Source organism: Carassius auratus, chromosome 18, assembly GCF_003368295.1.
Source record: "Carassius auratus strain Wakin chromosome 18, ASM336829v1, whole genome shotgun sequence".
Lineage (NCBI taxonomy): Eukaryota > Metazoa > Chordata > Actinopteri > Cypriniformes > Cyprinidae > Carassius > Carassius auratus.
Genome location: NC_039260.1, coordinates 8,726,815 through 8,798,903, shown reverse-complemented (window position 1 = coordinate 8,798,903; position 72,089 = coordinate 8,726,815). Strand labels below are relative to the sequence as shown.

Genomic DNA, 72,089 nt, shown 5'->3' with positions numbered 1-72,089 from the left:
AGGTTGTAAGATATTTATTTAAATGTAAAGTTGGTTTAAAAATATATTACAGGTGACATCTAATATATAATCTCTTTGATTATCAGTATTATTATTACAGCTGGTATAAGATTTTGACTTTACTGGTCTTTGCCTTGCAGAGGACACCATGCACTTTTCTAGGTATTGGAACACGAAAGTGAATTGCTTAATCTGCATGGTGTTTTTTTTTTTTTTCGTTTGTTTTTCTCCAGTTTTACTATGACAAGCAAAAACAGCCTTTTCAAGCCCCATTTTAATCCATACCTGTTGTCCCTTTTTTCTTTGTTGATTACAGGCCGAGGTAATTATTAACTATCACATAGGAGAGACGTTCCTGTCCCTCCAGAAAACTACCCTCATCCCTGGAGGAGCAGAGTCCCTGGTGTACACCTCGCTATCGGGAGGCATTGGCATCCTGGTGCCGTTCACCTCTCATGAGGTACAGTTTCTGAAATTCTTGCTTGCAATGATCTTAAGTCTAAAACCACAGAAGCAGAAGAGGTAAAAGCCTCAGATCAGGCCACATCCTTAACTGCAGGCCATCAGAGTAGAGACTCTGAAATGTTTGGTAACTAAAGTTGCAGGGTGTTTAAATTGTGTAAACAATGTATTTCTTATCTGTCTTTCTCCTCTGTGTGGTCGTGATTACCTCAGCTTCCGCTCGTACTATTTTCCAGTAAAGGTAATGGCAAACAGTTAATATCACAGAATTATTATTAATAGTTTTTAATTAGTACTTAATCATCTACGTATGCTTTGTAGATGCTTATGCTTTCTCACTGACTTTGCTTGTATGCTTCCAGAATGTGATCGATGGAGACCTTTGTGAGCAGTTTAACTCCATGGACCCACATAAGCAGAAGAGTGTCTCTGAGGAATTGGACCGCACACCTCCAGAGGTGTCGAAGAAACTGGAAGACATCAGAACACGCTATGCCTTCTAGTGTCTTTACGTCTGGCAGGCGCACCATGAGAAAATCTATTGTTTTTGCAGGCCTCCCATGGCTGTGGTCTCAAACTTTCCTACCACAAGGATATTTTGGTGAAGGCTGAAGGAAGTTCCCCCTTTAACTGGAGCCAGCTGGGAGCTATCACAGTCCCAGTGGTCAATGACCTTGTCCTGCTTGAAATGACTCTTGGTACTGTGCTCGGTACAAAGCATCCGTTTTATTTAGTTCAAACAGAATGGTTGCATAGTGACACATATCTTCAGAGAAATGTTTTCAGGCAAAGGACTACATCAGCTTGTATTCAGGAGTTGCTTTTGTATGTGTAGACTCCAAAAAATGTCTATTACTAATTTTGTAGCTACCACAATGCAAATTAAATCCACATTTTATTGTATGATTCAGTCTGCATAAAACACACTATCATACACATTTTGGCTGTTTAAATGCTATCTTTAAAAAGTTAGAATACAGTTCCCACTCTTGTAAAAACAGTCACATTTTGAAATCGCTTTAGTTTTTGTCTCTACATGGCTATAGCAAAATTGTGGCTTTTAATTATTATTATTTTTGTTTTATTATTTGGAAGAGCCATCCAAAATATTCCAAATATTCAACCTCAGGGAACCTGAAAGAAATAGTGCTGTTTGTCATGAAGTGTGAGAATTTGTAAATAAACTTTCTTTTTTTTTTGTACTTTCTCATGTATTTCCGTGTTTGTCACTAGACTTGCCGTTAGTCTTTAACTGCACCCACAGGCAAAGCAGGTTTTCACTGTTTTCTTAAGCCTTTTATTTTTTATTTTGGTGAAGCCCGATAATGATCATGCATCTTTCTCATGACATTGAGTCATTCAGTCTTAGTGAGTTGATCTGCTTTGTTAATATTTAAAAAAATATATACAAAAATTAAAAAAGGGGATTTTTCTTCATAGATTGCTATCTGAGTCTGACCAACACTGCTAGTGTAATGTTTAATAGTGTTTCTCTTGATTTATTTTTTTTTTTTTTCTTTTCTTTTTAAAACCCTGCATGAGTTCTGCATTGTTACAGGACTGCATTTGTAATGCTCTATTTTGAAGTATTACAGCAGTAGTCTAAACAGTGCAGATCACTGTATTTGGTGAAGGATTCCAATCCATATATTGTTCTTTTATGTAATTTTCTAATTTCAATTGCTTGAGTTAGTGGAGCATGTTGTCATAGTGAAGACAAACTTTGATAAGTATTCCATTAGAGTGAGTCACATCCTGATCACACTTAAACCCACAATGCAAGTGAAATGAATTCCCTTTTCTACCATGTTCCTCCTACAGTACGGTTTTCACCCGAGTTTGCACCCTTAATAAAGAATTCATGATTTTTTCCCCCTTGAAACACAAATTCTTGCAAAGTCATGCTGTGGAATACAGTTGAAAAATTGCGCAATAGGTGGTAGGCCACCATTTTTGCATGTACTTAACACAAGTTGTGTGCTGTGAGCTTGTTCCAGTTCAGTGTGTATCTACAGTCAATAGTTTTATGATCTCGCATGTAACATTGCACTATTGCAGTAACCTCAATTTACTTCTGACTGTGCCAACAGAAGGCTATGATTTTTGTCATTTGTAATCTAAATCTTGGAGCCTCGTTTCTCCAAATCCAAGCCTAGATGGTTGGACAACTCTCAAATTGTCAGTGTACCCCAAGAATGTGCTGTTAAGGATGTGATGGGCTAGAAATATTCTCTTGTGGTCGGTGATGATGGGGGTCCACCCATAAAAACTGTCCTGGGGTCTGAATTTAAGTGACTGCACTTGTAAAGAATAAAAAAAAGTAATGTCAGGCCATAAAAGTAGGTTGAGATAATGTGGAGGTTGGTTAAAACCTGGTGATGTTTTAGGCACATTAAGAACTCTTCTTCCTTTGGGAGTTTCCATATTGATGTAATATAATCTAGGTTGACAGATTGTTTTTTTTTTTTTTTTATGTTTTGGTGGGGGATTTGGAATGTCCCTCTCGTTTGTCGTCTTGGGTCTTGAGTGGCTCTGACCTTTGTTAGGACAGCATAGATAGCACTATCGTCAAGTGATTAAAGTAACTACAAAACAAGAGAGGGGCTTTGTGACCATTAACGAAGCAATCCTACTCACAAGGCTAGTGTGCGATGGTCATCCATATTCCCATTTTCCATTGTGCTGCAAGATGAGGCGCTTCAGTGACTGAACAAACATTTTGTCATGAAATTCCTAAAAAAACAACTGTGCCAAGCCTGTCACCACAAAGCCACAGTAAATCTAGGGAATAAATTAGTAATGTGCGTGGGTTAATGAGGTTTACAGGGAAATTGGGAAAAATAGACACTGGATCTGCATGAACTGAAGCTTGGCTGCCTCTTGACTCTTGTTGACTGTTCATCGATAACTAGGTGAACCAATTTATGTCAGTTTATGGGTTATTTTGAGAGAAATCTGACTGTAAAACTGCAGATGTTTCGCAGTATATGTGCATTATTAACTTGCAGGTTTTTTTTATATATATAATTTTCTGTGATTTCTGATGTCCAGTAGACAAACCGTATGAAATAATTCTTAAAATATGATACATTTAATTATTGTTGGGTTTAATTATAATGTGTTAAAGCATATAGGCCTATTTTTAATTTAATTCCGACCGCTTCACACTCTCGAGTCTACAAATTTAGCGCGCTCTGACTCAGACTAACTCGTAAATTTTTGAGTTTATGAGACTTCGAAAACAGTTGAAACGCATTTGCTTCTATGACAAAAAATATTTTAAGACCCGACCCCAACAACTCTGTTGGTTGCCCAGCCATACAAAGGCAGCGAGCGGTACACGTTTCTTCGCTGTTTTAGGTCACAAACGCTGCACCTTTATTAAAATCCAGTCACTGATGAGTTAATAGTGCATTTTAGATCCCAAAAGTGAAAGTAACAGTCTAGTCGACTGTCTTCCTTTACTCAGCGTGTTAGTCTCGTGGTACTTTCGAGCGGAGAAGGTTGTAGGCGGGTGTACATAGACACAACATAAAGAGGGGACATAAAGAAAAGGGAGTTTCCGAGTCTTTTGGGTGGACGTTGCATTGAAAAAGGGGCGAATTTACTACTTCGGTCAGTAGCCTACTCTGCATGCCTGGAAGTGTCAGCGGACATATCTACTGGGTTAAGTAAACAACTGCTGTTTATTGAAAGTACTCCCCAGATGGTTTCCCATTGAAAGAACGTAGATCATCGAATCGAAAGGTTTGTGGCTTGCTTATTAATATTCGTTGTGCTGCTGAACATTGTCGCGTGTAAATGCGTTTTATATTGGAATGAAGCCCAACGCGTTTCATATCCAAGCCTAGGTCACCTGACAGATCGGTTTTGATTGGATTTGATTAGATAACAGGTGAATCTGCAACATGTTGGTCTGACACCAACATTTGACTGATAGCACATCAACAGTTTTATGACAAGTCGTTGGCGCGCACGTGAATCATAACCATAATATATGAACTGTCATTGCATTCATGATGTATGATGTATTGTTTTAATGATACTTTCAAAGGTTTTTGTATTTTTTTTTTCTTGTGTTTACATGCACAAGAAAATTCGTATATTAATCAGAGTTTGGTCATATTATTTTGTTCTTATGTCTTCTTCGTCTCATATAAATCTATTAATCTGACTTCCAAAAATCAAACCACTATTCCAGCAGTAGCAGTTTTTTTTTTTTATCTGAATAAGCCATTGAATGGAAAGAATCAGAATTTGGGGTAATTCAACATCATATTCGACCTGAAAATTCATTTATTTCTGTGTCAAAATATAGGTAATCCTAGGTGATGTTTTATTTTATAAAATATTGGTGTTGTATAAAATAATTGCGAAAAACACGAATTAAAAATGGATGATTTGACTTCTCTTGTTTTTCCAGAAGTTTATTTTAAAGGCATAACCAGAATATTGGCCTTAGTTGGCAAATGATGCACATGTAAACATGGCAAATAATATACCATTAAAAAGCTGTCTTAAATAAAGATCTCTGTATTAATAAAACATCATTATGAAATGTATTTATTCAACAACAAACAAAATTGGCATTAGATTAGGAGAGAAAACTTTTAGATTGAGTTTTGATTAGTGCAAAAAGAAATGTTTGTGAAATACAAATTTTTAGTCAAATAATAGTTAAAATAATTATGTCAGATGACATAAAGGATATGATTTGTTCTGGCTCATATTCTGTACGTCATAAATTCTTCCTGCATGTGGTTTTGCTTTACAGATCCACATTTTTATTATGTGTAATGATCACTTTTTCATATCCAAGAAAATAATATAAAGATATTTATGTTACAAATAGAAATGTAAAAAAATAAAATAAAAAAATATATATATTCTGCCCCTCGTGTTCATCACATGTCTATTAGTCAGAAACTTGCTATGTCAAGACCTTACGCTCCCTTTAGGATTACAAGGAATTTTAATTTTTCTTTTCGAAAGAACCAAAAAGAAACAACATCTGGATTTGTTTTACACCGCGGCAAAAGCTCTGGAGAAGAAAAAGCTGCAGCCCAGATGAGCAATGTTCCATTTCCCTTCTTCACTTTTTCTTTTACAACTTTTTTGCCATTAAAATCAGATACGCCAGATCAGTCTGGCATATCTTGGATATTTAAATATTTTACCATCCAAAAGGAGAGTAAATGAATTCAGATGTGTCATCCCTGGTTCTCTTTGTCCAGCAAGATATTTTAGAAAGGCAGTTTTATGCACAGTAATGGTAGTCAAAATTCAATATTTGTTCTTACTCTTTTCTGTTTGTTTGTTTGTTTGTTTGTTTGTTTGTTTTTAAAGACGAAGAAGACTGAAGAATTTACTGGATTTTAGACCCATATAACAGTGCAAGCAGAGAACAAGCAGAACCATGGTCCAGTCTGAATGCCGGCTCCTCAGGGGGCTGCTGGGTAAGTAAAGACTAGTAATTAAATGATTTCAGTTGTTTAATATTGGGCCAAGAGGGCACTGAAGATTTTCATTTGTGTGGGAAATTTGGATGTGATAGTGCTAGACATCAATATTTTTCCAGTGAACCTAGATTTATTACTTCCTTGGCTAAGAGGAGAGAGGCTCTCGTGCATTTATGCAAAAAAAGGCCAAATGTCTGAATTTCTGTGGGTGACTATGTGAGCTGGATTGGCAAACAGTTAAGTAGGATTGAGTGTGGTTTTAACATTTGTGTGACAGTAGTCTCTTGTTTCTTCTGAAATGAATATGAAGCTGAACATATGTTTGAGGAAAGCTACTGCATGTGGTGCAGCTATTGAAGGACTAAAGTGTGACTGATAATGTCACCACTTCCTGTGTTCAGGATAGAGAGAGATAGAGAAGAGAGACAGACAGATGCATGAGGTAAAAGAGAGGGCAAAGAGGGGGATACCAGGCCAAAAAAGCCAGAATAACTTTGACGGGAGGTGGGGGTTGAGTGGTTGGACACCAATAAATAGCCCAGTTTCTGCGGCATGACAAATTCCTCTAGCCCTCGGAAGTCTGCTTCATGGTCTCTGAGACTTTGCTGACTGTGAGTCTCTAGGTGACTGCCCTGTAGTGCAGCTCAACCACAGAGGCCAACCGCACTGTGATACAAAGCAAAGTGACAGATGTCTGCCGGTGCCCTGTCTTTCCGCCCTGGGCTAGCCAGTCAGAATCACTTATCTTTTTACAATAACATCTCCAGTTAAAATAGACACAGGATCAGCCTCAGGTTTACTGCCACAGTTCATCTGCTTGAGTTTGACTTTATCTTCTCGAAGAGTTCTAATAAACAATGTATGATCATCTCATGCATAGTATTCATCCTGATTTTTACGACATGCAGACTGCAGAAGATCTTGTGTTGTGGAATTATGGCTTTTACATTTTTACCTTTAGTTTTTGTTAGAAGATGTTCAGAGATTTTCTTTTGCAGCTGTGCTCAGTGTGCTTTAAAACCTAAAAACACTTTATTCCTTGTAAGTTGGGCTGTGGTTTGAGGTTTTGTCACAGCTCTGACTCTATCTATGCAACATTATGAGTCATTGCCTTCAAAGAGACGTTGCACCAACCAATGAGTCTGACAACTCACAAAAACTGAAAGTAAATACTGACATTATTATAATCAGTATATATACATTGCAATACATATTTTTTTAAATCTTAAAACGTTTTTTGAATAAATTTAACTTTAAAAGTGTATAAATACTAGATAAGTTATAGGCTTTTTCATTAAATATAAAATCATTTGAAGTTTAAAAACAATTATGACATGATGGTTTTTATTATAGACAGTGGCATTATGTTAAAAGCCATTCTTTCCTTCTTCTGTCCTTCTAGGTATTATTTGTCTATTACCAGTCTGCATTTGTGCAGAACCAGATCTCTGTGTATCTCTGAAAGCCATACGGACAAACCTAAATGCAACCCTAAGGAGACGTTTTATGGTAAACATATGTTTAATTTTTGAAACTATAGTGTTCTTTTTTCATTTTTTATTAAGTTTACATGGGAAAATAACTAAACAAAAAAGAAAAATATATATGCTGCAACTAAATATAGCATGATACAGAATGAATAACATGTCAATAAAAGGTTTTACGTGTATATTTACAGAAAATGAACTTTCCCATTAACTATACGATTCAAGTGCATTATGAAGAGGTATTCAGACTACGGAACATCAGCCGGCTGGTAAGTCTTTATCCCACTGACACTGTCCCCAACCAATGCTCTGAATCACTCAAAGCTACACTCTTCACAACTTCCCACACAGATTAGCTCATTTTTCCTGTTTGTCACCTATTGCCAGCTATTTAAGACTCGTGACGTATAACAGAGTCAGATTGTTATTACAGTTTTAGGGTTTCTCAAGGCCTGTGACTCAGCATTTGCAAAAATACAGGGGTGAATCTCACAAAACCTGTTAAGACGTATCTAGATCACTAAAATTTAATAATAATAATAATAATAAATAGAGGAATGCAGAATAAAGTAAATGATTAAATTAATAGAAAATTGTTTAAAGAGCTGATAGAGCTATATCAGACAATATATTTGTAATTGAAGAATCATCTAGGTAGTTTTTTTTTATGGACTGAATACAAGGAATACAAGAAAGTTTTTTAAAGAGCTATATGTTCTTAACCCCCCATGTTATATTGTATACTGCTATTAAAAAGAGGGAATATACAAAACATTTGGAAAATTATAGTTGTTCCTGATATCTGGTAACAATGTTCCTGGTATATATATATATATATATATATATATATATATATATATATATATATATATATATATATATATATATATATAAATTGATATATATATACTGAATATATCTGTGAGTTTATAACTGAATATATGTATATTATGAATCGAATTTGACCTGACCTGACAGAAACCCTGTGACCTTACACCTAACTAACATTACAAGACTCCAAAAAAAAAATGCTTATAAAGCACAACAATTCTAATACAATCAAACATTTCCTTTATACTGTCCCTCATCTTCTCATTCTTGTCCATCTCTCATTATGTTTTCTAGAATATGAGTATTGACGAGCCACTGCAGCAGAGAGATCTGCAGGATTTGTGGCTTTGGATTAGTCATCAGGGGATAAAGAGGGTTTTAAGGGTGCTGCCAGAGAGACATCCTACACGCACTAAATACCTCTCCAACCTGGAGAATCTCTTCAGACGTTTTGAGGAGGTGTATAACCAAAAGAATCCCAGAGATGAAGAGGTTAGAACAATGATTTCTCTTTTCTCAAGGGCAGCACATAATAATTCATTCTGGCTGTCACTGGCACTGCTTAAAGTATCTCTAAGGTCACTCTCTTGAAAATAAGATAAATTATTTCTAAACTCAGTTTGACCTGCATCTGCCCAATCTGATTTGCAGATGTTATTTGTCATTTGACTGATATATTCCCATGATTTAAGATCATAACAATATAAAAGTGTGTGTCTTTGTACCTGTTTCAATAAAGAGAGTACTTCCAGAGAGAATAGACAACATCTGGGAACGCTTGACAGACCAAGATTACGAGGGATGGAAGTCTGTTACACCCAAGTCAATTCTGGACAACTGTTATCGGACTATGCTTTGCCTTTTCAAAGAGTGCTTCTCAAAAGAGGACGACAATTATGATTGTAAGTGAAAATAGTAGATATTTAATGGTACATATTAATGGAACCTGCTTTCTTTATATTTATGGTATTGTAGACAATATATTGATCTGCTAAACATCGGTTATGTTTTTCACCTGGGAAGGGACAACTGAATTAATTCCACAAAACACAGACTACGTGTTTTTTGGGATTGGGAATTTTTTTTGGGGAATTATGGTATTTACTCACTGGTATTTTTAAGTTTTGAGGTAAGACAGTTGAGGTCCATCTAATGATTGCTACAACTTGGAAAGGACTAGGGAATTTTGGAGTCCAACCTCAAGAAGGGTTCTTCCACCAGTCTTCCAAATGTTTGTTGATAACCTCATGCAACCCCAAAATGTATGCACACAGTAGCAAAAAGATGGAAACTTTTGCTGTTTGTTGATGCGAGTCTGTGGTCGACCATCAGCCTTTGTGAATGAGAAAAAATGCTAGGGGATTGAATCAACGTCTTTATCCCCTCCATGATGAATGAGATGGTGGCATGATTCAGGCTTTGAGGTTGTCTTAAGGATGTAAAGTACTTTCAAAAGCCCACATGTTGTTACTAGCCTGAACATGCCTGGTCTATGCCTTCTACCATTATTTTGTGTGAAATGGTGTTACGGTGGTAACCCTGAACTTGAAAATCATTAGTATCAACAACTATTATTGTTTGATTGATTCTTTTGAAGTGCAAAATAATCAGAGCCTTTCTTTTAATGGTTATCTTAATTTCATCCAGTCATTCTAATGAGCAACTCATCTTTAGATGTGACATTCAAATATGTGACCACTTATCTGTACTATTTCTCTTTGTTCATTTCTAGATTGTAAAGTCCTCAACTGGAGTAATGGGACGAAAACTACATAGCAGCAGATCTAAATGGATCTGATCCTGTGTTTGTGTTGCTGGTGTTGGTGTAAAAGGGTGTTACCCGGGTTTTGTAGTGACACGCAGCATGCTTGTGTGCCTCTTGTTCTAGTAAAGTCACTGACTGCCTCCATCGTGGTTACCTATATGGAAAAATGCAGCGGCCGTCACACCAGTTGGAAGACACTCTACTGACCCTGCAGCTATTGCTCTCCGTCATTCAGACCATGCATACCTCCATTCACCTGCCTGCCAGCTTTTTTAGCTAGTAAACAATCATATATGCACTGTGTGTGTGCTCTGTGGAAGAGAGCAGCTTTGACTCTTCGCTGTAGCATTTACTATTGGTAATTCCATAAGTCTTTGCCACTGTAACTTACATTTCTGAGGAAAATCCATATTTTGTCCTTCATGTATGCCAAAACAGTATATTATCATTGCCATGATGTAAATGTTCTTGGTAAGATTTAGATGTATAAATAACATAAAGCTTCTTTTGTACACATATCATTTGCATGCAAATGTTGTGCTGACTGCTGGCTTAGTTGGCATTGTTTCTTTTACCCAGAGGCTCTTTACTTTGTGCTTTACTGCTGGTCAAATGTTGAAAGATTGCACCAAAGCATTTCTATAAAAAAGTTTTTTTTAAGGTGATCAAGAGGGTTTAATACCAAGTTTGCATATGTTTTATACACAGATTTTATTTTAGGTTATTTATTTGGACCCTTGTCACAGAATGTTCCAGTAACTTGTATCATGGCTTGGAAAATAAATCTCTCTCTGTCACCCCCAAGTGTTCAGATGTATGGTTTGTTCGAAGATGTGGGTTTGGTTAACCCACTCTCACCTTTCACACACATACAGGACCTGTTGGCTTTACTATATCAGTGACAACAAAATAAAATAGTTATTTTATGTTGAGGTAATGACATTTGGCAAATTATTTTATATAGCTAATAATAAGCACTGTAGACTAACCCTAAAAAAACTTTTGAATTTTAAAAGTGAAAAACAGAAAACAAAATAAGTATGTTCAGTGGTGTAATGTAACAAATTATAAATACTTCGGTACTTAAATATTTTGGTAAGTATCTGTTATTTACTTGAGTTTTTATATTTCAGGCAAACTTTTACTACACGACATTTCCTAATTAAAATGTATACTTTTACTTCGATACATTTCCCCTAAGTATATCCGTTACTTACTACAAAATAGTCAGAAGAACACAGACTAAAGGAAAGAAGGTTTGACGAATCAGTGGTCTTTTGCAAGTCGTTTGCAAGTTAGACTGACTCAGGAAAAACATCTCAGGAGCAAACAAATGCGCGCTGCGCACAACCGCGAATGATTTCATTTCACACTCAAGCCGAGTTAGGGCCAGGGGTGTGCGATTCAGCATCGTCTGCGATATTATGGTAAGTGTTGTTGTAATGATGTGCCACCAAATATCACCAGCCACACAGATTGCATGCACATTGATTTATTTGTCTATTAAAACTCAAAATTCTAGGAATTCTAAATTGTAGACTGCAAAAATCCTTCTGTATGCTTTTTATATTTATATAATTTCACGTAGGCCTAGTTAACTTGATCTATATCACACAAAGAGTACCGTTTTTCTGCAGATGCATGAACACATTAAATAATAATTTTATGCAAGTTCAGTAAAGCAATAAATGACTTACATTTTATGCATACTATTGCTTGTTTTTGCTCAATTTTGCCAATGAAGATGGTTCCAAACAGATCACAGGACTGTTTGAGTCTCTTAGCAATTAATGGAGTTTACTTATTGAATGAATCAGATTTTGAACGAATCGGTTGCATAAATGATTCACTCATTAACACATGGTGTTTCTCAATGTCAAGGAAGGATCGTCATCCGTCGAAGGACTGTTCCAATGTCAAGGATCCTCGGAATTTCAACCAAGGACTGAGTCCTTCGTTCGAAGAATATCCCATACACAGGAAAGAATGCATATGTGTATCCTTCGCGCTCTTCGCACTCTCAAATCACCCACAATCCTATGCGCGCAGCTTTGCTATCTAACGTTAGTTCAAAAATTAAAAAATGTCGAACGTTAACGTAGTCGGAGCGTTAACGGTTTTTATTTACGTTACCAAACATTTGTTATAACTGTAGTAAATATAAGTAAAGTTTGACGTTTAAATGCCAGTACAAATTACAACTGTATTGATATTGTAAAATATACAAATACAAATGGTTAACTGAACCGGACCTGTCATTTAACAATTGGCTGCGTCATCAGCATTTCTTTTCTAAATAACTAGTTAAGTTGTCCGAAGTAATTTAATGATACCATTCACAGCGTTATTCAAACGGAACTTTTCACTGACTTAATGATGCAATTACCTGCACTTGCTAGCCTGTTCCATTTACGTGTTCTCCGTATGCTAAAGAGGAGTCTCACCTAGCCTCTGAAGGAAGTGACTTGGAAGGATCAGTATCCTACCAAGGAAGTATCCTTGACATTGAGAAACGCCTACAGTCAAATTCTTTGTTTCTGAATGAATCAGCCATTTGAATGAATCAGTTGAATCTCAACGACTCTCTCATTAACATTCACTGTCACCTACTGGCGGTTTTAATTTCACATTTCGACCTTTTTTTTTCATGTTTTAAATTATTTCAAATATCAATTTTCAAGGTTTTATGTTAATAACAAAACATGAGGCATATTTATACATCTGTATCTGCAGTTTAAATGAATCCATGTGCCGTTTTTTGATGCATAAATTTTGTAAATACATGCTATTTCAGATGCAGATTCCATAAAAAAAATTGTATACTGGAATGAAAGAAATTAAGTAACGGAAGAAGTTACCCAATAAAATATGAAATGGAAGAAATAATTAAAACTGAACACAATCTTATTTTGCTACTCAAGCTGTGTATGAACGCTCGCGCCGTGTGTGTGTGTGTGTGTGTATATATATATATATATGCTTCTTTTCCATTTTGCATTTACTTGTACTTTGAATACTTAAGTACATTTAAGACTTAAAAAATACTTTTTGTACTTAAATACAATAAATATCACATACTTTAAGTCTTTTACTCAAGTAATATTCCAAACAATGACTTCAACTTCCACCAAGATAATTTTCTGGTAAGATATCTGTAATTTTACTTGAGTATGATTTTCTCGTACTTTATACACCAGTGAGTATGTTGCTATGTTTCAAAAACTATCAAAAGAAAAAACTAGTTAATTGAAATAAAGCTAAAATTAAATATAATTAATAGGTGAAAAACTTTACAAATTTAAACCAAGGATAAGAGTGGCCTTGGCAATTAACTAAAATAAAGGACTAAATCAGACTAAATCAGAAATTAAAAGTTAAATAAAAATATTCAAATAATAATAATAATACAGTGGAATTAACTAATTACAAAAGCACATACTAAATACAAAAGTAAAATTAAAATGAAAAGTGAAAATCTAAAATATTATAATAGTATATAAATAATATTAAATTAACACTGGTCCTGGGCCCTGTGATAAGCAGGACCATTAAGGTCCTCTAAGGCAGTGGTTCTCAACATTTTTGAAGCCAAGAAGGTGACATCCCTATATTGTTCAAGTCTCAATATATCCCTTGGAGTTTAAGTGATTTCCTCTGGTACGAAAGTAGAACAAAAAAGCAGGACTGTCAATAGAATAGAATAGAATAGAATAGAATAGAAAAGTAGCTCTGTGAGTTTATAATTTTTTACTAATCAATTTAAAAAAAAAATTGTGTGGACAAATTCAAATATGAAATATTTTTACTTATTGTACATTTTGATTTATAGCGTTTTCAGGCACTTCTCTTAGATTGTTTTAGTATATTTAAATAATTTGAAGTTTACATTTACATTTTACATTTATCCAAAGCAACTTACAAATGAGGACAATGGAAGCAATCAAAATCAACAAAAGAGCAATGATATACAGAAATAGAATAGAGCAAGCTACTGTTAGAGGTCTTTTTTGCTTTTGTTAATTGCATAATAATTCAAAAGAAAAACAAAAGATTAAATATTTTGTAGAATACAAAAAGATTCAAAAGCTAGTTTAATAGCAATATCAATAAAGATTCTGTCCCGGCCGCCTCAAATTTTACCCGTTCTTTCCAGATTTTGCAAATGCGTCTCCAAAGCATATTTAAGTAAACACTCTACAAAGAAAGATAACGCAGTGTACATTTGACTGCACTCTGCGTGGTTACACAAAAACTAGGCGTTTCCGTTTGCACACCAAGATTGTCCTACTGCACCTTTCGTAGTTCCAGCTTCCTGTTTTCATTTGTCCTAGTTTGTCATACGATGAAGGCGTTCCATGCGCCTTAGTTCACTGCGATTAGTAGTTTTAAACTATAAAGGTCTAACAAAAACCCTGCAAAATGTCATCCAACAGTGGTATTCAAATCCCCAGCCGGCTGCCTTTGCTGTGCACTCACGATGGAGTGCTGTTACCGGGCTCGACCATGAGAATCAGCGTCGACACGGCGAGAAACATGCAGTTAGTCAAGAGCAGACTGCTGAAGGGCACCTCGCTAAAAAGCACTATCATCGGGGTTATTCCTAACACCAGAGACCCCGAGCATGACAGCGAAGAGCTCCCGTCTTTACACAGGTCAGAGACGCTGCAGGAACTGTCATCCAGTTTGCTTATGAAACCATTTGAAGGAGGTCCCATAACGTTAGTCATTTGTTATGATTTTATGATACAAACAATGGGTAAAATTTAATTGTATTGTAAAAGTTTATAATGTGTCACTTTTGCATATTCACAGATCTTTTTTTCCCCCATGGTAACGTTAACGTTTGTTAGTATGATGACTGACATACATGGCAGATACAATTTTATGTTCACTGAACTTCACCCTGAGAACCTGTAGTTGAATAATATTCCAAAGTAAACATTAAACTACATTTTTATTTATTTATTTCCTTGTTACATGTTACATACTACTAGCAGCAGTGTTTGTTTACTAGAATATTCGTTTGAGCAGAAGTTGGACTTTAACCTTGGTAGTCTCTGCTCTTTCAGCAATCAATGGCTGCCTCAAAGTAAAAAAGAAAAAAAGAGAGAGAGAGAAAAAATTTGAGAATATAAAAAGCCAGAGCTTGTAAATGTAATGTAATTATATAAATATAAAATGTTAACAGTCATAGAAATGTTACAGTAAATGTGAACTTATCTGGCTATGCTCTACATGCTGGTTTAGAAAGCTATTTATCCTCCATACAAAATGGAGATCCTCCCCAGCAATCAAAAAATCTTAAAATGCTTATCCAATAATCATGAAAGCATTTCCAAGCAAGATTGTGATGCTGTCTATGTTGGCAACTCACTTGGTTTTAACTCACGACCAGCATTTCCAATATACAGTACTTAATATATGTACATTAACTCAGTCACATTTTAGCTTTTGTAATACACAATTTCAATGTTTAGAAGAATTGTAAACAGAAACATTGTTTTTATTTATAATCGTTATTCAGTATAATCTGTGCTTCTGTTAGATGGCAGGGTTGGCATAAAACAAACCTTGGATTTCATAAATTAGATTTGAAAGGAAACAAACCCCAGGGCTCATTACTTGAATCTGTACTTCTGTCTTCTCAGTATTGGCACGGCAGGACTGGCAGTTCAGGTTGTGGGGAGCAACTGGCCAAAACCGCACTACACTTTGCTCATTACGGGGTTGTGTCGCTTTCGTGTGACCCAGCTGCTGAGAGAGAGACCCTTCCCCGTGGCCGAGGTGGAACAGCTTGACAAACTGGAGCAGTACACAGAGGGAGATCAGGCTGATGGAGAGCTGGGGGAGCTGTCACAGAGGTTCTACCAGGCAGCTGTACAGGTCAGGAGTAAAGGAACCTGCGTTTTTGTTTGTGTAATGATTCTGTTAATAGTTTATAAAAATACCAGGCTATTGCCACAGCATCCTGAAATCACAGATATTATTGTAATATATAATATAATATGTTAAAACTTTTTGATATTTTTTAAGGATGTCTTATACGGTCACCAAATCCAATACGATGACCAAAAATACAGTAAAGTCAGCAATATTGTGAAATACCATTGCCATTAAAATTATTAGTATTAATTTTTTTTGTAATGTATTTTTTAAATGTGATATATTCCTGTGATGGCTAAGCTACATTTCTAACAGATATTACATTCTTCATTCTCACATGATCCTTCAGAAATCATTCTAATATGCTATTACATTTTTTTTCAGGGTTCTTTGATAAATAGAAAGTTTAAAAGTAACTGAAGTCTCTTGTAACATAAATGTCTAAATAAATTAGTGCTGTCAAATGATTAATCGTGATTAATCACATCCAAAATAAGTTTATTTATGTTTACTGTGTGTGTGTGTGTGTGTGTGTGTATGTGTATATATATATATAAACACCCACATGCATGTGTATATTTCAGAAGAATTTTTTTTATATATTAAATATACTTATTTATAATATAAATTATATTAATATAAATATAGACATGTAAATACATGTAAATATTTTTACAATATATACTATATGAGTGTGTATTTATATATACAAAATAAATATACACAGAACACACACATATATTATGGATGTGATTAATCATGATTAATCATTTGACAGCACTAAATTAAATACATGCATAAATAATAAATCAGTCAATAATCTTGTCTCTTTCTCAAGAACTCCTGTAACCAATCAGGTCACATACCTACTTTTACCAAACACTTCTTTTGTTTTAACAGCAAAAATATATTCAACTTGTGAATTCGATAGATTTGTCGTGTAATGGTCTACAATTTAAACAAAAATGTCCTTAAATGGCATCCAAAGTTTTCAAAAAAGATATTGCTAACAGATATGAACAATAGTAATAATCAAGGCCATAATTTTGTCATGACTGAAGAACAGATGAATGTGATTGTGAGTTTTTTTTTTTTCCCATTTGGCACCAGTCATCTATATAGTGAGTCATCATTTAAACAATGAATGAATATAAAGGCTTCATTCTTTGCCAAATGCTACAGGATGATTCATTGCATGTAGGCTTTTGATTCAGTGTATTGACAGTGTTATCTGTTCTCTCTTTGTCTAGCTGGTTGGGATGTTGGACATGTCAGTGCCTGTGGTGGCTAAACTCAGGCGGCTGTTGGACAGTCTGCCCAGAGAAACCCTACCAGATGTCCTGGCCGCCATGATCCGCACTTCCAACAAAGAGAAACTGCAGGTGCAAATGATTTGCCTAGTGTGATCATACAACTAAATATGCCAGCATTTTGATGTATTTTTGTTTGTTGGCAGGTGCTGGATGCAGTAGACTTGGAAGAACGGTTTAAGAAGGCTCTTCCCCTGCTCACCAGACAAATTGAGGGGCTCAAGTTGCTGCAAAAGACCCGCAAACTCAGACCTGACGATGACAAGAGAGTAGGCCAACATCTGTTTCTCCTCTGCCTCATAAACACCCTCCTCCACACGTCCTGTTCTATCCTGTTCTGTCCTCCTCCTTTCCCCTAGGTGTTGGCCATCCGTAAAGGCGGTGTGTTTCCAGGCCGTCAGTTCTCGCTGGATGAGGAGGAAGAGGATGAAGATGGGGATGACATGGCTATGCTGGAGAAGAAGGTGAAGGCAGCAGCTATGCCAGAAGCAGCACTGCGTGTGTGTGTCAAGGAGCTAAAACGGTACGTTCTGCTATTTTTTTTTTTAAGAGGAAACCACATGGTTATCTACGTGCTAGATGGCAAGGGACTTTTTCCTGACCAGTGACCCGCATCTGTTCTGTTGTTCTTAAATGTATTACAAAGAAGTCATTATCTTTACAGTTTAATTAATAAAACATTAGTGGCTCCCCCTGACAAAATGGTTCTTTCCAGGATTTCTTCCTCATCTATCTCAGGGAATGTTTTTTCTTCTTCTTTTTTACACAGATTAAAAAAGATGCCACAGTCCATGCCAGAGTATGCTCTCACCCGCAACTATCTGGAGATGATGGTAGAGCTTCCCTGGAGCAAGAGCACTACAGGTTAGAAAGGAAAATAAAATAAAATTCAATTAAAAATTAAACAAAAACAAAATATTTTTTCCCATTACATCCATCGTTGTTTTTTGAATGAAGTTTACTAATAGAATTGCTCACTTATGATTAATTATTAAACATATTTATGTCTAACCTTTAAGTAGTATATTATACTACATTTTATAGATAATATAATGCTAAATATAATTAAATACATAGTATTTAATATGGCAATAAGGAATTTAGTTATTCCATCCATGCGTAATCCATCTTATGATATTTAAACTAGTAAACGTTTGGGTATTTAAAGTGTACACACACATATATATATATTTTTTTTTTTTTTTTTTTAACTTGGAGATATTTTTTAATATCATGTATTAAATTGGTCAAAAGAGCAATAAAGACTTTTACACTGTTACAGTGTTCTGTTTCAAATAAATGTTGTTCTATTGCTCAGATAATCTTGGAAAAACGTATTGCTTAAAAGAATATTAAGCAGCACAACTGATTTAGCTTGTTTCTTGTTGCAGTCCACTCTTTGTGAATCTCCCCCACATTTTTGAATGGGTTTTGTTTTACAATCCTCTCCAGGGTGCAGTTATCCCTATTGCTTGTACACTTTTTTTTCTACCACATCTTTTCCTTCCCTTCGCCTCTCTATTAATGTGCTTGGACACAGAGCTCTGTGAACAGCCAGCCTCTTTTGCAATGACCTTTTGTGTCTTGCCCTCCTTGTCCAAAGTGTCAATGGCAGTCTTTTGGACAACAATCAAGTCAGCAGTCTTCCCCATGATTGTGTAGCCTACAGAACTAGACTGAGAGACCATTTAAAGGCCTTTGCAGGTGTTCTGAGTTAATTAACTGATTAGGGTGTGGCACCAGGTGTTTTCAATATTGAACCTTTTCACAATATTCAAATTTTCTGAGATACTGAATTTAGGATTTTCCTTAGTTGTCAGTTATAATCATCAAAATTAAAAGAAATAAACATTTGAAAAATATCAGTCTGTTTGTAATGAATTAATATAATATACAAGTTTCACTTTTTGAATGTAATTATTGAAATCAGCTTTTTGATGATATTCTAATTATATGACCAGCACGTGTGTGTGTGTGTGTGTGTGTGTGTGTGTGTGTGTGTGTGTGTGTGTGTGTGTGTGTGTGTGTATGTGTATATATATATATATAACATTTTTTTTTTCTTTTTTTTTTTCTAAATGGCCTGTGTAATTGTTACCATAATATGTATAATAAACAAGTTGAATGTTTAAAAAAAGGTTTAATAGAATGTTAAATGGTGTATTTAAATAATTTGCTTTGAGTTGATTTAACTAAATATTTAAATAAAATAACTAATTTAATCTAACAGTTTGAAGGAGCCACCAGTAGAGGGAGACTTTTACCGCATTTTGTGAAACGAGTAGCTCTCAGTCAAGAGGTGGAGAGAGATTTGAACTGTTAACGTGTGGCCACATGGAGGACGCTGAGAACTCAAGTAAAGCTAGAATGTTTGGCCATATGTTGAGAAGCATTAAACATACATTTATATTCTTTAATGTTTTTTGTTTTGTAATTGTTCCGTGTGCTGGATTGCAGCTAATTTTTAACTACTTACTTGCAAACTCATGTACAAAAATTTATGCATTACTTATTATCCTAAGGTTATAGCAAGCCTTGAAATAAGATCTATATCCATGAGGGTCTCAAACAAACATGCACATGTGATTAAATGTGTGCGCACACACACACACTTCTGAATTTCCCTTGCTTGATGTGTAACAGGCCTTGGGGCTGGAATTCTGTTGGGAAAGTCTCATGTACATGAAGTCCATTTCACAGTGTTTTAAGCTCAATGCTCGAGGGTGGGACTGCATTAGAAGAAAACTGATTTAGTGGTTTAGATCGGCGCTTGAAAGCTGGGAATAGAGAGGTCTGGCCTTACAGGAATGTTCTGCTGTAAATGCAGAATAGACAATCCATGATTTGTGAGAACCATAAAAAAATTCTGTGCCCAGTTTAGGTTTACTTTGAGACAGCCCCATGTATGTCTGTATCTTATTACATAAGGCAGTGGCAATGCATATGTCTTTGATAAAATACTCACATTCCTTTCAAAATATTTACAGCATGCGTGCAATCAAGGGTGAAGCAATTGTGCATAGATATATATAGTAATTTACTATAAATTAATGACAAGAAAAGTAAATAAAGAAATTGTTTATGTATTTCAAGTTGTTGCAATTTCAAGCAATAATATGCATTATTTTGTTATTATTATTATTATTATTATTATTATAAATTACAGTTCAAATAGGGTCTGTAAAAAATGTTTTTATGTTTTTGGTCACCAAAAAAATAAACAAAAAAATAAAAAAGCAATATTCCTATAACTGTTTTCTATTTGAATATATTTTAAAATATAATTTATTCCTGTGATGGCAAAGCTGAATTTTCAGCAGCCAACACTCCAGTCTTCTGTGACGCATGATTCTTTAGAAATTTTTATAATATGCTGATTAGAGCTCAAGAACATTTATTATTATTATTATTAAAGCAAAAAAATCATTATATTTGGTTCATTGATTAATATAAACAGAACAGCATTTATTTTAAATCGAAATACCTGTGTAACATTAAAAAATGTTTTTACTGCTAAATTTAATGCATCCATGCTAAACAAAAGTATAAATATCTTTAAAAAGAAATCTTACTGAGCCCAAGCTATTGAACGGTTGTGTATATCTGCATTATTTGAACTCTCATCTCTGTTATTGTTGTCTAAACAGATTGCCTGGACATCCGTGCGGCACGGGTGCTCTTGGATAATGATCACTATGCCATGGAGAAGCTGAAGAGAAGGGTGCTGGAGTATCTGGCAGTGCGGCAGCTCAAGAGCACCCTTAAGGGTCCGATACTGTGTTTTGTAGGACCACCTGGTGTGGGAAAGACCAGCGTCGGGCGTTCCATTGCTCGCACTTTGGGTCGAGAGTTCCATCGCATTGCCTTAGGAGGAGTCTGTGATCAGTCTGACATCCGTGGCCACAGGTGAGAGGTCGTTATAAAGGTGTCACACTCAATGTCTGATCTTCAAACACGTATGCTATATGATACATATAGTCTCAGTGTCAGACTGCTTAGAAGAAGAAACATTTATATGCAAGTCAGACAGATAATTCTATTTTATGTAGGCTTTTCTTGGACAGCATAAAGTGTGTGGGAAGACTTCAGACTGATAATCAAAAGTCTGACTGCACATAAATATACACTATGGTTAAAAATTTGGGGTTTGGTAAGATTTTTAAAAAGTGTTTTTAAAAAGAAGAATCTTATGCATACCAAGGCTGCATTTGTTTGATCAAAAAGTTATATTGTGAAATATTTGTACAATTTAAAACAACAGTTTTCTTTTTTAATATATTTTAAAATGTCATTTATTCCTGTGATGGCAAATTTTCAGCAGCCTTTACTACAGTGTCAGTGTCACATGATCAAGTCATTAAAATACGCTGATTTGTTGCTCAAGATTTTTTTTTTTATGATCATTTTTTAAACATGCTTAATATTCTTGTGTAAACCGATAGATTTTTCAGGATTCTTTAATAAATAAAAGAACAATATTTATTTTAAATATTTTTGTACTGATGTAAAATACTTTTCTCTCACTTTTGATCAAATTATTGCTTCATTGCATAATACAAGTATTGATTTCTTTCCAAAACAACAATACTAACCCCAAACCTTTGATAGATAGTGTGTTAGTTTTGGACAATATGTTTAACTGTCAAACCGTCATATCTTTAGCCTCCAAGATCACCAATAGTTTCATTGCTAGAAAGTGAACCAACTCCAGCGTATGGCTAAAAGCAGCCTAATGTTTTAAATATGACTGAATTTGTTTTTAACATGATAACAATTTAATAGAAACATTGTAAGTTATTAATTATAATATTAAATTTCCTCAGTTATTCAAACAGTAGTTACAGAAAACGAGTAAAGAACATGAATCACCATCACCAATTTAAATCCTGCTCGAGTTTCTGCACTTTTAAAAAACACTTCATATAAATATCATCTATTGGCACAATCCTATAGTGTGTACTATATAAACATTAACCATCTGTTAAGATTACTTCTAAAAAAGGCCATATTTCCAGTGCATTGCTAAATCTTGGGACCCAACCCTGATGTTACTGTGATTAACCCTGGTGTTACATTACTAATCCGAGATCCTTTAGACACTGAAACTCAATATAGCTATTCAGGCGTTGTTTTGCCATCAAATGGTGAGTCACCACCAACATGTGAAGCATGCGGCGATGCAAATGTGTGCAGATGCGTCAGATTGAGGTAACAGACTGTGATGAACCCAACAAAGAGACGTTACGTAGTGCCTCTTCTATAACGAGAGAAACCTTAAACCATGCCCTGCACTAATGATTTCTTTGATGTTCCCTCTGATCTCTTGACACTTTAGAACCTAGAAGGTGATAACAATCATGACACCCTGCAGGCCAGGGCGAGCCTTTGTGTTCTCTGATTGGTTAACGTCAGACCTCACACTCACATACGGAAAATGTGTCCTTAGGACAAACCGCTCTTATGAGACTTTTCTCACACACTGCATTAGTTTACTACAGTATAGTGCATAAAGTTTAATGACAGTCTTGCAGCACCTAATGACTGTAATTAGGGCACAATTCCATCCTGTCTGTCTTTGCATCCTGTCTTTTGTCAGTTCAGTAGGATGAAATACTAGTTTTAGTGTTTTCAACCACATCAGATGCATCCGTGCCTCATCCAGTAACATTATCAAGAAGTTATTCATTATATTTATTCATTTTAAAATTGCATTTGTGATTCATGCTGTAACCTGTTACGCAGCACATCAATTATGTTCCATCAGCAGTGACCCCTACAGACAGCCAACAGCGACTTGAATGGGACTGCGTCAAAACAGTTGCACTTCAGGTCGCTATGTAGGATGATTGTGATCTTTTCTTTTGTTTGCCCACCGGAGCACTGATACAGATCTTTTTTTTCTTTCTTTTTTTTCACTCCTTTCATTTTCTACTTCATCATTTATCTCTTTATCTTGATACTTTCTTCCCACTCCCACTTTATCTCCATGTGTCTCGGTCCTCAGGCGTACATATGTAGGTAGCATGCCTGGTCGCATTATAAATGGACTGAAGACTGTTGGGGTAAACAATCCTGTCTTTTTATTGGACGAGGTGGACAAACTGGGGAAGAGCCTGCAGGGAGATCCTGCTGCCGCCCTGCTGGAGGTGAGAGGCGCTACATCTATGTTACAACTGCTACTTGCCTTGACCAGTCTCAGACTACAATGCTATTTTGTTTACAAGCTGTTTTAGTGACGTCTTTCCATGGTTGAAACACAGATTGGGCGATTATGGTGCATGAGGTGTTCATTCATGTTTATTTCAAGTTTAAACTAGAGGTAAAGAAGAAGGTATAGTCACAGTCACTCAAGCTCCGTGGTGCTGTTTGTACTGAGGTGTTTATATCGCGATCTGCTGCGCCACAGCAAAGAGCATCAAAATAGCAGTAATTGTTTGAATTTCTGGAAAAAAGATGGGCATAATTTGACAGGTGAGACTTTTTCTTATCAAAAGTAACAATATATTTTAAAAGTAACAATTTATAAACTGGACGTTTCCAGTGAATGAATGAATTCATTTTCAGTATGGTAATATTGACCTTATAAAAGTGGATGGAATGTGATATGCTGGAGATGGAATAGTGCAAAACTGACCAGTGTGATATTACCCAGACATGTTAATACTGCATGACATTATATGCCAAAATACTGAAAGAAAAAGTTTTTTTTGCAATTGTTTGTGTGTGGTCTACAAGATCAGTTTGCATGCAAGGTAAGTGCATGCATACTACAGGAGGCAGGCAATAGGTTTGTTGTCCCTTCTTTGCACAGTATAACATTTTTTCATAAACTTGAATGCACATAAGCCAGTCTGTTTTCACTGAGATAAATATTCAAATATCTCCTGTGACGCAGCTGTTCCTGAACATCTTTATATCTGTGATTGTAATCCTCTTATCTCCTGGCATGATGCGTTTTTACTACAGTCCAGAAGAAGAAATGCATCTTACACTTTTACAAGAGATGAGAAGTCTGTATCCTGTAATCAGAAGATAGCCACTCAAAAACCATCTGGGGAGTGACGCTCATCTCGTACTGTAAAACATGTGACCCTTTTCATCGTACTCCAGATGAAGAGAGATATAGGGAAGTTCAGCACAGGGCGGACGTGACCTGGCAAGCTCAGCAGAAAACCCTGTGTTTGTTTAGTCAGAAGCTAAGAGCAAGCATGCTTTATTTAGAGGAAGCATTTCAAAACAAATTGTTTGGAAGTGGTTGTTGCTAGCTATAGTGGTGTTGTTTTAAATTTTTAAATTTTAGCATGTAACTCATCTTGCACTGTTTGTGCTACAGATGTGCGTAACACCTCAGATGGCCATCTTGTGAGCTTGGTGTAATTTAGTTACTTTCACATTTTCAAATTAGCACAGTTCAGAAGTTAATTTCAAAGTCAAAGCGACAGCGAAACTCTTCCTGGTTAACCCAGTCACGAGTCATTTTAATAAGAATCCATTTTATTGGGAATTTCACTTTTTCGCAAATCTACATTGACGAATCTTTTGACCATCAAGTGAAATTCCCAGTAAAATGGATTCTTGTTAAAATGACTGTTATGACTCCAAACATTTGCCAAACAATGGTAAATGTGACTGCACCTTTATGGTATTTTCTTCATGCAACAACAAAAACCTTGATGTCTGATTCACAAACAGATGACTATTACAAACTGGTTCTTTTCAATGAGTCATTCATAAAGATTCGTGGAACTGTCTCAAACTTGCTCGAGAGCTTCGTGGGTAAAAAGTGACGGTAACACTTTAGTATAGGGACCAATTATCACTATTAAGTAGTTGCATAATTAGCATGCATAATATTAACATGTTGGCTGTTTATAAGTACTTATAAAGCACATTCAAATATTCTTCATAACCGTATTCTACATCCCTAATCCTACCTAATACCTTAATTTAACATCTACCTAAAACTAACTACTACTAAGAGAAGCAAATCAGAAGTTTATTGAGGCAAAAGTCGTAGTTAATTGTTTAAGAATTGGAATAAAAATAAAGTGACCAAAGCGACAGTGCTGTTTTACCCAAAGTTAACCATTTTTTAACAACCCATGCACAGTGCTCGGCACCTATTTTTGAAAATACAAAGTGCTCCAATTACAAACAATTGCAAAAAATATGCTGGCCTCAGGAAAAAATGCTTTTGTGAGCCTTATTATTATATAATTATATAGTATACTTCAGATTCATGAGGCCACAGTTAATTTACTGATTGTTTGATATGGCAACATGTCTTAAGTTAATTAATATTGTACAAAAATATTACTGGGATTGATACATATATGTATCTAGGAACTGTATGATGATATGTGAATCCTTAATAAAATAATAAATGTTGACAGTGTTAGTTTTGGTAATGTACTATCTAGTGCTGAGTCTGACAGAAGTGTATTTTAAAGAAGTCCCCCATAAACTGTACCTTATAGACCCACGGAATATTGTGCAATTAAACTGTGACCTTTATCAGGTTCTGGACCCGGAGCAGAACCACAGCTTCACCGACCATTACCTCAACGTGCCGTTTGACCTCTCACAAGTCCTCTTCATCGCCACAGCAAACAGCACGGCCACCATCCCCCCTGCCTTACTGGACAGAATGGAGGTCCTCCAGGTGCCAGGTCAGAGTTCAGTTTCGGACAAAAAAAAAAAAAAAGACAGCAGGATGTGGAATTGACGATGTGACATTTTACGTGATTAATTCCTGCCTATTTGAACTCGAACACAATTAACTCTATCCTACAACCGAGCAGATGGTTCTGTAGTTAAATACTTGATTAGTTTATTGTAATTTGTGTTCTGAATAGCAGCGTGTGTCTCATTAGGATACACCCAGGAGGAGAAGGTAGAAATCGCCCATCGGCACCTGATCCCTCATCAGCTGGAGCAGCACGGACTGACCCCACAACAGCTCCAGATCCCCCAGGACACCACAAAGGAAATCATCAGCAAGTATGCACACAAACACACACACACACACACACACTCAGGGTTTGTATTTTAAAGAGGTTCAGGCTGATAACGGCACTTGATAACTCGCATGGAGGACAGAAGGCCCAGATTAAAGTGTCCAAACAGGAGCAGTCATTGTCAAATAATATATAAATATATATGTATGTATGTATATAGCAAATATATACATCTATATAATATAGAAAACATTTATATATATATATTTATAACTGTGTAAATAAAAATACTGACATTTAAAAAAAAAAATCTAAATTATTTATATATATATATATATATATATATATATATATATATATATATATATATATATATATATATATATATATATTTATGTATATTTATGTATATCATATGTGTATATTTAAATTGTGTGTATATATATATATATATATTATGACAATTAAAAAAATATTATACTATATATATATATATATATATATATATATATATACACAATTTAAATATACACATATGATATACATAAATATATATATATATATATATATATATATATATATATATATATATATATATATATATATATATATTGTGTAGAAAATAATTTTTATATATAGATATGTATGTATGTGTCTATATATATATTTATGAAAGATGTATTTATGAAATATGATTCACAGAACTTCTAAATGTCTGTAGTCCATTAGGGATTGTCAATTAGAGATGTTTGCAGAACAAACTAATTAATTACCTCAGAGGTTGCTAATTTTGGGATAATTATCTGCTAAAAAGGTATTAATACATGGCCCTGGCTCAGCAGTGGCGGCAGTAATGACAGTGATTTGGTGTGAACGTGTTTGTAGGTACACACGGGAGGCAGGCGTGCGCTCTTTGGAGAGGAAGATCGGGGCCATCTGTCGAGCAGTGGCTGTGAAGGTCGCTGAAGGTCATAGGGTCTCTAGAGCAGAGTCCCCCACTGAACAACATGCAGGTAAAACTGGGACTTTTTCATCTCACACATCATTGTTGTTTACAGCTGGAATCACACCAGGTCCCCCGGCTCTGCTTCAGTCGTAGACTCAGGATTGATGCTCATAGCCTTTGGGCAAAGATAAAACAGTCTGTTCCAGTGTGCTCTTGTCTTTGTTGCGTCCAGATGGCAATCACTGCCCACACTGAAATATCATTGGATGGAAAACATTTACACAAAGCTATATATTAAATCTAAAGTGGGTTCTGATTGGTTGGGATGATACTGTGTGCAGTATTCTGCTTTCATTGAGAATAGGAAAATGTATATGTTGCTGAAAACACATTGCACAACTTGGACACACTGTAATTATGAGGCAGAATTCACTTTCAATGCCAAGCCTGATTCAGCTGCTTGAATAAAAACTCTATTCAAAAACATTATTTCAATTAAATTTAATTATAATAAGTTAATATAATACATTAAATATATAATATTATAAATGCAATAATTGTTATTGTATCATAAAAAATGTATTTAATGAAATGAAAAATGAAATTATAATAAATTGAATTAGAATATTTTTCATATAAAAAAGTTAAATCAAATGGTTATCATTTGTTATAATTAAATTCTTATATAATATATTGAATATATAACATACAAATATTAAAATAAGTAGTTATTTTATTGTCAGTGCAAAATTATTTATTAAAAAAAAACAATTAAATTATAATAAATTAAATTAACTATAATATAAAATTCTAAATATATAAAAATGTTAAAATAAATAAATTTTCTTTTCTTTTTTATTTTTATTTTAAAAAGGGAAACATTTCATTTTATTTCATAAAATAACAATTGCATTAAATTATATATAATTATATAATTTTATTTTATTAAAACTATTTTTTAAACAATAGTTAATTATGTCTAAAATATGAAATATATAATTTGTTTTAAATAAATGACATATTTTACTATCACTGGAGTTTTATTTATTCATTTATTTTTATTCACCCTCTCTTTAAATAATGGCTTCAGTGTTGTCCTTAAAGATCCCCATAATCATGGACCACTAGTCCTGCATCTGGTAGGAGGTGATCTGGTTGAGGAATGCTTCTGTATGTCTATCGGGTGTTCAGTATGTCTACAGCAGTGGCTCAGAAAGGGTTTAGCATTCCATGCTGACTTCAGCACAATCCATAACATATACTTACCCTCGCTGTGCCACACAGATGGAACAAGTACACACTTACTCTAGAAGTGTAGGAAACCCACGCTGAGAAATTATGAAACGTACAGTCAGAAAAACTAGTCTCACACATTATGAAAACCTTAGCACACACATGCACATATTGGTCATCAATCTCTCTAAGCATGGGCCCCCTGAGGGGTGGAGGAGGGTAAAGCGTGCTAACAGACGGCCTTAGAACCCCCCTTCGCGTCTCGCCACAGCTGCTCCTCTGTAACAGAAGTAATCGGGCAGCCAGTTAACACTCTGTTCAGACTCTGATTTAGCCCAACTCTGCTTCTCAGTCCTCTCCTGCATGGCCCACGTGTGCAATCAGATTTAGAGAGATGAGGGTCAGGGGTTTTTCTTTTGCTCTCTATGTTGCCTGACGGCCAGAATAAAGCTTTGAAACGTGTGTATGACCGCTTTTATTTAGTTTCAGTCTCTCTGTAGCAGGTGTTGCTCTTAGCGTGAACATCATGACAGCTGTCGAATGTGCTTCCTGCTGTTAACTCTTTCAGTACATTCAGGACATCTCAATCTTCTTACTGTTCAGTGTCTGCATTAACCTCTTAAGTTACAGGGAAATAAATGAGCTGGCTGTTCAAGTATCCATCCGACTCCTTATAAAGGAGCAAAACTCTGATGCTCTTTAAAGGTGAACTTTTTATATGTTGCACAGGCTGAAACTGAATATACTGTTAATGTAATTTTCTGCAAAAGTTTTCAGCTACTTATGGCATCTGACCGTAGGATTGTAAAATCCTGAACAATTTGGCCAGTCATGTGACCAACATACCCCCCACTCCCAGCTCCATCCCACTTTTATTACGAAGGCATAATTTTTAAACATTTTTCAAAAGCACTTTTTTATATTTTTCTGTCTAAATAAAATAAAATAATTAAAATCAGTTAAATGAAATCAAATTAATTCTAATATATTTCCTTGTTTTCTTATATGAAAATAAAAAAATAAAAAAAATATTAAATGCATAATTTGTATATTTTAAATGCATAAACATTCAAATAAATTAATTAATGGATTTTTTAAATATATATTTGTAATGAATAAAAACTATTGAGTGCAGTTTTAAAGTTGGCATCTGCAGTTTATATATATATATATATATATATATATATATATATATATATATATATATATACATACATATGTATATATACATATACATATATACATATACATATATACATATACAGGTGCTGGTCATATAATTATACTTTTGAATATCATCAAAAGTGTATTTCACTAATTCCATTCAAAAAGTGAAACTTGTATATTATATTAATTCATTACACACAGACTGATATATTTCAAATGTTTATTTCTTTTAATTTTGATGATTATAACTGACAACTAAGGAAAATCCCAAATTCAGTATCTCAGAAAATTTGAATATTGTGAAAAGGTTCAATATTGAAGACACCTGGTGCCACACCCTAATAAGTTAATTAACTCAAAACACCTGCAAAGTATTTAAATGGTCTCTCAGTCTAGTTCTGTTGGCTACACAGTCATGGGGAAGACTGCTGATTTGACAATTGTCCAAAAGACGACCATTGACACCTTGCACAAGGAGGGCAAGACACAAAAGGTCATTGCAAAAGAGGCTGGCTGTTCACAGAGCTCTGTGTCCAAGCACATTAATAGAGAGGCGAAGGGAAGGAAAAGATGTGGTAGAAAAAAAAGTGTACAAGCAATTAGGGATAACCGCACCCTGGAGAGGATTGTAAAACAAAACCCATTCAAAAATGTGGGGGAGATTCACAAAGAGTGGACTGCAGCTGGAGTCAAGAAACACCACACACAGACGTATGCAAGACATGGGTTTCAGCTGTCGCATGCCTTGTGTCAATCCACTATTGAACAACAGACAGCATTAGAGAAGCGTCTTGCTTCAAAAAGGAGTGCACTGCTGCTGAGTTGTCCAAAGTTATGTTCTCTGATTAATACATTGCTGCAGTAATTCAGGCAAAAGGAGCCCCAACTAAGTACTGAGTGCTGTACATGCTCATTCTTTTCATTTTCATACTTTTTAGTTGGCAAAGATTTCAAAAAAATCCTTTCTTTGTATTGGTCTTAACCTGTTAAATGTCACCCCGTCCCGTATACGGGACGCCTACGTTGACTATACTATATTACAATCAAATCTAATCTAATCTTGACAAACTATATATCGTTGGAAAGGTCTACGACTCCCAAATATATATTTTACCAATATTTTTTGTTAAAAATTATGTAGGAAAAGTAATAGATGAATTTATGACAAGAGTGCACCCTCAGAAATCTACATTACAAAAGGAGCTTTGACCTTTGTTTAAAAAAAAGACTTCCTCGTTGCCTTTTTCTCTATCACATTTTAGAAATCATCAGAAGTTATATATCACTTGAAAACACAAAATCTCAAAATTCATCCTTCAAAACCCATTTTAAAATCAGACATTGCATTACCATGTAAATGGTACATCAAAATCATGTTACAAAATGTTTTCAGTCATGAAATATAAAAATGTATGTTTGTATCATGCACATTCATGTCTATCTTCAAAAACGTGAGTGACAGTTAACAGGTTAAGCTATATTCTAATTTTGTGAGATACTGAATTTGGGATTTTCCTTAGTTGCCAGTTATAATCATCAAAATTAAAAGAAATAAACATTTGAAATATATCAGTCTGTGTGTAATGAATTAATATAATATACAAGTTTCACTTTTTGAATGGAATTAGTGAAATACACTTTTGATGATATTCAAAAGTATAATTATATGACCAGCACAAGTCATAGACATGCGACAATAAAATAACTTTGGCTAATTTTGCTTTCATGGCAACATGAAACCGAATTCACAACGCATTTAGATTTTTGTTTTGTAAATCTACTAAATCTTAAAAATACGCTATTTAGTTGATATTTAATGTTCGTGACAGCAACATGAATTAACAATACATGGTTTAGGTATTTCAACATTTCAGTTATCCTTTAAAACAATATAATATAGTTTATATTATTTGTCTTGGTCTGCTTTGGCTTGTTAGCAAAAAATAAGGTGGAGAAAGGTACAACATTTTAATGAATTATTATGAAAGCAAGTTTTTGTTTGTTTTTTTTTCTAGAAAATGCGTGCCGCATAATACAACAAAATCTTATAAAACATTATTAAAAGTCTTTTCTCAGAATGGCACATGCACTTTTCTTTGTTCTTCAGAACATAATGCTACTCATTTGCATATCATTGACAGTCTAGTCACATGACTTGTGGGCAGCAAGGGGCATGTATATAATTGTGTGTCTTACCAAGGGTAAATGAAAAAGAAATAATAGACACATGGACGTATGCTGAAAGTAAATACACCCTGAAGCTGCTTTCTTTATTATGTATGATATTAAAACCTATAATACCTTATTGTTTCCTCCCAAAATGAAGATAGCACCTGCTCTCCCCTTAGCTGGACCCCTGTGGCATTTTTTTTTCTACAGCCTATAATTCTCCATTATTTCAGACAGCTCTCTTTCTCGCTTTTCTTCTCACTTTTCTCCCCTCCGGCCTCAATGTCTGTCACCTTCCTTAATGAAAAGCCTCAAATAGACATGATAATGCAAGTGCCAGCGTGATACAATTTTATAGCTTTTTTTTTCTGTCTTGTAATTCACTTTTCTGAATATGGTTTTATCTCTGCTTAAATGGAGATGACTTTTAGTTCATGAAACACCAATCACTCTCTTTTATATTGACACACCCGAGTTTTAAATGGACTGAAAACTCTGTCAATGTTTTCACTGGTTTCCCATGAAAGATCTTTGTATCTTTCAGACCAGAATACAGAGAACAAGGAGGAGGATTCTGGGATAGCGTCACCTCCAGAGATGCCAATTGTTATTGACCACATTGCCCTCAAGGATATTCTTGGGCCTCCGGTCTTTGAAATGGAGGTTAGTTTCAAATAAAAGCCTGAAGGCTCTTTATTTTATTATATCAATTAACATAATAATTATTATATATATTTATTATATAAATGTTAAGTTTAATATTGGTTAGGATTAGGGATGTAGAATATTTTCATATGTGCTTTATACGTACTAATAAACAGGCAATATGAGAATAATAGACATGCTAATAAGGAACCAAGTTATAGTGAGGATCGGTCCCCATACTGAAGTGTTACTGAAACGTTTATAAAATCAGGCTTTCTTACCTTTTAATGGGGCAAGTTCAAGATGTATTGGGAATAAACCATAGGATTGCTGTGTTTTTAAACTTTTAAAGTTTATGAAGATATATATTCATATTTTGACATGTTAAGATAAGTATGTTAAGTACGTAACCAGAGCTGTCTATGTTTGTAGGTCTCGGAGCGACTGACCCTGCCAGGTGTGGCGATAGGGCTGGCCTGGACTCCGATGGGTGGAGAGATCATGTTTGTGGAGGCCAGTCGCATGGAAGGAGACGGTCAGTTGACTCTGACGGGACAGCTGGGTGATGTCATGAAGGAATCGGCCCATTTAGCCATCAGCTGGCTCCGCAGCAATGCCAAAACCTACCTCTCTACTAATGGTAAGTTACAGACATATGCTACATTAAGTCTTTTGAGTGTTATTACAATTAACAAAATAACTTTTTTTTTATTTGAATATATTTATAAATGTAATTTTGTCTTGTGATGCCAAATAATTTTCAAAGCAAGACTGACTAATGTGTTTGAATGTTGTTGTTGTAGGCAGCGCTGACCCTCTGGAGGGTACCGATATCCACTTGCACTTCCCAGCAGGTGCCGTTACCAAAGACGGCCCCTCCGCTGGTGTTACAATAGTAACGTGCCTGGCTTCGCTGTTGAGCGGGCGGCTGGTGCGCTCTGATGTGGCCATGACTGGAGAGATCACTCTGAGAGGACTGGTGCTGCCGGTGAGGAACCCAAAGCACATCCTTCACAGAGCCATTCATCATCGGAAGTTGCTGATATCTCACAAGATGCACTTTGTATCTCTACAGGTGGGAGGTATAAAGGATAAAGTCTTGGCAGCTCATCGAGCCAATCTGAAACGAGTTATCATCCCCAAGCGCAATGAGAAAGATCTGGAGGAGATACCTGCCCATGTGCGAGCTGACCTGGATTTTGTTTTCGCCAGCACTCTGGATGAAGTCCTGAATGCGGCCTTTGATGGCGGTTTTCCCGCAGCTGTCAGTCATCCACAAGTTGTCAGTAAACTCTGAGATTGTAGCTGTTAGACAAACTCATGAGCCCAAGACTTTGTTTTTCCTCATAGGAAGCTTAACGCTAAGCACTTACTCTCACCTGAACCATTGAATACAAGCAAACCAGCTTTTTATAAGCCAACATTAATTTCCGTTTATGATTTAATTACAGAGAATTGATGTTGACACATTGTAAGAGTATGGTTTGGTTCCTGTAGAACTGATAGCAAAGGTTTATCTAACAATTTTTCAGATGTTGATACTGTAGATCATTTTTGAGAATTGTGATTTAACCAATAGTGTTCTTCATTAAATGAATTAGACTAATGAAAGTTCTTAAAAATACAACTGGAAAATTTAAATATGTTGACAAATATGTGCAATTTAAAGGAATACATTTGGATGTGTCAAACGAATGGAGGTTAGCATTAAATAACTGCCAGAAAAGTCATTGTGTCACTACAGGAAATGTTTCTAGAATCGGTAGCACCCACAAGCCTCATTCTTCAAAGCTGATGTTTGTTTGACCTGCTTTAATGCGATTTGTTGACTGTAATACCTGCATGACAGCTCTGGCCTGAAAATGCAAGGCGTGTTTGGAAATGTTGTAAGATGTAGATTAACCACTTTCACTTCAGTCTGTCAGTTCCATATGAAGAGCTCATTTCCACAAACTTTGGTCCTGGAAAACAGCATATTGGGAAGTCGTGGCCTAATGGTTAGAGAGTCGGACTCCCAATCGAAAGGTTGTGAGTTCGAGTCCCGGGCTGGCAGGAATTGTGGGTGGGGGGAGTGCATGTACAGTTCTCTCTCCACCTTCAATACCACAACTTAGGTGCCCTTGAGCAAGGCATCGAACCCCTAACTGCTCCCCAGGCGCCGCAACATAAATGGCTGTGTGTTCACAGTGTGTGTGTGTGTGTGTGTGCACTTCGGATAAATGCAGAGCACAAATTCTGAGTATGGGTCACCATACTTGGCTGAATGTCACGTCACTTCACTTAAAGCTTAGGTTGAGCTCTAAGAAAAGTATGGCGTTACATTTTGAGCATTCTAACCGACAACACTGACATTGACTCATTTAACTACATCTGTCCAACCAGTGGAAGATGGGGAAAATCATTCTGTAGTTCCATTAGGCAGTGTTAGTGACACATTTTAGCGTAAATGTTCAGTGAAAATCCTCCCAGGATGTTGGTCATGAGGAAAATACATATCATTAATTCTGATGTTAGCATAGTGTGGCCATTCGTGCCATTTTCGCAGGACACGTCCTGGCCAGGATTTCTATATTGCCTAAAATTATCCACGTTTTGGCTTTGGTTTCCTGTTTACATACTTAATGATGGTAATGATCATTTGACCAATAACCTGCAGACTTTGTACGTTAATCGACCAATCGTGGTGCGTGAGAAGGTGGGATCTACAGAGAACGGTCAAAGTGATGCAAATACGTGTACATTTTAGTGTCGGACTGGAAAGCAGCATTGAGCTGACTAATCGGTGTATGACATCAAAGTAATGTGAGAACGATTCAAAAGCACAAGAAGCCATTGTTCATCCTGGCCAGGCACGAATGGCCACCCTATGTTAGCAGTCCATAAGAGGAAACGGCAAAACAATAACCACTATGCTTGCAGTCTGGATTCTAAACATTTCCTATTCATTCATTTTCTTCAATATGACAACATTCCCGACACAAGTCATGAAATTAAAAACATGCTTAACATGTTAAGAAAAAAAATATTGCGCACAATGAAATTTAACATCAGTTGTAAAATAATATTATAGTTTTAAGGTTTACTTGTTAAAAATTAAGTTCCACATTATCAGACAAACTAACAAGGACAATGCAAAGTAAGAAGTTGGTAGCCAGCATGACCAACCATCAGCTGCAATTCAGAATGAGCAGTGAGGGAAAAAAAAATCACAGAGGGTATGAAAAAGATAGATTTATTTACTGGCAAAATAGAACAAAAACAAATAAAATTAGAGATCAGGACTAGCAACAGTACAATGTATCCATAGAGATGTTTGGCTTTGCTTCACCCTATCCTTGCAAAAAAAAAAACAGAAATGCAGACATACAAAGAACAACAGCAACAAAAATATTGACTTACAAAAAGAGCAAAGAAGACACTGATGTCTTCTGAAGAACAACACTATCTACAAACACTGAAGATTAGCCACAAGGTTACAACAGCCTTTTTCATTCCATTTTCTTATAAGTCATTACAAAATGATAATTATGACAATAATCTCATTATAATAACTGTATTAATTGCCCCGGTTCCTAGCCTGATATTCAATGCAGTGTTGACTCCAGTGTTTGTAATCGAAGGCTTCCAGGTTAGGAAACAAATTTATGATCTCACACATACTGTACAACTTGAATCTATCTTTTAAGAGTATTTGATATAAAAAAAACGAAGAAGTGTGGCTTCTATAGCTTGGCTTGATGTGCGTATGCCAAGCCATCCCTTCAAAAACAAACAGGAGGAACACTGCAGCGACAGGCAGAAACAAACAAGACTTCTAAAATGAAATCTGGACTTGTTATAACTTATCCAGTGGTCATGCACCAATTGCCAGAACCTTTCTGTATCATACTCAAGGTAGGAAAAATTTAAGGGAACAAAAAAGGGGCGAGGGGGAGATTAGAATAAAACAAAACCTAATATTTGAACATAAAAGTTAGTGTTTTATCTGAACTGAAATGCAAAACGTCTTGGGAAACAACAACAGAACGAACAAAAACTTGCTCTAAGGGTTGCGCATTTTGAGCAAACCCACTCCAGAATTGATCAATATTCCCAACCGTCATCCAGCTCACCGCTCCAAATGTCCATCCCACAATCGTGGCTTTCCGACACCTTCAAGGGCAATGACTGTTGCTCTCAAAAATGTAGAATACATTAATTATTTAACTTATATAATATTGTAGCATAAAACTGAGAACCCAAGAGTTCTGGTTGGACTTTCCAAGCTCCAACCAATAACATTTTTTTTTTTTTTTTTTTTATGACTACTCGGAACAAACAACAGCAAAATGTTCCCCAGGTTAGCTACTCCCCCAGCCCCCAAGCACAACTCAAGGTATCCTGCGGTGTATTGAAATGTCTGGTTTCATGTTTGTATGTGTGTGAATGCATTCAAGTATGCACGGCTGTTAGTCCTCAGCACATGGATATGGTGACGTTGATGCCCAGGTTGCCGTTCTCTGCAAACAGCTGGGCAATGGAGGTGTCAAACACAAGGCAGTCACTGTTCATGATGGCGGTGGCGATGCCCTCGTGAATTGAACGTGGCGTCGCTTCCCAGGTGAGTCGCCGCCGGTGGCCATTCAACTCCAGCCGGTATGCGAAGTTTTCTGCCTGTTTCCGTGTGCCAATCAGCTGCACGATGGCAAAGAACTGCTGGTGGCCGTCATATTTCTCCTGCTTCTCCAGCACTAGCATAAAATGGAAGCCGAAGCATGACTGCATCATGACCCAGTCCACCGCCCCAGGCAAGTTGATGTCTGTGGCCAGGAAGACAATATCCTCACCTTGTAGCGTGGTTATGGACTTGTGCTGGTGCAGCAAGTGGGGCATGACGGCGTCGAGAGATCCCTGCCACTTGCAGGAGGCCCCAGGACAGGGGCAAGAGTATGGCCGGAATTCACAAAGCTCCTCGTGTTCAGCTTTGTCTGTGTGTGGTAGTGTGACTTCGCAGCCCGATGAGGCATACTTGCATGGGAAAAGCACTGAGTTGGCCACTTTCTCCATGGCCAGATTGCGGATTGAACCGAGAGGGCCTCTGCAGGTGGGGCAGCAGGTGAGTTTGGGCCTGCAGTTGCTACAAACCAAATGCCCGCTCTGGCACTGCAGGATGGGTGGCAGCACATAGTCAAAACAGACCGGACACTCGAACAGGCTGGCGAGGTCACTGTTGGACGCAGTGGTGCCCGACAAGGTAGGGACGCGCTGAGAAGGGGGACACTTAGAGGTTCCTGTGGGCAGCGCTGTGGCAGTCTGGCGACTCATTTCTGAAGAACAGGAGACAGAGAAGAAAGTTAGCATGGAGAAAGGAATTTAAGGTACATGCATTTACACCAAATCTAACCGGAGCTGAACTCCATTATGCATGACAACAGAGATCAGCTGGCATCTAATGCATTGACCTGCGCACATCTGCATCCTGGAAATAAAGCTGCATACATTTTAAAATGTAGCCTTGGGGTAAAAGGTACAGGTTTCTGCTGATTCAACCAGTATGAGCCCCAAATAATGCTATAAAAGAGTCTCAACAGCACTGAGGTCTGTTCATCCTGAGTGGCTCATAGATATAGCCGTCTAGTGCCACCGATAAGTCAGACATGGGCCTCTGGGGAAGGCTTGGGGCAGCTATTTCAGGCACGACTAAGATCTCCACGCTTCATTTTTTATTTTATTTTTTTTAAAGCCAGACATGGAGAGTGGACTCAGAAGACCAGAGCGCATGTCTGCTACAGGACTGTTCCTATGGCAACAAACTGCATTGAGAAAGTGTATGGGACGACCTGGGATGCATTCTTTCCTAATGCATGACAGAAGGAGGGTGTAACACCCTACTGCTATTATAACCTACATCTACACATCAGTCAATAGGAAGCACAAGAGTAACTTAATTAGCACTGGGGAGCAAACAAATCAATTAAGAGATTACAGAACAATGGAGCAGAAGGGCTGGATCAGAGCACAGTATATAGTATACAGACGAGCTCTGTGTGTATGTAGGTGGCTTAGAATGTACTAGTAAACATCTGTTCTAATAAAGCCCCAAGTATTTTTAGCCTCCTCACTGAGCAGCTCTCGGAGTATAACAACTGAGGCCAAAATTAGCCGAAGCACAAGAGCTAACACTACGTCCTCAATGCCTTTCTAGGCTTGTAGTCAGTCAAAGACCAGAGGATTAGAAGGGGCAACAAATATATATGAATGCTAAACATTCCTGGATCATCATCCTTTGATCCATGAACATTTCTATCAACCAGTCAGAAGGAAAAGGGGTAGAATTAGGTCCTAGAACAACATAGAATAATGCAGGAACATGTTTTACATCACTCCAAAGCAACAGTGAATTCAAGATATATTTGTACATCAATAAGTATCGAACCCATAATCTTGTTATTGCTAGAACAATCCGGTACTGTTACTCCTTTGTGCAAGTCGTGTTGTGCATGCATGAATGAATGCATGATTCTTGCTTGAGTGGATGACATGTGTGGTCAAATCCCGGACAAGCCCCCAAACTGTGTTCGAACTGTAAAGAAACATTTTACAGGCTATCACCTGGGTGCTTATGTCAGGGGTGTCCTGGAAGGCCAACGATCTGCAGAGTTTAACTCCAACTCAATTAAACACACCTGAACCAGCTAATCTAGGTCTTATAGAAACTTCCAAACTGGTTAATAATGCTGAACTCTGCAGGATGTTGGCCCTCCATGTGCACTTATATTCAGAGCAGTTGTCACTGATACAATACAAGCAAAGACAGTCTTGTCTGCTTGACGTTGAGCCAAAGAGACAGCAGGCCAACCTCCCACCACGAAACAGTCTGAGTGGCTGATGGCTGTTGTACACTACTTTTACGACACTGTTGCTCTATTAGGCTGAGGTTTTAATGACAGCTGAAGTGATGCATGTGTCTCACTAAGAGGAAAGAAGTGTAAATGAATTGGAAGGGAAGGGAAATCAAGCATATATGTCCTGACAAGTTTAGAGTTGGGAGTCTGAGATAGTGCTTGAACTGTGAGAAAGAATTATTTATGGACGCTGACTTTTATAAGTTGTGCTTGGCAGGCAAAATACGCTACTTCTGCCAAAGCTAAAAATCAATCCATCAGAAATGTGTTTCTTGAGGGGAGCAGAGAAGCATTCCAGAGCAGATTGTTCATGCTCATCCAACTAGTCTCATCTTATATTAACCTTCAATGTAATGACCAAAAATAAGTGTAAATTAATTGATGAAATGTAAAAAAAAAAAAACCTTCATATTATTTTGGTTATTCTTTTGGAAAGCTATAATGTATAGTGGGACCGTTTCCCATTTGTTTTCCTACTTCGTTGACTGAACCAAAAGTAAGTCTAGAAAACACACTGGAGAAATTATATGGCAAATAAATAGAAGACTTGGGTTTTAAAAAAAGTTGACCTTCTAAGAACTGGTTTAAAACTCTGGAAGAAAGTAAGAGTGGCAGAAGCCCTTGTGGCACTGCTGATTTTTCTTTGTAAGTTCTTCGCCTGGGAATCAAAAGAACTGTGGTGTGTCTCTTTTCTCCAGCAGTGCTGAGCTGCATTGTCAGTGGAAAGTTTGCAGTCCATCACATATAACAGGAAATCCTGTAACCCCAGAGGAAGTGGTTTGATGTCATTGTCAGGTCTGATAATGGCGTTATGAAGACAGAACAAAAGGCAACTGGCCTACACTGCACGAGCCAAAGCTGCAATACCCAAGACTGTTATTTGTGTGTCTCAGGTAGACAGTTAGGCCAGGTAAATTCAGTACATCAAATCAATGGAGCCTCAACAAAAACATCAGCGTTAGTGCTGAGCGGAGTCAAAAAAAAAAAACATATGACAAGTCATAGTCAACATATTCAAGTATTAACTAGAAGACACAAAAAAAACTCTTAAGAAAGTATGTGAACAAAACACTTAGCTATGGAAGGTCAACACATGCTTACCTGCAGACATGTTTACAGCTAGTTACTAAATAAAAACAGATCTGTTCTGTACTGACATCAACGTTAACACTATAGTAATGTAATGCAATGCAAGAACCTATAGCACGTATAACTGCACAACTAGCTTTCAATGCTTTGCGCCTGCATTTGTATACTTTTGTCCAGTATGTTTCTGGGGTTACAGAATTCTCCAAATCAATGGTTACAGATTTCATTCCAACCCAACACTACAACATGAGTGAACAAAGCTTTTGGTTTCCATTAAGTAGGGTTGTAACGGTAGACCGGTGTAATGTTTTATCGCGGTTTGAACGTGCAAGGTTATCATACCTTAAACATTTGCATATATACAGTTAAAAAAATAACTAATGACTAGAAACTCAACCACCCATATGCTGTTTATTTCTGTTATGGCGCTTCACACTGCATTTACTTGGCTGCTTACACACACGTACAGTGGAGAAAATGACAGATTGTATCTTATCTCCTAATTAAATCTAATCGCCGATATGTAAAAGTTACAAATCTGTAGTATGGGAATAATTTGAATTTATATATATATATATATATATATATATATATATATATATATATATATATATATATATATATATATATATATATATATATATATATATATATATATTCATTCATTCATTCATTCATTCATTTATATTTATATATATATATATATATATATATATATATATATATATAAGGGGTGTAACGGTTCACAAAATTCACGGTTCGGTTCGATACGATTCACTGGTGTCACGGTTCGGTTCGATACGTTTTAGATACAGCAAAAATAAAAAAAATTGGCAGATAAATTTCCTTGATTTTAAAAAAAAAAATGTATTTATTAAAACTAACAAAGTATGTTTTTTAGTTTGTTTTTTACATTGAACAATGATGGAGCTATTCTTTACCCATCTTCTATGGTGTTTTCTTAGCAGCATAGGCTACTGTATAAAACAAAAACAGCTCCTTATAAAAAAAAATGAAAATGTTATATTGTACTATTTATGAACAAATACAAAGCTGTAACTTTTTATATGGAACTCTATAACTCTTTATATTGAGTGTGTTTTTTGGAACAAAGCAGGAATTACGGTCTGGCTGAAATGGGCTCGTGAAGGAATATTGTAACGGGGCTCAATTACATTAAGCATGTTCTTAAAACCTGCGTTTTCCACTACAGAGAGTACACTCGCTCACTCAGTATGCGCTGAAGGCTTGTTGCAAAATGGCTAAAGGGTCTTTCACACAGGACGCGGTATGCGCTGCGCTGGACCCTGGGCTCAGTGTTGCCCTTCAGATACAACGCGACTTGCGCTGCAATATGCCAAGAGCAAAGTAGGTGGAGTTTTCAAAACTGCCCGTGCATACGTTCTATTTATAACAGTTCTTCTATCTAAAAACGTGCAGTCCTGTTAATTGTATCGTACTGCTCAGGAAATTCCGACACAGTACAGTACTAGTCCATTTTGATTTCCATGCTTGTTTGGATGTCCCGATCGATTGGTAAAGTGCACCCAAACACCAGACCTGTTGGTTATTGGAGGATCTTCTATTTCTGGTCTGTTAAACGCATTGGCCATTTTGCAAGGAGCCTTCAGCGCGTGCTGAGTGAGCGAGCGCCTGACTGAGTAGCCTAACATAAGCATATAAGTTGGTGTTTTTTTTCTTCTTCAGGGGTGTCAGGGGCGTTGCCTGTTACGTCGTTTGGGTTATTGGGCTACCTTGTTGAACGCATATCATTATATTTCACAATTTTTTATTTATTTTCCAAATAAAATTAATTAATTAGTCCAACGAACCGTTCGGTACATAATGCGTACCGTGTACCGAACCGAAAGCTTAGTACCGAACGGTTCAATACGAATACGCGTATCGTTACACCCCTAATATATATATATATATATATATATATATATATATATATATATATATATATAAAACAAACACGTGGTTGTCCACTCAGCAAAAAATGTGAACGCAAAGTGGCTGCAAAAGTAGGCAATACATCCAACATCTTTTCTCATATTCGCAGATGCCATCCCTAATATATAATAGATAAAGGTGTCGCACTTGAATTAAGGTAGTACAGTATGATTTCCGTGATGCAGAGGGAATCCCGGTGCAGTCGTAACCATGGCATTTACAGTATAACGAGGATATCACGTAAAACACGCAATCTGAAAAACTTCAAAACTTAAACATTTCCTAGGATTTGTTCACTCAAATAACTTGTTCTTATTCTTTTAAGAGTCATTGTTACCGATAAGAATTATTGTTTAATATATACTATGAAATCATGATATTTTCTGAAACGATTATCATACAGTCATACCGTTACAACCCTACCATTGAAAGGAGGAACACAATATACCATGTACCACCCCCTTGCAGCAATAGCACAAAAAGCAAAATCTCTCCATGTCAGGACACAGATAATTGCAATGTTGTCACATCTCAAATATTCTAATGTTCGCTGATGAATTTAAATATAAAAAATGCAACCTAAGTTTGTCATGCAGGGAGCACGAGCTGGGACTCCACATGTCTGGTAAGAAATATAGCCTGGTTTGTGACAAGACATGACATTTAATCAGGTACAGTAATAATGTGGTCTGCTGCCAGACTCCATGGAGATGTTTGTGGTCAAGCGCTTTGTTCACTCAGTAGGTGTTACCATTGGATTTAAGCTTGCTGCAGCCTCTGTAATGTGGTTAGCATTCTGCCACATTCTGTAATGGGAATTAGTTTTATTCTTTAGATCTGAAAGCAGTACTCAAAACGGATAATAAAAGTTTTGTGGGTTATTAAGATTTACGATTAGAGTTTGACTAGCCCTTTTAATGCCTCCATGAGGCTTATATGTGCTATGGAAGCAAGCTTGTACAGTACACATGTATGACTGCAGAAGGGGTTTGTGGGATACATTCTGGGACATGTTCCATTAAATGAATAGATTTTGGTCTCATTTCATTTGTAAACAGCGTTTTTGAACACAGTTCTCTGGAAGAAGTCCTTACAAAATTGATGGAAGACATAGACAAGAAGTTCAGTATGCAGGGCTCTGGTGGATGAAGAGATAAAGGCCAAAGAGATGGTGGAACCCACCAAAGTTAGATTCTTAAGAGATGGGCCACTTTGCAATGTCTAATAGTTGCCTGTGTTAACACAGACTCAGAGGGTCTGAAACTCTGATGGTACAGATGTGTCCTGCTTTCCGGATGGGCACCGAGAGTGAATATAAGCACAAGGCCTTATCATCTATCTTTCCTCAGATATTTCTCCATTCACTAAGAAGCCTTGCACATCCCCATGAACTGAAGCTGAACTAAACATCAGCTGAACATGAAATGGAGCATCACATCCAAGAAAAACCCAACCCCTTTGCAAGTTTCAACGATCCAACATTTCCAAAGGCCTGCACATTGGCAGTAGTCTCTGTTTGGATAACCTAAACATTACATGTGCTAAAAATACAATAACAGAACTCACACAGCTAGAACAGGAAACTGAATACTTACCTTCGTCCATATGATTTCCAAGTACGTCTTTCTTCTTTCTTTGAAATGTGTGGACCTCTGGAATGATAGAGAAAGCAAAGAGAGACAGAGAAGGTTTGGTTAGTCTTGTAAAATACAATGAAGACACACTAGATCTATCTATGTTTGTTTTCCAATGGTTGAGCTGCTTTTCTGGTTTATTTCATGAGTGTTTGGTTTTTCCACAAAGAATAAAGAGAGGTGAAAATCAGGTCTCACAGCTAGTCAGTTTGTTAATTGCGTAACCGAAAAAGAAAAAGAAAAAGTGTTTCCATGCTGTTTAAGTGTCCATAAGCTCCCACACTAACTAACAAGAACTTACTTAACTACTTAAGTGTTGCAAATCCTTCTTAAATTGTTCTTCGACAAAAATGACTTTCTAAGCAACATAAGACAACTTTTGTTTTTGTTTTCCTATAGCAACTGTATAATAAATTACGATAACAGTCAATGAAACTGGGAACAATACAGGTACAAAACAAGTAGAACAGATATTTCTTCATACCATGATGTTGAGAAATAGACACACCCCTCCAACCGACCTCCTTTCAGTGGCCCTATGAATACAGCTTTATACAATTTTTAGCCTTTCTAACATGAAGCCTGTTAAAGCTGATACGCATGGTGGGCAGGACTAATGCACAGCACAACAGCGTCTGGGCTTCACATTGATTTCTCCGCATTAGACCACACTTCAATATTTCATCAGAAGCCATTCAAAATGGAAGGTCGATCAATGTGCATTAAAGTATCTGGTGAAATTATTCAGCAGTTTAAGAGATGTAGAAGTCTAAATCGGGCAGATGGTCAATATCATGGATCAGAAGGACCAAAAGCAAACAGGGACTTAAAAGCTGATAACTCAATTTTGTTTTGATATCAACAATCGTAATTGACTCTGCTGCTAGGTTGAGAACCTCATGATTAAGTTATGAATCCATTCATGAGTCATACAGTGACCTGTCTCGATGTACCAAATCTCAGGATCAATTCTATGACATACAAAAAAAAAAAGAACTCAGAACGACATGAAGGTTAGTAAATGAGAACAGAGCTTTCATTTTAGGGCAACGTGAATGAAAGACCAATAAAATGTCGTTCCTCTCAGTGGTGGTAGTAAACAAAACAAGCATGGTTCTGTTACCTTTAGGTTTACTAGCAGTTCTGGCCGCTATGCAAGAGAAGAGCTTGAGGACCCCCTTCCATGAGTACACGGGCTGTAGTCTAATAGTAGCCGACATGGGGAGCAGATTGACTCTTCATCATGCTCTTTCCATAAAAAACAAAAGGGCCCGTAAAAGAGAGTCCCTCCTTTTCTGGTTCACACTCGTTTCCTACAGTCTTCTAAGATAGTTTTCTGCTTAAGATAGAAACACAGCTCCCAACAGGTCGTCTAGGGCCACGGTGTGGTATCCCCACCCCTAACTCCCCAAAGGAGGAAGGGATGAGTCCCAAAACACCTACACTTGCACAAGCTTGAGAAATTTCCAGCAAGTGTTCCTCAAAGTGGAGAGCAGTAGATATGCGTTTTAAAAGACTTTCTCTTCAGTAAAGAACAGCCCAGAACAAGCAAAAGAAAAGTTGGTAGAGCAGAAAGTGTAACACACAAAAAAAGAGGTTTTGCTGTAGTCAGGAATGTTACACAAGTAGATCCAGATTCCAGTGCCTGGAACGAGAGTTCAGCAGCAATCTCCACAAAGAGGCAAAAAGACTAAAAAAAGGTTAAGGACAAGTTGCCAGGCTTTTCCCCCTTTATAAGCACATTCCAAAACTTCTGGACCACTCCCATGACTTTCAGAGTACCCCGTCAGCTCTTTAACTGAAGAAAACGGAGAGGGAAGCAGCACACTGTTTCACAGAGGAGCAAACTCTGAGCGATCGCAGAAGGAAGGAGAGGGTCCCGCCTGCAAAGTCACAACTGTTGCCTGTGGATCGAGGAGTCAAATGTCAGTCTGAAGTCAGCATGCTCATGCTCTCTGGTTCTCGGTCTCTCTCTCTCTCTCTCTCTCTCTCTGAGGAGTAGGAGGAGTTGGACCGGTTCATGGGCCCAGCCGTGTCAGATTACACAGCTCCTCCTTTTGCCGCTGTCTCTATTCATGTCTCCCAGACAAAGAGATTTTACAGCATGGCACCCATATGACAGCCGGCAACTTAAACAAAACACTCAACGATCACACACACTGCTCATAAAGAGGCACTAACAAAACCACAAATACTGAGCAGTGCAGCTTTACAGGCACTTTAATGCCTTTGTAAGTAGAGAGAGAGAATGTGGTACATTACAACAAATTCAATACCGCCAATCTTAACTGCTATAAAGAAGCTCAGAGCCACATACACCACTAAGTATCGCCTCTCACCACTACCCAAAATACCCCAGTGCACGCCCAACATGACTAGAATAAGGCTGATAAAAACAATCTGACCTTTCTACTCTTGAAACTGACATTAAAGGCCTGGACAGCAACCCCCATCTGCGTTTCAGTCTGACACTACAGGGCTGACTGTCCCGTGTGACCTTTGGTCCCTCGTCTCAGTCAAAACATGCCCTGTAGATTTAGCTAGTGATAACATGGCAACCAAAACATTCAATTCCACAAAACTGTGCTCATGAGACGTCATATTAAAATCCTGGCCATTACAGTCACAACAAATGGAGTTCATCTTTAGGTTCTTCAGACAGCCTTTTCCTATTTATATAAAACCATCTGTTAATCATAGAGCTGTTAAATATAATGATGGGCCTAAAAAAGAAATGAAAGCCTTTGAAAATTATCAAAGACCATTTGCGAAGTCTTTTGTTCCAGTTTTGCAACATTATCATTTAAAAGGGCAGGTGTGAGGGTTCACGCATGGAAAATGGCCTTTGCTCAGCCCTGCCTCAAATACAGTGCAACTGAAACACCTGCAGGCATCCTGTTCAGTGTTAACTAAAAAAAAAGACTAATATAATATTTGTATTATATAACAATAAAAAAAACTTTAAATTAAGAAATTAAAATTCCAGACAGAAGCTCTAGAAACCAATGCACCATGTGCTCCACACTGCCACCATGGGCCCAGATCATGTGCTAACAGCAGAATGATTTTTTAATGGTAAAAATCTCCAATCAACTCAGGACAAGCAATTGTAAACAAAAGGGCTGAGGGTAGGGCAGTGATTCTGCACAGCATTTCCATCTAAATGAGGGCTCAGGCATGATATTTACATGCAGGTCATAGTGCTCCAGGTACAATAAACAGCAGAGCTCTACTCCTCTATAGTCGGGATGCAAAACAAGTGGAATTTTCCAGTGGAAAGAAAATTTAAGAGAGAAAATAAAATGTATTCACATATGACTCATGCTGAATCTACGATCATCAGTGCAGTTGTTTTACGCGAGATAAAGATCATTTTGTCCTAAGCCGGTCTTAACATAAGACTTCTTTATACTGCAAAAGCATTTTAAATGCATGCACAAAAGGACATCAGGACATCCACATAGCATATAATTTGGTGTGAATAGAAACACAATAAACAATCAAACAGCATACAATTAGCAAGACTGAATTTATTCAAAAAAACCCCTGATATAAAAGACTACATCTGCATGACCATCTTCAACATGCTCATCTCGTCTACAATTGGGCCACTCACTTTAAAAATGAAGCAGAAGCTTTTCCATCTGAAGATAAACGGGGAAATGAAGCATAACATGTAGAGCTGCAACTAACGATAATTTTTTCTGTCGACTAATCTAACGATTATTTTTTCGATTAGTCGACTAATCTAATGATTATTTTTATTACAATAAATAATTAATCTAATGTTCTTTTTTTTATTAGCTAATGAATCCTTTGGATTACTTAAAAAAAAAATATAAGTACAACTTCTAATATAATATTTCGACCTTTATTCATTTTCAACCAATGTGGTTGAAGTTTTTACAGTATAAAATAATAAAGAGGCAAAGAAAATTATTTTACTATGGCAAATATGAGCTTATGATAGCGTTTATAATTAAACCACTGTAGCCATAAATTTACAGTTGTCTGAGACGTCATGAAATGTTCTTTAGCATCACAAACCATAAAATGCAGTCAGGGTTCTGCTATGGTTTAGCATGGTTTCCAGAGATCTGGAGATGATTCGGGGTAGCTCGGTGGTTTGTGACTGTTGTCTTGCGGCTGTCTTTTAAGGGGCAGTTCACATACTGTATCACGTCTTTTGCAGGCTCAAGTTCGTTATTTCCAATGTAGGAGCGCGATAAGCTCGCTCATAATGGAAGGGTCGTGGTCGCAACGCGCTCTTTTTTTGCAGGCGCGTCCGCACCGCATCGAGTTAAAAACATCTAAACTTTTCAGAAATAGAATATCAGACCTGAACCAGGAAGTTGGTCACCAGATCACACGGTAACCAGTTAAACCGTAACACCGGAGAGCACCAAGATGTTTTCCTCTGAGGTGCTCGCGCATCGCAGTTGTGCTGCCGTGGTACACCATGTCGGTTTTGCAAAGGGAACAACGGGCCATTTTATTTGGCTTCTGTTTAAAGTATTCCCATACTTTTGATAACAGTGGTCTCTGTTTTTGTGATAGAATGCCACTTTCTCCATTCCCATTATGCCATTACGCGAGATGTAAACAAACAGTGTGACGCGTCGACGCATTTCACGCACGTCGACGTATTTTTGTAGTCGACGCGTCGTTGCAGCACTAATAACATGCACACTTCATTAGCGATTGAAACCCATCCATTCATTCCTGCTCTTCTCGAAGATATCTTCTACACGGACAGAGTCCATTAGTGCTCTATCCTGTAACACTATATAAAGCTAGAGCTCTGGGCAAGGGGCTGTTTAGGCAACATGCAGCTATAACCATTCAATTGCTGCGGGCACCCAAGACAAACAATGAGGCATTTGTGTAGTCATTTACATTTACGAAAAAGGGTTTGAGTCTCTGCTCAGTGTCAAAATTCAAAAGCTGTTATTCTCAATCATCTTCACAGGCCACAGATTCTTGCCGATCAGTGTGCCTACTCCACAAGCTGAAAAGCATACTTTGAACTGTCTTAGACACTGCACATCAGATGAATAAATGACAAACTAAAGAGCATGTTCTCTGCTATTTTGCAAAGTAGAATCTCAGAGCCAATCAAATCTCAAGTAGGCTAATAACAATAACACTATTTAAATGAACAAAAGCACAATTATTAGAAGTAACTGCAACAAATGAATCCAAAACATGCTAAGATAGAAATGTGCAAACTGATTGTTGTCAAGGAGAAAGAACACTGAGACGCAGTGGGAAGACTGAATCCACCCACCTCTATGCATGTACACAACACAAACAATCAGGCTTCTTGTCTGCTTCACTCAGACAGATCGTCGACCAGAATTATGATCCTGTAGCGATTATGCAGAAGACATATTGGTGCCACAAGGGGGTAAAGAGAACAGTGTTGTGTATACGCAAGTATAAGAGGTGGAAGAGAAATGCAATGGACCAGAGAGTGTGAAATGGTCTATCCCTGCTCTATACTCCTGTTTTATCTATTCTGAACAGGCTCAGGTTACCTTACCATTATCCTGAAGCTGAGTCTAATGCTAAAAGTCAGATGCCATTTCTGTGGGGGCAACCAAGTTCGGCTGACCAAGTGTGTGCAGCTGCTCCACAAAAACAGGTTGAAAACATAAGAGTCACAATAAAATGACTCCAGACATTGATTGAAATTATCCAAATGTCCTGACAACCACATGGTTTTTTAGGCAAATACTTCGTTGCACAACACAGCAGCACTAAGTAGAGTTAGACGGATAAGTGGTTTAAACTTTTTATTTAAAATAAATAGAACAACACCCAACAATGCCATTTAAAAGTAAATGATGTCTTGTAAGTCAACATATGTTAAAGGTAGGCATTAGAAATACCAATAAATAAAGTATTATTAAACAGACTCATTTGGAATGCAAAAATAAATGGATAAGACAATTATTTACTAAGTATATTTTCTCACATAATAATAACAACAATCATTGGTATAATTACTGCTATTACCTGTTGGTGAAAAAAGATATTGGTTAATCACTGTGTGAAAGGGTGCATGAACATGGCCTTGTGAACATCTTACTAAAGAACTTGAATATCTCTAGAGCTGGTTTACCAGCAAAAGCAGAGATAAACAATCAATGACTTTGTGAAGAATGCTCCATAACATGATCTCTAGTTCACGGTTGAGGTGTGTGGGGAGAATGACAGAGGAGGATTGCATTTCCAAGTGCCAGGACACACAGAAACACAAATCTAATGTGTTACAAAGCCAAAGTAGAAGGCTTTGTGATTTTTTTTTTTTACTTTATGCCTTCCCAGGCATTTTCAACAAACCAATAAAAATGTCTATGGGCAAATAAAACATCCCAGATAGATGCAGGGGTAGCTGTTTAAAATAAACAGCCTGAAGGTTTTCTTAAAACCTCCATTTATTCTATATAGGAAAGTATCAAGTTTATTTACAACAACCTTACCTTACCTTGATAGTAGAATAAGGTTAGTTACAGAAGGGATTTGACCCTATCCTTTCTATCTACTGCTTCAACCAGCTGCAACTTAACCTTAATTACGGTAATCGATAGGGGAGGTGCTTAAATGGATCTTTAAGGATAAAGAACAACAAAAACAGTACAGCTCAATTCACAACAAAGATGCAACATCTCCATGGCAAATAGTAGCTGCTTTGTAAACAATACGGAGTGATGTGATGATCTAGCAGCCAAGTTCAATGTGTCTGAGAGCGCGCAAGCTTAGAATAAATACAGTGTGCAGCAGAGACATTGGCATTCATGACATTAAGCTTCTTTAGGTCTCAAAGCAATAACATGCACACGATTTTACTATAATATCTTGAGTCTGAGAGAATCATGTAGACTAGAAGCTCCAAAACAAAGGTCGGCTGACGGCTAGCTTTGGGCAGATTTTTTTCATCATTACAGATTTTACTGACAATCACAGCGATAAGAACATAACTAGATCACATGCTGACCCAGCTAACGCTGTCTCTGTGCATATAACACGTGTTTATTTATGCCAGGCTGCTTTTGCACTGCACTTTTCATATTGAGATTAAAAGCATCAATCTGTCACTACGGTGAAACACTCCAATACGACTCAATGTCAGTTAACGAGGCCTCAAGCTTGGAACTAAAAGAATAAATACAAATGGTGTGTCTGCATCTATGCATCCTACTATTCAAATAGAAAGCACTGCAATATTTATATTTCATTTAATTTCATCACATAAACAGCGTGTCTCGTTTAGCATAAGCATAGATAAGCTAGCAAAGCCGGGCTAATAATGGTTAAGTTACACTGACGAAATCTCAGCGCTTTGTAGAATTAAAAAAAAAATTGTGACAGGTTACGAACCACACCAGGACTCGTAACGTGTTAGAAAAAAAAAAGGTTCACATAAAATGTATTTTGATGAGGAACACAGTAAAAGGGTTGATAGCATTGTCGGCTAGCCGCTTTTGAGCTAGCTAGCACGCTAAGCCTAGTAAAACAACAGCAGAACCATTATCCTCGAATGAGGGATTTAAACACTGCACTTACCCCCCCAGAAATAAAATATCCTTCTGCTGCCAAACGGAATAATTAAAAAAGAATCCACTACACGTAGATCCGCGTTTGGTTGTACGGCAGTTAATCGTCGGGATGTTTGTGTTTCCACATTCGCTAAAAGGAGACGCTGTCGCCCGGCAGTCTCGGTGTCGCGCACTGAAGCTGTGCAAATATATTTTTTTCACGGGAGCGCAGCTACAAGACTGCGTGAACGCGCTTTAGTCACATGAACGCGGTAAGGAGAACAACGTTGGGTCAACAACAGACAAGTGATGAGAAAACCGTCTCGTTTCCACGAATCGGTTCTTTTGAACAGTTAAGAACCGGTTCAGAAAACTGTTTTAGCTCTTTTTTAAGCAGCGTGATCCCTGACATCCCACGTGTAGTGTAAAATGTTCCAATGAAATCAGATCTATACATAGGCCTACTGTAGCTTTTTATTATGTTTTTATTAATATGTGATTGTTCCGTTGCGACCATTCAGATCACGTTCACGGTAACGACATATAAAAATTTAATGTGAATTAAATTTCATTAAAATTTACTTTCTCTGATAAAGAGTTAGATTGTTTATATAGAATACCATTTATTAAAACCAACTCTGTTTCACATGTTAAGAAAACAATCACCATAATACAGCACGTCTTATTTGTAACATTTCTGTTATTCTGCTTTTGAAGAAACCTTGCCCCATCAGTCCTTGATGATTAAAAAAAAAATACTATATTAGTTCACTGATTCATTCATCATATGATTCCATATACTTTAATCAAGTTAGACCCCCTATTGTATTAAAAAGTGGATGAAAACGAGGAGGTGTGATGGATAAACTTATGGTAGGCCTATGCACTGTATAAAGGCACTAGATCATGTAATTCTATCTGAACTATTTTAAGTTTTGGCTCACAAAAGGTAGATAAAACTTACTCTTGAACAAATTATTCCTATTAGTTCTGTAAAAAACAAACAAACATTCTATTCAAAAAAGGGAAATCAACAAAATAGTTGACCACTTGAGAAGACTTTAATGTACAGGATTTCAATGGATTACATAAAAATTAAACAGTTGAGACCACAGTGTGCAATCAAATTGTGTGTCAGTGATTTAAATAGTCTGTGACATGCTGTAATTAAACAAATAGTTACTTTTCCCATGTCAGTTTGTTTTTTACTGTCTACTTAAAAGTTGTTAAATTATTTATTGCTGGAGGACTCCTGAGAGTTCCCCGTCTAGAATTAACTGAGATACCTTTACCTGTCACTGGGTACTACTGCTAGGTGTCCTATTGTATTACTGGTGACCACTATAAACTGTTCTATGCGTCAAGATCGGAGTGGTTTAGTGCATTTAAATCGCAGTCAATCTCAAAGCATGTGCTTTTTTTTATGAGACATGGAAAAGTTTGCACACCTTTTATCCACAATGTACATTGAATAAATTCTGTTACCATGAAGCAAGTTTTTTTAATACAACACAAGAACATTGTGGTGTTACGCTGTGTTATTGACTTTTTATCATTCATACAGTGGGTAAATTCAGTTAAATAATTAGAGTATGTTTTCAGTATTTTATAACTCTTCAGGGTCACATGATCCTTCAGAAACTGTATTATACACTACCATTCAAAAGTTTGGGGAAAGATTAATAATAATAATTATAATAATAATATTTTATTTATTAATTATTATTATTATTTTATTCAACAAAAAAAAATCATTTAAAATGACCAAAAATGACATTAAAGACATTTATAATATTAGAAGGATCCTGTGACAATGAAGACTAGAGTAATGGCTGCTGGAAATTCAGCTTCATATTCAAAGGAATAAATAAAAAATTTTGAATTGTAAGCCTCATTTTAGCCTTAGTGAGCATAAGAAAAACTTTGGTTCAGATCTTAATTCACCATTCATTACTATAACAATGCTTTAAATAAATACCATACACACACACAATAGTGTGTTATTTTAAATGTTTGCTCCATAGTTACAGATGGTAGGAAAACAACACAAATTATTCATGCCTCTGTCAGACATTACCAGAATCACATTAGCAGTCAGTCATAGGCAGCCACTGTATTTACCTAAATTGTGCAAAACAGGTGTTGAAAGCAGGTGAGTATATAATGTGCTGATCATATCATTGCAGTGGAAAAGAACACGCATGTCTGTCAGTAGAGACAAAACTACTACCAATTCAATGTCTATGACTGCAGACTAGAACACCTCTGGAAATGTGTCAATAAAGATGAAACATCACCTAGCCACACCTGTAGTTGTATATTCATAATGTTATGAGTCATTTGTTAGAGATACATGATAGGCATATTTTAACATGCTACGATTAGCCGCAAATAACTGACTGTAAAATAGGACAGTGGCAGTCTTACTGTAAATTACCCCATGCTCTTTTAAGCTTCTAAAATTGCCAGCTCAGCCCTGAGAGGAAATGACATCATTGTTTACAGCTCTGCAGCAGATGGAGGAATGGGAGTGGCCCCTCCTTTAGCCACGGTAGCAACCAGTGTGCCACACTGATGATTCAAAACAGCATTTAGTCACAGTCTATTTTTCTCTCCCTTTGTGCGGCCCAGTGTGTTAAAATCCCAGAGTGCTCCTGCTCTCACGACATCACTGCTTGAAAGTGCCCTGTCAGCAAACTCCTTAATGTAACCATTCCTTTTTCACAATATATATATATATATATATATATATATATATATATATATATATATATATATATATATATATATATATATATATATATATATATATATATTTGTGATATAATGTAGTAAGTGGAGTTACTCTAGAACAGGGGCCTTCAAACATTCTGGTCCCTCAGATATTATAATAACATAGCAAGGGCCTATATTAATAAAATACGGGTCATTTATACTGACCATTTAAAATTAGAGAAAAAAATATATTATAAAGACATAAATTAAAAATTTTAATTTAAAATTACAATTTATTAGCACGTTTTCTAAATGATTTCTCTGTAATTTAAATTATATAATATTTAAATATTTAATATTTCTTACATTTTATAAACTGTTTTTTTTTTTCTTAATGAAAACATAATTATCTGTCCTTTGGCAAACTTTATTCTAGAAGATGCAGATGTTGAAATATTTTGGCACCTATTGAGTAAAATAAAAGTATGTACAGACTACTGAATATAACACTGGCCTCAACGCTCAGGCAACATTTGATCTTGCGCACTTTCTATTTGCCGATTTTGGATACATTCCATGACCACAAACTATGTTTTCCTCTGGAACTAATATTATCCACATTCTCCATCTTACTGCAGCCTCTCTGCTAATGATAATCTGTGCTAACAATGCCTCTATTCAGTGAAGTTTATCAGAACCAAAAGTTTCCATGCATACTTGCGCGACTTATGAATGACTTGCTGATCTCTTCTGATCCTCTCTTCAGTCAATCTTGCTTCCTTTATGAGTAGTTAAGATCCTAATGTTGGCATGTTTACGGGTGAAGATTAAAGGCTACATGGCTTCCTCACTGATAATCCCAGCAGATATTAGTACTCCCATCGTTGCTGGTTGGGCTTAAACCAGTGGGTACAGGACAGTGGGGGAGGGCTGGTAGGGATTACTTTGACATGTTATGTAAGCATGCCATCCAACTAAATGGTGAGAAAAAGAAGGAGATGGAGATTAAAGGAGATGGTAGAAATTTCAGTAGGTTTAGTGAAGCAAGCAACTGGGAAGGAGAAATCCTGTTCCTGAGAATGCTGAGCTTTTCTGGAATGTTGATGGCATTTGAACCGCCCGTCCATGACCGAACAAAGAACGTTTTTTTCTTGCTGTGCTCGACAGAAAAAGGGACAGAGTGGGAACAGATGGAAAACAGAACTGTTTAGATCTGGGAAGCGCGCTACCAAGGCTTCCCCAGTCGAGCCCTTATTTCCTTCGAAACACTTTTTCACTCGTGACATGACTAAACAGTGGCTAATATTTGTATGCTCAAACTTGATTACAAACGTATGCTGAAAGTAAGCACCATTTAAATAGATACAGATGAAAAAAGACTGAAATGAACAAAGGGAACACACACACACACACACACACACACACACACACACACACACATATATATATATATATATATATATATATATATATATATATATATATATATATATATATGTATATATAAACTATTAAACAGTGAGAGCTCATATAATGTCTTAAACATTCCTCTATATGCTTTCACAAAAGTCGAGACTTTTTTCCCCCCCAAAACATTGTAACAGCTTTCTGTTGAAGAGTCAAATTCCGTAAAGGCGTGCTGCAGGATTTGCATAATGGGCTAGGTTTTAGTTTGCTCATCTTACACAACTTTTGGGAACCTGAGCCATGTGAGGTCACAAAGGAAGTACAGTCAGGGACACCCCGGCTGTAACAAGACTAGTTTCGTAAGAATCTTTGCTGTCAAATGGGGAAAGGATAAAGGATAATCTGGAATATATTCAAAGATGTTGTTTCAAGAGAGAGGGGAAAAAAGTAGCGAAAGCACGGTTTAGAAAAGACTAGTGCATTAGTATGGGCTCAGACTTAAAAAACTGCGATGTCGCCCCCTACTGTCAGTTCAATTATATACAGTTCAAATAGATAAACGCTTTTCACGTTTCAAAGCAACGTCATAAAAAATACATGCTTCAATTGTACAATCAGGAAGTAATGTGTTAACTGACAAAAAAAAAAAAAAAAAAAGTGTGTCAAAGTAATGTCCATATGGCAGTAGAATACAGCTGTAAGATACAGTTGGTTAGGTTGAAAAAAAATAATAATTATAAATACATAAATAAATAAATGTATTCTGAAATAAATGTATCTTGATTTATGGATGATTAGAAATTTGTACTAGAAAAGCAGACAAACACAGAGGAAGATATTTACTTTTAGCAATGTTTTAATGCAACATTTAATGCCATGACTTTATAAATGTAAGACTTTCTGCTCTGATTTAAGACCTTTTTAGGTCTTAATCTGTGAAAAGGCAAATTAAGACCTTTTTATGACCAGCAAAAATCCTGCTTCATTCGAACTTTGTTTGATGTGTCAAAATGAGACTAAAAAAAACAAGCACAGACCACAAGAGTCCTGATAAACACATAATTGGCCTTTATTAAGACTGCCTTCCAGAAAAAGCAAAAGGTTTTCAGCAGCCATACTGTGAGATACCCACAGTGCCTGCCGAGTCTGTGACGCTTTTGCATATGCATTTTCATTCCCAAAATTGAATACCAATTCACAATGTCCAACGCTACACATATTTCAGAGACAGGGAAAGGCTGATGCAGTGACAATAACAGTGAGAATTCACTTTAGTGCCAATAGGATGCTCTAACTGAAAACATAATGAATGTCAACTATGCATTGCATTTTGTTCATGTCCTCCATTACATAATGAGGCTGGTATGGGCTAGGAATCCCACAGCACCCTCTGATGGTTGTTACTGGGACAAAGATTTACATCAATGACTGCTCTCATTTCCTGTTTGCTATTAAAAGACGATGACTTGCACAACAGTTTTGGGTGATACGGGGGTCTCCAGGGATTCCTAGAAACAGCATACCATTTTGTCACCATCATCAAAGTTAACGGGAACTAAAATTAGTGAACAGGAAATAAGCAGTTTTATCCTGCAAGCAGATGATGGGGCACTTCAGTAGGGCACTTCGAGTGACTGGAAACTAGTACTCATTCGGCTCAAAAATCTGAATATTTACAAAAACAGAAAAAAGCACAATCATACCAAAAACTGCAAATCAAAACTGTCATTCAGCAGTAATTAAAACCAAGCCAGTTCAGAACAACTGTGTAGCTGGAACACCTTTAAGAATAAAGATTTCTGAATGGATAACTTACAGGAAAGGAAGATCATCCTTCACAAATATTTACATCAAATATATATGCCATCTGGACTGTACATTCTCTTATATTCAAAGCGGTTAAACAATTTATAACTTAGGTTTTTGTGCTTGCAGTTTATCGGAGGGCCCTGGATATCATAATGTAAATTAGCTGACCGACCAAATAAATGCTTGAACAAAGTCCCTTGAACAAACAAAAGCTCGTAGCAGTACTTTTTGATCATGGTATTCTTTAATAATACAAAAAAGCCCTGTGACCTGAAACTGCAGTTTTGGGTGTAAAAGTGTGTCAGCCCAGCAAAAGGCCAGACAGAGCATTCAGGTCCCTCATATATGGGTTGTCGCTGAGGATACGATCGATACGCTGCTTTTGGTCAGGAAAGATGTCGTACAACTTCCTTTTGAGTTCTGTGGTTTCTAATGGTGACCGCTGTGGAGGTGGAGAAGGGGACGGTCGAGGATGATGCCAGTCTGAAGGTCCGGAGGGTTGCCAGTGGGAAGGGGACGAGGGACGTGCTGTGGACTGCGCTGTCGAGGCGTATACTGATGGGGTCGCCGGAATGTCTGTCTTCGGTGGGGCCATTATGGGACTGGCTCTGTGAGAGGACAGAAAAGTCATGAGGGGATAGCTTTCTTCTGCTTGGAGTAACAGATGAGACTAGGAATGTGTGATACCTACTTCTGGGTATTCTTTTAAGCAAAAAAATTTAATTTTGAACTCACCGACAGTCTTTATATAGGAACTCGTCTAGGTGAGGTCCATTCTTTCCAAGTGGGTCATCTGGGATCATGAAGTGATCTTCTACAAAGGTGAACTGTAAGAGTCTGAAAAATCCATACAAAGAGCTCTAAATCGGAACAAATGTTATCGGAGCACAAAACAGTACCACCAAAACACACTACACACACTAAATATTTGGTGTCAGTAAGATTCCAAAGCACTCCAAAGGCTGCATTTACTTGATCAATAAATAACCTCATAATTGTGAATTATTATTACAGTTTAAAAGAACAGGTTTTATATATTTTAAAATGTAAGTTATATCTGTGAATTTTCAACACCATTACTCCAGTGTTGTATGCCACAATCCTTTAGAAATCATTCAATTATTAGAAACTTGAGATTCTAAGAACATTCAAAAGAACAGCCAGCATTTATCTGAAATACTGTATATATATATATATATATATATATATATATATATATATATATATATATATATATATGTGTGTGATCCTTCAGAAACCATTCTAATATTCTGATTTGCCCAGAAAACATTTATTATTATTATTATTATTATTATTAACTACGCTGAAAACAACAGTAGATTTTTTTCCAGGTCTCTTTGATGAATAGAGAACAACATTGATCTGAAATAGAAATCTTCTGTAACAATATAAATATTTTTATCATCACTTTTGATCAATTTAAAGCATCCTTGCTAAACAAAAGTATTAATTTCTAAAAAAAAAATTAAATATATAATTTTGACTGGTAGTGTAGTATATGTACTTTTGTGAATGTTTTTTTTAATGTCTTCACTGTCAGTTTAGATCAGTTTTATATGTCCCTGCTAAATTACTGACCCCAGACTGTGGAATGGTAGTGTGTTGTTATCATCAGAAAAAATCTTGTTCTCATCTTGTTCTTCTTACCTCTCTTGAATAATCCTTCTCCACGCTTCTGACTGGTTCACAAAGTCCCTCAGGTTGTCATTGGTGACAATGACTCCTCCTGTCTTCTCAGCCAGATGAAGCAGGAACCTGTGAAGAAGGTTATAGATCAAGCAGGGCACAGACAAATACCTAGGGCATGTATAAAACATAGAGCAAATTTAATCCTCAACGTTCTCAGATTTTCCAATTCTACCCACTTGCTCTTGAAATAACCATAAACACAACAACTGTTTTTATTATGCATGACCTCAGCATATAATTTACATATTCATATTGGCATTCCGGTAAGGAAAACAGACGACACACACTGTAAATATATGTCAGTTCCGATACAAAAGACAATATGGAGTGCGGATATTTTTACATCAAACGTACTTTTTTGTAAACGGATGTGTGCATGGGAAATGGCACTTTTCAATGTCCCATCTCAATTTTTTATCTTTTGTACACAGTTAACATTCATTTGTGTGATTTCCAGAAACATTCTTGAAAATCAATACCCAAATGAATCTAAGCCACAAGCGAAATACAATTTTGTCTAGTACCGTGTTGAGGAACAGAAAAAAATCTAGATGACTATTTTAGCAGCTGGATCTTGTACCTGTCATCATGTGAGGAAATTCTCTGGCCACACACTTCTCTAGACGGGGTGAAAGATAGGAGTCGCAGGTTTTCCAGCTGATTCAGAAAGTGTTGTTCTGTAACAACAGATCACATTTTGACTCTAGATCTACATTGCTGATCTAACGACAGAAGGAAACTGAGCTCCTACCAGTGATGTTGGGGTCCCTTTTCTGTCTCCACTGAGGAACGAAGACAGTGATTTCTCTGTGCCCTCTGCGCCAGAAGGCCTCTACAGCAATGGCGATCCCACGACAAGAAAAGATTCGATGGAGTCCATGCCTAGTGACAGCAAATAGGGAGGTCAAAGGTCATAACCAGTTTAGAACAGCATACTATCAAACCACTAATACAGTTTTAGCAGTATCTAGAGATCGATTGTGCACTGTATGACCATTTTCTGTGCACAAGAAAGGTTTGGAGGACGTACCGGTATTTCATTTGTCAAGTGTAGTGCACTGAGTGGGATACTGTAGCCCACAATGCAACACAATGCTTCCACTTGACTTTCCACTTATGGATGTGCAGCCATAAATACACCACTAGTTGTTTTTAATCTCATTCTAGACTCATTTCTGACAGAACTGGAATAAGAATTCTACATTACTAAGAAGATAAATGGAAGCCAGTTTGAAATTAAATGTAGTGGGGCAATTTGCTGTTTTTTTTTAAACATTTATCAATGCATTGTTTTCACAATCTTTAAATATTAGGCAGTATACAATACATTCCTTTATGCAGTAAAAGGTATAAGAGGTGTAATACATTTACATTCAAACACACTAAATTCACCTAGAGGGCTGATTAAATAACTAAAGACAAAAGTTCCCTACTGAATATCAATTTGCACGATCAGGAAACAGCTCTGCATTCAATTTCACAATGCATCTGATACCACTGACAGAGAGATAAGCACATATGTAAATGCATTTGAGAACAGTGGTTAGCAATTTACTTCCTTTTACCTCTCGATTAGACGCAACTGACGCAAAAGGGTGCAAAAATAGACGCACATCTCCATCCATTCAGAACGCTTAGACCAAACGACACACGCATACAGATGTGCAGCTGTCAACACGCACCCAAACTGAACCATAGAGGGGTCACGGGGAAGTTCCCTCTAAGAGAGAAAGTTAGTTTAAACAGGAAGCGTTACTAAATCAACGACCGCTGACGTAAAAAGGCTGATAACTTTCCCAGTCTGGAAATGTAAATTGCTAAATATGCAAAAAAAACCTTTCATTTCTCCCTTGTGTTTCTGACAAAAAAAACACCAAATAAAAACCCTTGTGGTTCACCTCTTAACTCATCCATATGAAGATCTTATCCAATGACTGTAGACTGAAGATTTGATTATCTTGCACTGACAGGACAGGTAAGAGGCTTCGAGAATTGAGCTGTAAATGTAGTCCTATGTCCGAAGTGACCATGTGACTACACTGGCGACAATCATAATTGCGCTGTACGCAACATTGGATGCGTCAATGTAAATGATCAAATAACATTTAACCTATTGTCAGAAGTTGCACATGTGCATGGAGTAAATCAGTGTGAGGGACCTTTCTTTTCAAAACAATACTACTTGAGAAAAGTGAAATGAGAAATGAAACTGTAACAACATCCTGGATACGTGCCAGGCCGAAGCAACATCATTACAGCAGGGTCAGGTTGCACCAGTTTCAGTCCATGACCTCTGACCTCTCCTTCACATTGACTTTCATCTTCAACTGGAAGATTCTGACATCCTTCCTATCTGCTGTGGCAGCGCTTCTTGGAAACGTCACAAGAATTTACCTGAGGATTCAGATCTCAAATATCATGCAAGCATACAAATCAGCCATGAGAAACCCTGTGTGAGCTGTTGCCTTCAAGACTGGCTGAACATGTGATAGACTGACTGTTCGGTGCTCTGCATGGATAACCTGGTATAATTAGTTGAGGTGTGAGCGTTCTGCAACAGTCCTTAATTTTCCAAATGACTTTTTCTTGAGTATCTAAGGACAACCTTCACATTACACATACCCCTTTAGTTTATTGCCATTATTTGAGTGGGAGCTTTCTTAAAAACTCAGGAATACTGTATGTTTCAGATCTCTCTAGTATATGCCCACGTTGAGGTAAAGTTCTTATGATCCCACCTGACACCTTATCCCACGATATACCTTTTTTCTCCTCAATTAGACTTCACTAGTAGGGTCTAAAAAGATTATTTCTCTTCAACCCCGTATAACACCTCAGTTTCCATACTAGTGCTTCTAAGAAGTGCAGTCACCTCCGGTAAGCCATTTAAAGGGCAAAATAGGGGGCCTACAAGGGGAGAGACCCACAAAAGAGGTTGCCTTTTACGTGGGAGGGAGAGCGGAAGGGGGGTGTGGGTGAGAAAGACAGATACTGTTATGAAGTAAGGAAAAAGGGGGTTGCACCTGGTTTTAGGTTTTCAAACACAAACACTTACATACTTGAGTTCATATACACACACAGAGCTTACTGGAAGTGACTTCCTTTAACCTTTATGGGCACTTACACACTCGACACCACCAACTTTTTCACACTCCCTCAAACTGTCTCCAAAAAAAGCATCAATCACACCTGTCCTTTACAGTGGTTTCACAGTACAAGCATTATTCAAATGCTGAACTCCAAATACTGAATGCACAGATCATTTGCTGATCATCGTGATTTTTTTTTTCATTATCCCAAGCAACATAAAGAGAAATCTTGAATTAAGTTCAAAATGTTCAAACAAGGAAGGCGGCAGTGACAAGGACACGTCAAGCCACCTTTAAGTCTTCAACCTATGTGATAGACTGTGCGAGGAATGGGCCGAAAATTAGTTGATACTGACAGGAAGTTCAGTCTGTTCTTCACACAAAACTTTGGTGCTTTCAAATGATGTTCAATAGGCTACATTTAGAGTGCTTTTTGGTAACTTTGGGAGTTTCACACTAATTTATGCTGTCAACCAACTAAACTAAAACGTTTCAATGGCTGGAATCTAGAATACTGGGTGGCTGATGCCCATTATAAATGCCATTATATGTAATAAAATGTGATGATTGTAAATGAGTTTTATTTTACACAACAAAAGACCTAAACCTAGCTACCATTAGAATTTGGAACTGACAGAGTAGGGAGACTTGAAACTAGTTTTTTTGTGTGATCTCAAGTAAATAAAATCACCAAAAATAAAGAGGATGGGTAAAGGATTGAATACACTACACAACTAAAATCTGAATAGATTTTAAAACACCAGGCATCATACACTTGCTGACTTTGGATATGTTTATCAAGAAAAACTGTGGCATCGTGAACTAAATGGTTGAGGACCCTCAAATTTTTCTGAACACAGTAAACTAAAATATGAAATATTTGGTATTCGCAAACTGGATGGAATCATAGTCTAAAGCTAAAAACTATGTAATTTTCTGTGAAATCTGTCAAATTTGACTGCTCAAAATCTGTAGACTACCTGAGACTAAGCGACTAACATGAACTCATCTAGGCTGCAAATTGGAACAAAAATCTGGCCAAAAGTTTTGCTGTTTATTCCAGCTTGTACATGCACACCGCAAAAGTTATTTGATATTCATGAGCTGTCACTGCCCCCAAAATTATACAATCTGATGGAGACTTACGACATTGCCACATTGCTCCCATCGATGATGATGTGGCACAGGTCCGGGCAGCCCGGTTCATTTTGTAGGACTAATCGGTAGGGGGTTTTCAAGGACTGCTGGAAACGAGAAATGCCGGTGAGGGGTGCTGGTTTAGAGGTGCTATGTGCCTCAGAGCGAGGTAAAGGTGCCCTTCCAGGGAGTGTCTGGTAAGAACATCCAGGTCGTGTGTCGGTGCTCCGGAGAGGAGGGCCTTGAGAGGAGCTGCGGAGATTGGTCACACTCTCCATCCGCACTGGAACCATTGTTTGAGAGCTACCACGGGACAAGTAGTCAAACCGGGATTCTGACTTCAGATCAAGTGCAGCCATTCTGGGCTTCCTCTCGATCTCCGTGAAGTCATTATCATCGTCATCAATGATGATCACTTCACACATGTCATTCTGTGCACCATTGCTTCTTTTAAGACTGGTAGAAGCTAGTGGCACACTGCTTGTCTGGTTCTTCTGACCTATGCCGTTAGTGCTAGGAGGTCTAATGTTTTCTTTGCACTTGATCTCTGCGAGAGCTCTCATCTGGGCCCGTTCCTTCTCTTTGAGCCTGACGCAGGTAGAGGTGGACGAGGCGTTTGCACAGGGGGACGGATCGGGCGTGCGAGAAGTGCGCTGTGCTCCCTGGCTCTTTTGAGTCTCTTCCACAATTCGTTCCAGAAGCAAAAACGTGTCCTCTGTCTGCCCCGTCTCACGCACCACCCGCTCCACCACCTCCTGCTGGTAGCCCATGGTTCGGAAGAAGTTAACAAGACAGCGTAAGTTAGTCTCAGGACTCACTGCCTCATTGTCATTTGTCGATTCACTAGCTGCTAGCATCCCTTTCGCAGAGGTAACTGTCCAAGTTTGGCTTGGCTCTCGCTGCCGCTCTTCTAACTGCTCCTCTTCTCGCCTCTCTAATGAGTATTGCCTCTTAGTGTCCCTCTGCTCGCTTTCAGAGGACCGACGCTTGTTGCAAGGCCGACCGTTTAGACCGGGCATAACATCAGGAGTGGCTGCAGGACCTGCGGTTTTATCCTCAAAAGTGGTGTCCAGGATTCGTTTGGAGAGGTCTGTTACGGGTGTGCTAGTCTGGGAGCGGTCCTGCTCAAGGTCTATGACAGCTATAGGCTGTGTGGGGCTTTGGGCCAAGCCCAAAAGTTCCTCTTTGAGGGCACTGGGGAGCAAAAGCAACTCCATGGCATATTTATCAGCCCGGTCCTCCACAAAATTCTTAAAGGTCCGCTTAACCAAGGGTTCTCTGTCAGCCGGCAAGCTTCGCTTCTCCTGAAAGAGGGCGACAAACTGTTGTACCCGACTTTGAGCCATGACGACGGCCTCCGTGCACCCGCTCAACCTCAGACGACCTGGCTCCAGTACTTGAACCTCGGCACTTGTGTCTCTGAGCAGCCGGTCTAAAAAGAGTCCACGGGCACCAGCAAAAATACAGTGCATGTCCACCGGGTACCGTTCTTCCTTCTGAAGTTCTGGGTCACACAGGCCTTTCACATACTCCTGCAAAACAATAACAGCAGGACTGGATTACAACACACGCATTGCGAAAGATAGAAAATTTCACTTCTAAAACGAGCAGGGAAACATGACAACACAAGCATACCACTGAATGAATAACTATTCTCGGAATAATTATTCTCGGTTTCATTATTTTAAAGCAGAATGCACATATGATTTGCCTTGACTTGAGGGACCAAAATGACCAAGAGCTACATCATCTTTCTGTGGAGATTCCACATGCCCATTATCATATCGATGAAAGTGTGAATACATACCTAAGTAAGCAAGCATGACGCTGCACCCAAATGTAGACACACAGAGCTGCTATGTTTTACATTGCACAATGTTCCAAAACTGAGTATAAGAGACCGTTTTATATCGATATTATGTAATACATAAGTATTATATTCTTAAGTATTATCATTAAAAGCATACTGATAAGTAATATATATACAGTATATAGCACATTATATATATATATATATATATATATATATATATATATATATATATATATATATATATATATATAAAATTGTTAATATTAACACTATTTTAAGCAGAATAACCTTCTTTTGCCAAATTGTCTGGGCCTAAAAGTACTGTATTAAGAAAAAAAAAATATGGTCATTTTTTTTTTAAGTTTCTTTAAATTAAAAGACATGATATTGGCATTATTGAGTGGCTCTGAGTGAGTGGGCAAACCTACAAGTTCGAAAGAAACAACAACACAGGAACCCCTTGGGGAGGACCATTCTGAGACATTTTTGCTGAACTTTTTATTTCTTTGATCAGAGCGAGCAAGTTACGGTAAAAAGAAATACTCATATTCAGTACCAGTAATGACACCAGGTTAAAAGCCACTACTCGGAGTAGTAACTAAAACCGAAAGTGAAATACACTGGGGGCCTCCCGTCTTCTCCTGACTAAGCAATCAGATCTCTGTCAAAGACTCATGAGAAAATTCATGACACAGTTTGGATAAGAAGCAGATAGCAGCTCCTATCTGTTATTTTAATTCAAACGGCAAAAGATATTCAAAAGTCACTGAGTTGCGGAAATTTCGCCTGTCAATGTGATTTCACAGAAAATTCCTTGACACTTTAGTTTTGTGGTTATAATATTTGTACCTGTTAAAAAGTATTAGAAAAATTCAAAATATTTTAACAAAGAGGAAGTGCACGTGGTGGTGAAATACATCCACTGAGTGGTTTCCGTTTTATGGCTTAACAATAAGGATATTCCAGGTTTACTGGCACTGATGGTTATAATTTCCTTATTGGATCAGGGTAGAATTGCAAACAATGGCATGTCAGAACTAGGCGATGACGCAACAAGTGTTCAGTGAAAAACCACGTCGTTTGTTGCTGTCTTGGTAACTCATTTTTTCGCCACCACTGTAACGGGAAACCGCTATGTCAAAATGCACAGTATTGGATCATCTATAAATGTGTGTGAAAGCTTACTAATGTGTTTCTGTCTGCTGAGACATTATGAAATCCACTGAAACACAATCATTTTACATTGGCTATAATGGATCTATTTGGTTTGGTGACAGTTATTCCCAAATGACATAATAAAACAGAAATGTGATAGGTTATTCAAGCAACATCACTTACAATTGTGCTGTTGTACTGAGTATCAGCACAAATGGGATTTGGCCAATGTGATTCACAAGTATGATTCACAGCCATTCTGATGCTCAATCCTACATTATGATTGTGAGTGTGATATTACTTTTCTACTATATACAAGGAAATAATATCAATTACCTTGTGTATCAGACAAAAAACTGGCCAAATTGTAGCTGTTTATCTTCTCCACCCAAAGCATCATATTTTGTGTATGACTAAAGAAAGGTAAAGACTTAAATCTGGTCTGGATCAGCGAGACACAAACGTGTCTCCAGCTTACCACAGACCTTTGTTTAAATGTCAAATAAAGACAAACATGTTGCTGTTCATTCTGACATCAGCTTCCTCCAACTATTGCGCTGCAACTTAAGTTACGTTAAATTCGTCAATTTCGCTTCTGAAAGTAAAAAAACAAGCAGGAACATTGTTTAAAAAAATGTTTACAATTTACTTTCATTTACCTTCGCTTTAGACACATCCTCTCTTTTTCCCTTCAGCTGGAGCCAGATCTGTCTGGAAGCCTTACTTCCGTGGGCTCCTGTGTGATCCAGGAGCCCAATAATGGTGAATGTGACTTGGAAAACCTGTTCGACCTTCGGTTTGCTGCATCTGAGCTCTGCCTGCTTGTCCTCGTGTACCGTGAACTCGTCTACGGTGAGCGGCTCGGACTGCGTTCTGCTGGCTGTCGGGGACTGCCTGCCTCCCGGCGGCTCTGTGCAGGTTGCCTCGGTGATTCGCTTCATCCCGAGGAGGGGCCGCGTTGTTGACATTTTAAGTTAAATCAATCTATGGAGATCACGGCAACTTCACTTTCAGAAACAGCCCTTGTAAAATGAATCGTTTACCCCCTTCATGTTCGCTTCCCACCCTCTGACTCTTGACGTTAGTCAACAGCGCTGAAGTACCTGTGTTTTGACGTTACTCTCGGTTAGCCTGCTAGCCTACTTCTCAAGCCGTCGCACCCGGAAAACCCCGCGTACGTCATCAACAAACGACGACGTTTGCTGCGATGTCATAGCTTAGATTACAGATAAGAGTCCGTTGGCAACCATTGTTTACGCCAACGTACCCTCACTACAGTGAAAATAAAAACAGTATTGTGAAATCATGCTGGTTAGCATCGTTAGATGCTTCAAATACTAAGAAATAGTAAAAATGATTAATTCAGATTTACACACTACCGGGCAGACGTTTGGAATGCTTTTTTTCCCTTCTTTTTTTTTAAAGGTTTTGACTGTTTGATGTTCATAAAGTCTTCATTTAATAAAAAAAACCTGTAATATTATAAAATATTATTATTTAGTTATTTAAAATAACTTTTATTTTTTTATTTCAGTATTTTATCATGTAATTCATTCCTGTGATGGCAAAGCTTTTTCGTCAGCCATATGCTGATTATTTATATAATCAATTATTATATCTACTCAGTGATACATATATTATTATTATCAATTATTATTTACATCACTTCACAAATAGGTAATATATATATATATATATATATATATATATATAAAATACAAAAACTCAATGCAACGGTTACTAACAACAAAGCAGAGGATTTAATTAATCAAATTTCAAAGGCAAATTCTTATTTTTTATTTAATTTGTAAAAAATATTCTAAAGAAATTATAAAATAGTAATTCATTAATTATTTTAGATTTAAAGAGGACAACTGACACAATTGTACCCTTAAATATTCTTTATCATTATCAGTCTTACTTTTATACACAATCATGGGACTAAAATGGATTTTCTTTACTGTAGTAGCCTACTGTATATAAAATGATCCTTTATCATTCGTTCCTTCTGTGCTTCATTAGCTACTTTCTGCCTCCCATCTTTTCCTTGCTTCTCATAAACAAGTTTTGCAGCTGCGTTTTCATCTCTCAAAAGACCTGATGGCCTTGTGGCCTTGAGAAGAGGAAGGAGTGTTCTGGGCCCCATTCTAATCTCTCTGCATTGCCTGGAAATTCCCTGCAAATGTTTATGGTTGTCTAGTCAAAATGTCCAATAATAAAAACACATGATCCAGAAGGTCTAACTGGATGTTAGAAAGGAGGAGATCCTTTGATTTACCACTCACATCTGTTTCAAAAGTACAATAATACTAAACGTACTAATTATTAAATGGATAATTCACCCATCCTCATATGAAATCTCATTTCCACCACATGCTCTGGTAAATCATATGACATAAACTTCATAATTAATAAAGGTGTTGAAATTATGACATTGATACAAATTATGACATTGTCAATGAGCATAGATACAAAGTCAGTCAAGTCAGATAAGACAAACTAATTAACTCTCGGAAAATGTCAGTTTCAAATGTTTATCTCATTATTGACTCAACCTTTTATGTCACATTTAGTATGTCAGTTTTGTATTTTTTATTTTTTAAATTATTAATATTGGAACACAAAAAATATATTTTGAAAAATGTTACTGTTTTTTGTCCATACAATGAACGTTTGAGATGTTGCTTGTTAGCGTTTGTAAGTTGCCCGTGACTTATTTCAAATTGCATTGTTTTATTTCGAAATAATAAATTTTTACTAACATCTTGAAAGTTACAGTGTGATCTCACCCACATTTACATAATCTCTGTATTTACATAAGTAACAGCACACTCATTCACGAAATTGGCATAAAACTTGAACACCTGAGTTTCAGGGTACAATTAAATCTTGTTCATCAAAAGAAGCTCTTTTTTTCTTTCAAGCTCTCAGGGACAGAGAGTGTGTTGGCACTGCATCTGTGCAGGGAAGGGATGGGCTGAAGAGGAACTAGAACAAAAGCAGGCTGCTGTGAGAGTACAAGGCCATGAGGTAGTTTGCTACACAAGCAGAGGCAGTGGCTATACAGCCCATTCACGACAACAGTCTGTTACCCACTAAGGGCCATGCCAGAGCACTCTCTCTGGAGAGGAGAGATGAGAAAAATTCAGACAGCACAAAAGAGTGCTCGCATTCAGACACAGAAACACACGCGCAGTTATGTGAGCTCACGTGAGTACACCCACACATGCCACCCTCCTCCTTATCCTGTCTTTCACTTCTCTTTCCATATTTTCAATAATATTTAGCAAAGTAAAATTCTGCATAATTCTTGAAGGCAAATCAAAATCAAATCAGACCAAGACCAGAACCTCAGTATTTTTTATTTTATTAAACAAAAAAGCTACCCACAACAAAAACAAAATGGTTTATGGCCAGGCACTGCAATAGAAGTAAATGGAAGCAGAAGTCTGAAACTTATAATAATGCATTTACATTCATTTTTCTTTTAGATCCTGTGTGTGATTGAGCTGTTAAGCTGGAAAAAATAATTAACTTAAAAATGTTTTAATCAGTTTATGGCAGTGGTCCTCAACCAGGCGACCCACTAGGGGGCCACAGCAAACTTCACAGACTAAAATACTGAGTTTTTCCTCCAAGCTGTCTATTATCTATCTATCGTGAGTGTTTGTTTTTTAACCACTAGATGGTGCACTCTCTCTCTGTCTGTCTCACCGCTTGCATTTTGACCATGACTGCCTTTCTTTATTCCCTTCCAGTTGTAGTGTGACTATTGAGCGAGATGCATTTCGCAGATCGATATGTTTCATTATTTGGAGTCCAGACATAGAGATCAGGGGAATACAGTTTTTATTAAAGTTCACCGAGAAGAGATGTAGTGCCGAACAGTACAGGAAAAGAAAGTATGTCCATCCAATGGGAGACAGGAGTGACTGTAATATCAACAACCATGATGTCTGTCCTCCACATACACATAAGCAGCTGAAATATTGGAAAACTTGCTATAGGAGATGAAGATGGCATGGATCAGTTTGCGTGCAAAATATTAGGCTACTTTAGGACTGCTGTTATGTTTTTGACATCCTGCCAGTCGATTGGTTCCTGAACACAAACATACTACGTAACTCCTCCTATGCACATTTTGAATCACATTAGTGGATATACACAATAACAAAACAAGACAAATACATTTGATAAATCTTCTTTCCAAAATCCTCCATACAGAACACATAATTTATGAAAAAAGCAAAAGATTTGTTCAGCAAGATTATAAAATCAATATTGTAAGCTAGGCGTTACTTGCTATAAGGCATCTATTATGGACACAGAGCAGGCTCTTTCTCTGGCTGGTTCTCCAGCTGAAGGCAGCTGGTGGCCTCTCGGCTGCTGGGCCCGGTCTGTCTTGACCCTGAACACACGGTCCACTTAAGCTCTGATTGGCTGGGCTCAGGCCACAGCTGTGCACAGTGCAGGTCAACGGCTGAATCAGCTGTTAATCACAGAAATCAAGCACAGGCAAATCTGTACAATAAGTGTGTCAGTAACTCCAAGAATAAAGGTGAGTATGAAAAATGAGCGGTTTTCAATTAACAGTTTCAGATGCCGATCTTTAATTCTGATCTTCCACTTGCTTTCTCAGTAATGTGTCCTGACGTGAGTGAGAAAAGGAGGCGGCGGATGGTGACTTCACAGTCTCTCTTATAGGAATACATAGCAAAGTCACCTGCTGATTTTTGTTGGATATAAAGGGAAAGCTGGCGGTTAAGTGATGCCATGTGGTGGAATTCATCTTGTCACATGTCCTACTGGAGTGCAGTGAATCCTCAAAACATTTTGGGCCCGGCCTCCGGAGAGAGCTCTTGACGACATGAAACAGCAGAGGACAGATTCAATTATTTTAGGAGCCAGCCAAACACACACGCTCATTTTATGGCAGAAAAATCTAATTTGCTTCTTCGACATGCTGTGGTGGACAGAAAACTTGCATGCAAGAGCCAGAGTAAAAGATATCCAAATGTGCTGTCCCTGTAGGTGTGTGTCTGTGACAGCCCAGATGTGTGTGTGACAGGTGTGATGGACAGCCCACTAAACCCAGCTCAACGTGCCCGTCCGGTGGAGAGGAAAATAAATATAACACCACATAAAAGGCAGATCATGAATAATAAAACAGCCATAAATTCCATAATCTGGCCAAATGATTTATGAATTTACAGTGCGAGATGGCCCCGGCCACACTGTAAATATTCATGTGACAAGCGTTAAGCTCTATTTAATTGTGATTAATGGTAATGCATGGAAGCAGGCCTCATAACTGCCAGCCTTTATTACAGGCAGCTGGCTGAATGCAAATGTTATTTCGTGTAAGATTAGGGAGACAAATAGGGTCTTTCAGGCGGTCCTCAGCATCCCGTACAAGGAACAGGACTTATAAGATTCAAGAGGAAATGACGCTGGTTGATAAAAAGTAAATTGCACTATGCCTAGTAAACACTTAGTGGGGGGAAATATATGTACCAACTGCATTGGAGCCTGCCCTCAGATGATGATTTATTTTGACATTTGCAATTCATATAACACTCATGGTTCAGCTTCAACTACATTTGCTTCAATTGGTCTTGGTTCAAACTCAGATTTTACAATGGACATCAAGTGGCGACCCAACACAGAACCAAAATGACATACATTAGGCCCAACAATATGCACATTTGTTAAAATGACAGGCTGAATAGGACAACTTACAATTTTTAAATGCATTAACAGCCTTATACAATAAACACTAGGCCAAATATTACATTAGTATTATCCATATTACCAAATGGCAAATTAATCTGAGCTA

At 37.1% G+C, this 72,089-nt stretch overlaps 4 protein-coding genes and 1 pseudogene across 8 annotated transcripts; 3 read left to right on the top strand and 2 right to left on the bottom strand.

Annotated features, from left to right (window-relative positions):
* LOC113118008 (splicing factor 3B subunit 3-like) overlaps nucleotides 1–1,664 on the top strand; it is a 32,917-nt pseudogene extending 31,253 nt beyond the window's left edge.
* A 2,196-nt stretch (nucleotides 1,665–3,860) lies between these two features.
* LOC113118344 (interleukin-34-like) lies at nucleotides 3,861–10,803 on the top strand. The gene is made up of 7 exons (XM_026287434.1): nucleotides 3,861–4,209; nucleotides 5,809–5,918; nucleotides 7,324–7,430; nucleotides 7,600–7,677; nucleotides 8,534–8,731; nucleotides 8,979–9,141; nucleotides 9,972–10,803. The coding sequence occupies exons 2-7, from the start codon at nucleotides 5,879–5,881 to the stop codon at nucleotides 10,013–10,015; spliced, it is 630 nt and encodes a 209-aa protein (XP_026143219.1). The 5' UTR covers nucleotides 3,861–4,209; nucleotides 5,809–5,878; the 3' UTR covers nucleotides 10,016–10,803.
* Nucleotides 10,804–14,423: 3,620 nt separating this feature from the next.
* Nucleotides 14,424–34,044, top strand: LOC113118343 (lon protease homolog 2, peroxisomal). Its single transcript, XM_026287433.1, has 15 exons — nucleotides 14,424–14,656; nucleotides 15,653–15,887; nucleotides 17,138–17,269; nucleotides 17,344–17,466; nucleotides 17,557–17,720; nucleotides 17,967–18,061; nucleotides 20,845–21,103; nucleotides 23,202–23,343; nucleotides 25,716–25,866; nucleotides 26,071–26,197; nucleotides 27,040–27,167; nucleotides 32,214–32,332; nucleotides 32,747–32,954; nucleotides 33,118–33,302; nucleotides 33,390–34,044. Exons 1-15 carry the CDS (start codon nucleotides 14,424–14,426, stop codon nucleotides 33,609–33,611), a joined length of 2,523 nt encoding a protein of 840 aa, XP_026143218.1. The 3' UTR covers nucleotides 33,612–34,044.
* A 1,481-nt stretch (nucleotides 34,045–35,525) lies between these two features.
* On the bottom strand, nucleotides 35,526–54,871 carry siah1 (siah E3 ubiquitin protein ligase 1). 4 transcript variants are annotated; one of them, XM_026287431.1, is made up of 3 exons: nucleotides 54,851–54,871; nucleotides 43,839–43,895; nucleotides 35,526–37,620 (listed from the first exon to the last, which is right to left on the bottom strand). In XM_026287431.1, the coding sequence occupies exons 2-3, from the start codon at nucleotides 43,846–43,848 to the stop codon at nucleotides 36,770–36,772; spliced, it is 861 nt and encodes a 286-aa protein (XP_026143216.1). In that variant the 5' UTR covers nucleotides 43,849–43,895; nucleotides 54,851–54,871; the 3' UTR covers nucleotides 35,526–36,769. The 4 variants fall into 4 exon arrangements, with proteins under 4 accessions (XP_026143216.1, XP_026143217.1, XP_026143213.1 ...); XM_026287432.1 differs by lacking the exon at nucleotides 54,851–54,871 and adding an exon at nucleotides 51,448–51,625; XM_026287428.1 differs by lacking the exon at nucleotides 54,851–54,871 and adding an exon at nucleotides 45,001–46,361.
* A 1,714-nt stretch (nucleotides 54,872–56,585) lies between these two features.
* n4bp1 (nedd4 binding protein 1) lies at nucleotides 56,586–67,446 on the bottom strand. 2 transcript variants are annotated; one of them, XR_003294305.1, is made up of 8 exons: nucleotides 66,913–67,446; nucleotides 63,295–64,817; nucleotides 59,811–59,941; nucleotides 59,640–59,736; nucleotides 59,018–59,125; nucleotides 58,085–58,186; nucleotides 57,601–57,957; nucleotides 56,586–57,249 (listed from the first exon to the last, which is right to left on the bottom strand). XR_003294305.1 is itself a non-coding variant. In XM_026287427.1 (7 exons), the coding sequence occupies exons 1-7, from the start codon at nucleotides 67,219–67,221 to the stop codon at nucleotides 57,651–57,653; spliced, it is 2,577 nt and encodes an 858-aa protein (XP_026143212.1). In that variant the 5' UTR covers nucleotides 67,222–67,446; the 3' UTR covers nucleotides 56,586–57,650. The 2 variants fall into 2 exon arrangements, 1 of the variants encoding a protein (XP_026143212.1); XM_026287427.1 differs by having other exon boundaries at nucleotides 56,586–57,957.
* Nucleotides 67,447–72,089: the final 4,643 nt, after the last annotated feature.

Coding starts and splice junctions, on each gene's coding strand:
- LOC113118344 (XM_026287434.1), top strand. CDS start 5,879: ATGGTCCAGTCTGAATGCCGGCTCCTCAGGGGGCTGCTGG. Junction 5,919..7,323: donor GCTCCTCAGGGGGCTGCTGG/GTAAGTAAAGAC, acceptor CTGTCCTTCTAG/GTATTATTTGTCTATTACCA. Junction 8,732..8,978: donor AGAATCCCAGAGATGAAGAG/GTTAGAACAATG, acceptor GTTTCAATAAAG/AGAGTACTTCCAGAGAGAAT.
- siah1 (XM_026287428.1), bottom strand. CDS start 45,097: ATGTCGGCTACTATTAGACTACAGCCCGTGTACTCATGGAAGGGGGTC. Junction 43,896..45,000: donor AACTGCTAGTAAACCTAAAG/GTAACAGAACCA, acceptor CTATCATTCCAG/AGGTCCACACATTTCAAAGA. Junction 37,621..43,838: donor TGGAAATCATATGGACGAAG/GTAAGTATTCAG, acceptor CCTGTTCTTCAG/AAATGAGTCGCCAGACTGCC.
- n4bp1 (XM_026287427.1), bottom strand. CDS start 67,221: ATGTCAACAACGCGGCCCCTCCTCGGGATGAAGCGAATCACCGAGGCA. Junction 64,818..66,912: donor AGGATGTGTCTAAAGCGAAG/GTAAATGAAAGT, acceptor ATTGTTTTGCAG/GAGTATGTGAAAGGCCTGTG. Junction 58,187..59,017: donor AGAAGGATTATTCAAGAGAG/GTAAGAAGAACA, acceptor TGGATTTTTCAG/ACTCTTACAGTTCACCTTTG.
- LOC113118343 (XM_026287433.1), top strand. CDS start 14,424: ATGTCATCCAACAGTGGTATTCAAATCCCCAGCCGGCTGCCTTTGCTG. Junction 15,888..17,137: donor TCTACCAGGCAGCTGTACAG/GTCAGGAGTAAA, acceptor CTCTTTGTCTAG/CTGGTTGGGATGTTGGACAT. Junction 17,467..17,556: donor GACCTGACGATGACAAGAGA/GTAGGCCAACAT, acceptor CCTTTCCCCTAG/GTGTTGGCCATCCGTAAAGG.